Source organism: Emys orbicularis, chromosome 4, assembly GCF_028017835.1.
Source record: "Emys orbicularis isolate rEmyOrb1 chromosome 4, rEmyOrb1.hap1, whole genome shotgun sequence".
NCBI lineage: Eukaryota > Metazoa > Chordata > Testudines > Emydidae > Emys > Emys orbicularis.
Window position 1 is genome coordinate 18,560,140 of NC_088686.1, and position 62,466 is coordinate 18,622,605.

The 62,466-nt window shown below is 45.1% G+C and overlaps 2 protein-coding genes and 1 non-coding gene across 3 annotated transcripts in view; 2 read left to right on the forward strand and 1 right to left on the reverse strand.

Moving 5' to 3' along the window:
* The window catches only part of GPR132 (G protein-coupled receptor 132), a 25,958-nt gene extending 5,091 nt beyond the window's left edge, over positions 1 to 20,867 (forward strand). The window contains exon 2 of the mRNA XM_065404447.1: positions 19,776 to 20,867. Within this exon, the coding sequence (XP_065260519.1) occupies positions 19,776 to 20,867 (1,092 nt within the window). The remainder of the gene's footprint in view (positions 1 to 19,775) is intronic.
* A 25,722-nt stretch (positions 20,868 to 46,589) lies between these two features.
* On the forward strand, positions 46,590 to 53,824 carry LOC135878117 (cell division cycle-associated protein 4-like). Its single transcript, XM_065403690.1, has 3 exons — positions 46,590 to 46,632; positions 50,324 to 50,404; positions 52,267 to 53,824. Exons 2-3 carry the CDS (start codon positions 50,366 to 50,368, stop codon positions 53,017 to 53,019), a joined length of 792 nt encoding a protein of 263 aa, XP_065259762.1. The 5' UTR covers positions 46,590 to 46,632; positions 50,324 to 50,365; the 3' UTR covers positions 53,020 to 53,824.
* Positions 53,825 to 59,294: 5,470 nt separating this feature from the next.
* TRNAK-CUU (transfer RNA lysine (anticodon CUU)) lies at positions 59,295 to 59,367 on the reverse strand. The gene has a single exon. It is a non-coding gene; the product is annotated as a tRNA-Lys (tRNA).
* Positions 59,368 to 62,466: the final 3,099 nt, after the last annotated feature.

Sequence of the window (62,466 nt, forward strand, 5' to 3'; positions counted from 1 at the left end):
ACAGTTCCCCTTCCCGCACCCTGACCCCCATTTCTGCCCTCCCTTTCTTTCCCCCCTAGGACTGGCTGCTTAACCTTGAATGGTCTCTTAGAATTCATGTTAACTACTAATGCTAAACAATCTGTTGCACCTTGTGTTTAGCTGTGTCACCAGAGCTGGGGACGAACTCTGTGTAAACTCGAAAACTTGTCTCTCTCACGATCAGAAGTTGCTCTAATCAAAGCTATTACCTCATCCACCTTGTCTCTGCAATATCATAGACTCATAGACTCATAGATTTTAAGGTCAGAAGGGACCATTGTGGTCATCTAGTCTGACCTCCCGCATGATGCAGGCCACAAAAGCTGACCCACCCACTTTCCCTTAACTCAGCTGTTGAAGTCTCCAGATCGTGATTTAAAGACTTCAAGTCGCAGAGAATCCTCCAGCTTGCGACCCCTGCCCTATGCTGCGGAGGAAGGCGAAAAACCTCCAGGGCCTCTGCCAATCTACCCTGGAGGAAAATTCCTTCCCGACCCCAAATATGGCGATCAGTAGAACCCCGAGCATACAGGCAAGAATCTCCAGCCGGACCCTCATTTTACCAGCGATGGCACTTTATTGCCTAATTGACTAAAATCACGTTATCCCATCAAACCATTCCCTCCATGAACTTATCTAGCCTAATCTTGAAGCCAGGGAGGTCTTTCGCCCCCATCGTTTCCCTCGGAAGGCTGTTCCAAAATTTCACCCCTCTGATGGTTAGAAACCTTCGTCTAATTTCAAGCCTAAACTTCCCCACGGCCAGTTTATATCCATTCGTTCTCGTGTCCACATTAGTACTGAGCTGAAATAATTCCTCTCCCTCCTTGGTATTTATCCCTTTGATATATTTAAAGAGAGCAATCATATCCCCCCTCAGCCTTCTTTTGGTTAGGCTAAACAAACCGAGCTCCTCGAGTCTCCTTTCATAGGAAAGGTTTTCCATTCCTCGGATCATCCTAGTGGCCCTTCTCTGTACCCGTTCCAGTTTGAGTTCGTCCTTTTTAAACATAGGAGACCAGAACTGCACACAGTATTCCAAATGAGGTCTCACCAGCGCCTTGTATAACGGAAGCAGCACCTCCTTGTCCCTACTAGAAATACCTCGCCTAACGCATCCCAAGATCGCATTAGCTTTTTTCACAGCCACGTCACATTGCCGACTCATAGTCATCCTGCGATCAACCAGGACTCCGAGGTCCTTCTCCTCCTCCGTCACTTCCAACCTATGCATCCCCAGCTTATAACTAAAATTCTTGTTAGTCATCCCTAAATGCATCACCTTACACTTCTCTGTAAGGTGATGCATTTAGGGATGACTAACAAGAATTTCATCCTATTATTATTTCATCCTATTATTAAATCTCATCCTATTATTATTACTCCAATTTACAAGGTCATCCAAGTCTCCCTGCAGAATATCCCGATCCTTCTCCGAATTGGCAATACCTCCCAACTTTGTGTCATCCGCAAACTTTATCAGCCCACTCCTACATTCGGTTCCGAGGTCAGTAATGAATAGATTAAATAAAATCGGACCCAAAACCGAACCTTGAGGAACCCCACTGGTGACCTCCCTCCAACCTGACAGTTCACCTTTCAGTACTACCCGCTGCAGTCTACCCTTTAACCAGTTCTTTATCCACCTCTGGATTTTCATATCGATCCCCATTTTTTCCAATTTAACCAATAATTCCTCATGCGGCACAGTATCAAACGCTTTACTAAAATCGAGGTATATTAGATCCACCGCATTTCCTTTATCTAGAAGGTCTGTTACTTTCTCAAAGAAGGAGATCAGGTTGGTTTGGCACGATCTGCCTTTCGTAAACCCATGTTGTAATTTGTCCCAATTGCCATTCGCCTCAAGGTCCTTAACTACTTTCTCCTTCAAAATTTTTTCCAAGACCTTGCATACTACAGATGTTAAACTAACAGGCCTGTAGTTACCCGGGTCACTTTTTTTCCCCTTCTTGAAAATAGGAACCACATTAGCTATTTTCCAGTCCAACGGTACCACCCCCGAGTTTACAGATTCATTAAAAATTATCGTTAAGGGGCTTGCAATTTCTTGCGCCAGTTCCTTCAATATTCTAGGATGAAGATCATCCGGTCCGCCCGATTTAGTCCCGTTTAGCTGGTCAAGTTTGGCTTCCACCTCTGATGCTGTAATGTCAATCCCCCCTCCTTTATTCCCCTCTGTCCTGCTCACTCTATTTCTAAGCCCTTCATTAGCCTTATTAAAGACCGACGCAAAATATTCATTTAGATATTGTGCCATGCCTAGATTATCCTTAATCTCCACTCCATCTACATTCTTCAGCGGTCCCACATCCTCTATCCTGGGACCCGACATGTCTACAGCAACACTGCATAGTCACTCAGCTGGGAAGTAGTGATTGATGGGGCAAGAAATAGGTAAAGAAAACAAGTCTTAACAAAAAAAGTAAAGGGGGTGAGGGAAGCCTCTTACGAGCAATGGATTCCCTGAGCAGAAATGTAGCAGATGTGCAAGGGAGAACGCAGGCTGGATGAGGTCTGCCCGGCCCGTCCAAGCAGAGGTAGGAACGATAAGAGCAGAGTATGTGGGAGTCTGTCTGCCAAAGCAATGCAACTGGGGAAACAGCCGACGCAAGGTGAATGATGTCTGTTTCTTGGCGTCTGTTCAAAGACAGCACGCATGGCAGTTCACCAAAAGATTTGCAATAGGGAGGTTAAGTTAGAACTGATTTGTGGACAGAGGTCACTGCAGTTTGTTTCACAGACGCACCTGCTACGTTCAGAGTGCTTTCCTGCTATTACTTTTCCATGGAAGCAAGTGCTGTAGCTCCTCAGGGGATGTTACTTGATGGCCATTGGGAGGTGAGGTGGTCTGCATGATTATGAATGGGAGGAGAGGTGGTCCATGAGGCAATTTGTGTATTAAGGTGTGATCCCTAATCTGAGAGAGTTTGAGAACCCCAGTATTGTTAGCTTCAGTGGAAGCAGGGTTAGGCTTTGGGCTCCTGATCCTCCAAGGTTCACAGTACTGGACTCCTCCACTTCTGTTCACTTTAGTGGGAGTAGAGAGTTCTCAGCACTCCCCGGAATCAGGCCCTTAAACCATAAAACAGAGACCTACTGTTCTTATGACTCAGTTCATTTAAGGTAATGGTAACGTGCATATTTATTACACAGCAGAGGCTGACAAATCTGGTTCAAAAATGGTTTTGATCCCTGCTCCTGCAAAGCACTTCAGCACACGTGTAATGGAACTGAACGTGTTGTGGAATCAATGGGATTGTGCACTTGAGAAAAGTGATACACGTGCTTAAGTGCTGTCATGGTTACGGGGGTGCCTGCCCCGCTCGTCCCAGCGTGCCCCTTCTCCAGGTGTCAGGTCTCATGCCTTTACCTATCCCAGAACGGAGCTCCACAATTCTCCCACTCTTACACCTGATCTGGGTACAGCGCCCCACCTAAGCCAACTGCTTTTTCCCATGCAGGTTGGACTGGACACCTGTGTCTCTTCCCTCTGGGAGTCTGTGACCAGTGATACACAGTGACATACGGCCTTCTAAGAACAAGTAGGTTCATTTAGTAAATGGAACAAAGCATCAGAAAAGATTATTTTAAAAGAGCCTACATGCATGTTTCGATTCAGCTAACCTTACTCTTCACTATGAGCTCAGTGAGATGGACTTCCCTCTGGAGTTACAGGAACAGAACGGGCCCAACTTGACATTCTTCTAGCAAGCCCAGGAGCTCCTGGAACCAGCCTGATCTCAGTTTGCCTTCCAGAAAGCACCTGGCCCAGAGTCTGTTTTTTCCCCTCTCTGTGTACACCTACACTGCAAACAGAAGGTGTGACTGCAGCATGGTTAGGCATACCCCAGCCAGCTTTCATCTAGCAGTGAAGTGATGGCAGCATATGGGGCGGCCACTCAAGCATGCACCCTGGGTCCTGGGGGAACCCAGGCAACTGCTTGTGCTTCTACGGATTCACTGCTATTGTTACTTGAGCTAGCTTGGGTACATCTGCACATACTGCAGTCACACCTCCCAACTGCAGTGTAGACATATCCTCAGGGGAGATTCCTGTTTCTCAAAGTCCCAACCTCCCTGTGTGAGTCAGAACCAAATTGCCATTTATCTCAATAGCTTTCATTAGAAGGCCTACATGTGAAGTCTTCCTTTTGCCTGAGACTGGTTTTTCTCAGTCAGCCATCCCCTAAGGTTGCCACCTCTGAGGTACAAAAAACAAGGATATGTGGCATGACCCTGAGACCACAAAACAGCTGGCAGCTGTACAGATTTTCCAGGATGCCTACCTCAAAAAAGGGACAATCCTGGGAAAACCTGGAGCAACCCTAGCTGAAACTGCCTGCCCCCTTGACATTCCTACCCTCCATCTCAGGAACCCTACAACTAAAACCCATTTTCAGAGCAATATTCATTACCTAGCGCCCCCATACCCATCACGAGTGCTTTGCAGGAGCAGGGCCTCAGTGCTTGACCTGCTAACCTCTGATAGGTCTGTCAGAGATGTTGGATGTTTGTCTGATGGAACACCACATGTTGACTTCTTTGCTAGACTTTGTGGTCCAAGAATGAGCTGAGGAGGAGGAACCTAGAATTTTGCTATCAAGTCCTGCTTGATAAAGTCACAGATGCCTTATCGGCAGGAAATTATTAGTATATTCTCTACTGTCAAGACTCTCATTAGAGGTACGTGAGAAGTTTAAGAAGGCATCCAAGCATGAAAGCCTGAGAATTTCTTTGCAGCTAAGGAGGGTGGGGTTCAATAGTGTGATGTCAAACCTCAGGAGCCTATGTTTGGCACACTGTGTTAGGTTATCCTCACTTGCGCAACTTTGACCGATTCCGATGCTTTGCTTTCCTTAACCCATTAACTTCTCTGCTTTCAAACTTCAGTCTGCAGCCAAGGATGACATTGCAGGGACTCCCGGTTATTTTCCTGACTGTAAAGTCTCTCTCCTCGTGTTGCAACACATTCTCTAGACCAGCGGTTCTCAAACTATTGTACTGGTGATCCCGTTCACATAGCAAGTCTCTGAGTGCGACTCCCCCTTATAAATTAAAAACACTTGTTTATATATTTAAAACCATTATAAATGCTGGAGGTAACGCGGGGTTTGGGGTTGAGGCTGACAGCTCGCGACCACCCCATGTAATAACCTTGCGACCCCCGGAGGGGTCCCGACCCCAGTTTGAGAACCCCTGCTCTAAACAACCTTTTGGGCACAATCAATCAGATCAGCCCCCGCTTTCCCGCAGCCAAAAATTGCCAAGTCCTCTGATGCCTTTTATGATCTCTCAAAGAAGAACACCATATTGCCAACCACAATGGTATAAAATGATGTCAGACAAATCATGATTTTTAAAAAATTATTGTGGGGTTTTTGTCTGTCTTGATTTTTGACATCCCCTCCCTGCCCACCCCCAGTATGTAACAATTAGTGTTGTCAACTCTCCTACAGTTATCAAGGTGATTTTGGTCCCCAGTGTAGGAGCTTTCACCCCTACATTTGCTTGTCCCCCTACCCAGCAACAAATTCTGCTCCCACTCCTACATCAGTCCTGTCCCCTAGCCCCACATCAGCTCTGTCCCTCATATCCGTTCTGTTTTCCCCTCCCCCCAGCCTCATTTCTGCTCCTCCAGGGGGTCTTCACCCCCATCCCAGGAAAGGTGGTGCAGGGAGGGGACAGAAGCAGAGGAGCTGTCCCCTTGCTCTATAGAAGGGGGAGGAGGGAGCAGAGACAGTCTGAGATGCTGACTCCTTTGTGTGTCCCCCACCCGCCTCCTGTGGGAATAGTGTTGGCTCCTGAGGAGAGGGAGAGAGGGCTCTGCCTGCTTCCTGCAGCAGCCTAGACTGGCTGCTCTTCCCCAGGAGGGGGGCAAGTGGGAAAGGCAGCCAGTCGGAGTGGGCTTCCCCCAGGCAGGGCTGAAATCCGCTATTGGGCTGGAACCAGGCCTCAGAAAAGGCTCAGAATGCAAGTGACGCTGCTCTGCTAGCATCACTGTCATTATTCCAGACAGAACACAGGAATTGCTATATTGCATCAGCCCACTCGTCTATCTAGTTAGATGTCCTGTCTCTGACACTGGTTGGTACCAGCTGCTTTAGAAGAAGATGCAAGAAACCTCAAAGGGGAAACTACCCCTCTCCGCTTTAGCTAGTTTGGCTTTTGCCTTGAAGCCTGAGGATTTAAATCCTTTCCAAATGTTTGGGGGTGGGTTTTTATCCTAACCAGTGTAGCATTGGATGTTTTATGATCCATATAAATATCCCAAATTCTCTATTTCCAATGACAGCCTTTCACATGCAGGGATGATTAGGAAGCCAGGAATAAATAAAATACATCCCTCTTAACCAATAAAAGCTCTCACCTCTCCCATCTTGTCTCTCTAATATCCTGGGACCAACACGGCTACCACAGCACTGCATACAGCAACGGAAGACATCAAATTTTGCCATCTGAAATGTACACTCCACAACATGAAGCAAAACTTAGCAGCAACATCTACTAAAACAGAAATAGGTCCAATAAAAGATATTAGCTCACCCGCCCTGTCTCTCCCCTTAACTCTTATACAGATTTGATTCCGCTCACAATACGGATCTCAGGCTGCGTCTACACTTGGAGCTGGGGGGGTGTGATTCCCAGCTAACGCAGACATACTTGCACTAGCTCTCATTGCTAAAAGTAATAGGGTAGCCATGGTAACATGGCAAGCAGTGGCACAGGCTATCCGCCCCAAGTATGTACACACAGGATCCAGGCAGTTTGCACTCAGTCAGGGGGCTAGCCCATGCTGCTGCTCTGTACTACCTCAGCTACACTACTAGCTTTCTTGTGCTAGCTCCATGAAAGCTGGGAATCACCCCTCTAGCTCCAAGTGTAAATGTATCTTTACTGTGTCTTTTTTCTCTTCTCTCCTTCCTCCTCTCCAAACGAGTTTATCCAAAGACTTTCAGCTCAGTGCCTTGCTCCGCTGTGGTGCACCCTACAAACTTTTGCAGTATCATGCCATGTCTGCAACTTCCTTTGCTTTTCGTAATAGGAGCTATTTTTGCAACCCACTCCCTTTTCCTCTGCAGATCAAGATAGTTGTTTCACATGAGAGGGGTTTGGAAATCTAATGAACGATAGATACAAATAAAATAAGAGAGAGTCCTGTGGCACCTTTAAGACTAACAGATGTGTTGGAGCATAAGTTTTTGTGGGTGAATACCCACTTCGTCAGACGCCATCTGACGAAGTGGGTATTCACCCACGAAAGCTTATGCTCCAACACATCTGTTAGTCTTAAAGGTGCCACAGGACTCTTTGTTGCTTTTTACAGATCCAGACTAACACGGCTACCTCTCTGATACTTGACAAATAAAATAGATCATCTTTTTAAACCATTTCCCGCCGGGGTTAGGTTCTCTTTCTTAATCAGATGTGAGCAGATGCAAAATGTTTCTGGCAGTGAATACATTGTGAAATACTGGTGGCAAATTCACAGATGGGCCGGCTGAGCGACAGCCGCTCTCAATTAAGTCAATCAGAGCTGTGGTTGCTCAGAACCTCTCAAAATGAAACCATGAACCTTTTCTCTGTTCTTTGTGAAAAGCAACATTTCAAAATGAGAGTCTCCGAGTCTCAGTATGAACTCTTGTGAAATCAATTGTGAAGTACTCGGAGTATCATATCTGAGGTATCACCCTCACCCTACACCTGCACAAAGCTGTGAAGGTTGAGTACTGAATCTGATTTATGAATTAAATCCAGAATGCTCTGCACAGTCCTGAGGACTCCCTGTAAGGACCAAGGTCCAGTGGTGGGCTGGAGCCAGTTCGCACCAGTTCGCAAGAACTGGTTGTTAAATTTAGAAGCTGGTGTAGAACCGGTTTCTAAAAGGGTGGGTGGGTGAGCAAACTCCAGTCTGCGGGCCACATCCGGCCCGTGGGACCGTCCTGCCCAGCCCGCCTGAGCTCCCAGCTGGGGAGGTTCCCCCGGCCCCTCCCCCGCTTCTCCCCCTCCCTCGCAGAGCCCCAGCGCACTGCGCTGCTGGCGCCAGCGCTCTGGGCAGCTCTGCAGCTCCTGCCGCTTTGAACGACATGGTAAGGGGGTGGGGCTGCGAGCTCCAGTGGCCGCGCGGCATCCTTACACAGCAGCATGGTAAGGGGGCCGGGCCGGGGCTGGGAGGAGGGGTTGGATAAGGGGCAGGGAGCGGTTGGAGGGGGCAGAGGCTCTGGGGGGGGGGGGCGGTCAGGGGGGGGGGAATGGGGGGGGCGTTGGGTAGGCGTGGGAGTTCTGGGGGTCTGTCGGGGTGGTAGTAGATGGGGTCGGGGCAGTCAGGGGACAGGGAGTGGGGCGAGTTGAGTAGGGGGTGGGGTCCTGAGGGGCAGTTAGGGTGGGGGGTCTCGGGAGGGGGTGATCAGGGGACAAGGAGCGGGAGGGGGTTGATGGGTTGCGGGTTCTGAGGGGGGCAGTCGGGGGCAGGACGTGGGTTGGGGGTCAGATGGGGGGGGGAAGAAAGGCACGTGGGGCTTGTACTCACTGCGCGGTTCCCTCCAGGTCTTCGGTGGTGGGGGTGGCGGGGTGTTCACTCGCTCCGGGTGAAGTACCTGCCACCAAAATGCCGCTGAAAACCCAGAGCGAGTGAAGACCCCTTCCCCCACCCGCCGCCGCCGCCAAAGATCCGGTAGGGAACCGGTTCTTAGGATTTTGGGAGCTCATCACTGCCAAGGTCCCAGAGCATGCACACACTTTATTTCGAGCATATGGAATAGGATTATTCATCTGCTTGAAGTTAAGCACATTCTTAAATGCTCTGTTGAATCATGGCCAATGTGAGCATCTTAGCAAGTCTCACCAGAAGGGTAGGAACTTACATGTGCTACTCTGGTTTGAGTTGTGTGCAGTAGACCCAAGGGAACAGAGAAGCCCCAGAGTGCAGCTACATTTAACTGAAACTGCTGAAGCACAGTAAAGCAGACAGGCTACTACTGTAGTGCCCATCTATGTCTGAAGTGACTCTCCTGAGGAAAGGCAATGATTACCTCACCAAAGATGACTTTAGATGCTTAGCCAGACTTCGAGTGCTTCTGAGGTTCACGCATCACTGCCAGAAATTTCAAATGAAAGACAGGAGGAAGCTGATAGATGTCATGTAAACAACTGATCTTGTGTAACAGCACACTTCTATCACTGGACCTTGGAGCGCCTTCCTGTAACACTTTCGCATCACGGCTCACCTGTAACCCTTATAAATGCATCACAATGTTGACGGGCAGTCAAACTGCCTCTTTAGTCTGCACTACAATGTGGGTCTCCACTGGCTATTTTGTACTTGTTCCGTATGCAGAATGCTCACTGAGAGAACGGAGTGAAAAATTCATAGTCAATCATTTACTCAACAATTGTAGGCTCTTCTTAGGCAGGAGTTACCCCAGAGCTGCTGCTGACTTTCTTGAATTTATTCATTATTCTGAATTATTTGTCAAACACTTCTATAAATAACTCTGATGCTCCATCTTGTTTACAGCTTGTGTGGGTATTTTGAAATCTGAGCTGTCTAGTTCATTTTGATTGGTTACCTAGGTCACGTGGTATGTTTTTGTTTCCCTGATTGGATGGGCATCACTCTTAGGAACGTGATTCTGATGCAAGTACTCATGTTTACTCACTGCCTCTGAAAAATCTCTACCATTTACTCAAAATTCAACCATTTGCATTAACACTGCTGCTGGTAAACTCGCCCATTAGACTATTCGCAGGAAGTAAATACGAAAAAAGTGCAAACACAACTCAAATAGATAATTTTTTTATTTGAAAGAATAGTCTAGGAACATTTTTGAGATATTTGCCTACTCTACGCAGTGATATAAACATGAGTGTGGGATATGGCACAAGTGCAGAATAATAATCGTATTTATACAGTGCCAGTGACAGAGGAGAAGGTTGCTTGTGGGAAACGATTTCCCCTTCAAACTTGACTACACCGCTACCTCGATATAACGCCACCCGATATAACACAAATTCGGATATAATGCAGTAAAGCAGTGCTCCGGGGGCGGGGGGCTGCGCACTCCGGTGGATCAAAGCAAGTTCAATATAACGCAGTTTCACCTATAACGTGGTAAGATTTTTTTGGCTCCCAAGGACAGCGTTATATCGAGGTAGAGGTGTATAAGGTTCTGAAACATGGCTACCTTAGACCTATTTGGTGACACAACACTAGTGCTTTGAAAGGCTTATTTCTAAAGGTGCACTATTTGTGAAAAGAATGTCCAGTGTGGACCTAAGCTTCAAAATGACATCAAAGATCATGGCCGAGAACCACAAAGGTATTTAGGCTCCATTGAAACCAATGCCTTTGAGGATCTGGGCCTGTCTCTCCAGAAGAGGCTTTTAATGGCTCATTTTGCTTTGCCTGCTCCTATACCAGTGCAAACAACAGTTCTTTCTTACCACCTAAGATTTTCTCGCGGACATTTGACAGTCATTTAAGGAGAACGTTTATTGGCATCCGTTTTTTTGTTTCAACAGTATGCCCAAGGCCAAAAAATAAGCACCGCTATCTGCAGAGACCTAAATAGACTCAAAGAAATAATACACATCTCCTTCCAGGGCCTAGCCACAACATCCCCAAAACAGCTGGGAGGTATGGGGAGGAGCCAGGGCAGTGATTCTCCCTCATTGGCTGACTGAGGAGGGGAAGAGAGCAGCCCACCCCTTCTGAGGAATGTCAGGCTGATCCAGGCGCTATTGAGGAACAAGGATTCCTGATGCTTCCATAGAGGATGGGTGACTCTGCACTGACCTCCACTCAAGGCTTACCTAGCCCTTGTTGTTGCTTTATGGCTTATTTTCAGCAGTACCTTGTCCATGCGGTCAATAGGGTGCCATCTACTGTAACCACTTCCTTCCTGCTTCTACCTTGCTGCTGATTCCTATGCTACACCGCAGGTATTCTTGGGCAGAAATGTGTCCTTTCAGTGACTAGCAGCAGGTGGGTGTAGGCAGTGCAGAAAGGTGACATTAAACAAACAACAGTTACTTCAACAAACGTGCAAAAAAAAAAAGGCAGCTTTTTGCACTGTTATAACTTTAAACGGTCAAACTGGCACTGACTAGATTAGTGACCACTGTGAGTATGCAGATGCACTGGTCTCTCCTGCTAGCTTGTCCCCTGCTTTGTAGTTTATTCATCGGCTACATGTTGTCTTGGATTATGAGGTCTCTAGGACAGAACTGGTTTTGTGGTGTTTGTTCAGTTCCTGGCGCACCGGGACCTGCTACTTGATTGTGGTCCTTGGGTGCTGCCATACTAACAATAATAGACTCTCTTCTTTTTTATAAGTTTATCATACAGTATTTGTTCTGAGGTTGAGACCTTGTATGTCAACTTTCAGGCAAGTGTATATTTGGGACTTGGTCATAAATCACTAGCTATGCCACAGTCATAAATTAAACCTAAATAATTAAACATAAATTTTACCTAGGCATGAAGAATTCAGCACCTAGGAAACTCCAGCTAGTACAGAATGCCGCAGCCCATCTCCTTAGCAACATGGGCTACCACAAGCACATCGCACCTCTCTGCCGCCCTCTGCGCTGGCTTCCCATAGAATTTTAAATCGAAGTCACGATCTCGGTCCTTATCTTCAAGGCGATCCACGGCCTGTGACCAGGTATATAAAAAACCACATAAAGCTCAGGGATAAAGACCGTGGTCAACAACTCTGCTCCTCGTGCCCAATGGAGCTCTCTAGAATAAGGGTAAAGCTCATCTGAGCAGGAGACAGGGCTTTCCCGGAGGCACTCCCAGACTGTACAGTGTACTCCTCCAGGAACTAAGGCCATCACAAACCTCACCACCTTTCGTTCCAAGTGCAAGGTGCATTTCTTTGATCTGCCTCCTTTAATATAAATATATAGCAACAGTTTTAAAAATATACCCTAAAACCCTACCAAAACAAGACCCTCCACTGCACACATCTCACCCCCTGGGGAGAGAACAAATAACACATGACAGATGTGAGTCACATTGTGCTTAATGCATACTGGATCTCAGATACTATGGCAATTAGCACAGTATAGGAACCTATATAGAACAGCTTTGACAGCCTCAAAACAGTTGCTTAGTCATCTGTAGATTCCGTCACAAAATCAACATTGCTTCATTGTCTAATCATTCTGATCCTTAATGTTCAAAAAAAAAAACAACGGAATTTTAAATCCCTCTTGAGAGTATCTGGATCAACACACTGGGAACAGGCAGGTTCAACTCTCCAGCAAAAAAACATGAGGCATTGTGGCATTAATCAACCTGATTAATGTAGTGGCCACTGGCTCCTTGTAACGGGGCAGGACTCACCCCTGCGGCACCTCCTGCTCGTCGTCCAGGGAATTAGCTCGTCCAGCCTCCGCAGCGCCCTCTGCAGGCCGGTGGCCCGCTGCTGCTTGTCCCCTGTGTCCCTCCCAGACCCGGTGCCCCGTTATCTGGGGTGCTGCCCCCTGGCAATAACCCCTTTCCCTCAGGGTCTCCCCTCCCCAGGGAGCCCCCACCCACTATCCCCACCTCGCCTCAGTATAAAGCTACTGCCAGTCATTGTCTAGGCCCCACGCCCTGGGGCAGACTGCAGTACCAGCCTACTCATCACCCGCAAGGTTGGGTTTGGACCTGCTGCCTTTGCCTACCCCTGGGCTGCCCTCTGCAACCCCCAGTACCCATTGGCCTTCGGCTAGGCCGCAGCCTGGGGCTTTCCAGGCTGGAGCCTCCCCAGCTCCTCTGCCTTTCTCCAGCCCTGCTCCGCTCAGGTCCCTGCAGCCAGGTCCCTCCCTCTCAGAAGCTAGAGGGCGTCTGTTAGCTCCTGGCTCCCAGCCTCTTATATAGGGCCAGCTGAGGCCTGATTGGGGCGTGGCCCAGCTGCAGCTGCTTTCCCTGCCACAGCCCTCTCCCAGGGCTGTTTTAAGCCCTTCAGGACAGGAGCGGGTGATCACCCCACTACACTCCTAATGCCTATTCTGTGGGGCATGGTGTGCCATGGTGTGCCAGCTCAGTTAGTTTGTTTCCTTTGCATAGAGCTGATTCTTTAATTCCTCTACAAACACAGCTGGGTTCCGATCCCCACGCTCACACTAAGTAGCACCTTACCCCTCCAGCAGTGCCAGGACTACTCTAGGAGTAAGACATTTAGGAGTGAGGGTGTCAGAACTCAGCACACACGTTCCTTCCTGTACTTTGCCCACTCATTTGTCATGATTGGAAATTTATCTTCACTCAGACACTCCTGACAGCAAGCAAACCTCTGGTTGTGGTGAGCTACGCAAAGCTATATATATACACACAAACTCTTACATTCCTGTTACTATTTATATAGTGTTACAGATGCACATAGAGTTTTGCTACTCCGAGCAGCTTACCGTCTAAGGGCCTAATCTATCCAGAGTGCTTCTACGGCTCCCATTACCATTGTATTTGAGTCCGTAAGGTAAGGCAGTGCTGTTATCCCCCTTTTACAGCTGTGGCACAGAGAGACTAAATGATTTGCCTGTGGTCACACATGAAGTCTGTGGCAGAGCAAGGAATTGCACTCTGGTCTCTCAAGTCCCAGACTAGCTCCCTAACCACTGGACCACCCATATTCTATGGCAGCACTTACACACATAGTCCCAATGAAGTAAACTTCCTTGTGTGTGTAAGTGTTTACAGGATCAGGAGCCAGATGCAACACAGTAGATGGGAGGTGACATAACAGTGCCAGCTCATTAGGGAAGCTTGTGTTACTTCCGCAACTTTTCCATTAACCTTTTTTAAAAATGCTCATTTGTTTTTATCTTAGCTTTTTAAAATATTGCAAAAGTAGGATGGATTCTGCCCCCTTAGACATCATTCCAATGGTATATAGGGGTCACAGAGGAGCCAGCGTAGAACTTCCCCCCCACACATGAGTAGTGTAGCTATGTGCTGCTTCCCTTCTCAGGCCCCAGTGTAGTTGGTGGGATAGTTGGTGGGGCCATGCTTGTAGTGCTTGACGTTATGGGGGGATTCTGGGCTGTGAAGTAGTCAATAGGCAGCCTGGGGAAGGCTGCCATAAGTTAGAGCAGCCCCTGAGGCTTCTCTAACTTACCCTGAGGGGTGCTTCTGCCACCTTTGCTCTCTTGGGCTGCGCTTTCTGTGCTGCAGCTCTCTGGAGACATAGCACAGAATCGAGCCCCATTCCTGGAGTGGAGGTCTGACTACTCCAAATTTGCCTGGTTTAAGTGTAATTTCAAGCTCATACCAGGTACTTTGGAAAAGGGCTTAAGATTCACAAACCTATTGAGCGAATGCGGCGCAGTTCTGAGCGGACCTGGTTGTTCTATGATATTGCCTTGAAACTATGTGACATTAATCAAACGAAATCAAGTGACACTCGGTAGCTGTGGTTGTGTTTTGCTTTGAGATTTTGGCTCAGTTTGAACCTGAGTCTTGGGATGTGACTGCATGTGGATTAGAACCAAACAACATGAGCTCCTACCTAGCAAAACCATAACCCTTCATACTCGCCTGATTATGAGCGACGGTTGTAAAACCTCCCCAAAACAACAGCACCTGCAACAACAGCCTTCACTTTTGTTTGTATGGATTTTAAAAAATCCATGGAGAAAAAGCCTACAGGCCAGATTTTACCTGGTCCTTATAGTGGTGTAGAGTCAGAGAAAACCCAGGAGTAATGGATCTAGACTGTTCTCAGTGATCGCAGATGACAGAACAAGGAGTAATGGTCTCAAGTTGCAGTTGGGGAGGTCTAGGTTGGATATTAGGAAAAACTTTTTCACTAGGAGGGTGGTGAAGCACTGGAAGGGGTTACCTAGGGAGGTGGTGGAATCTCCTTCCTTACAGGTTTTTAAGGTCAGGCTTGACAAAGCCCTGGCTGGGATGATTTAGTTGGGGATTGGTCCTGCTTTGAGCAGGGGGTTGGACTCGATGACCTCCTGAGATTCCTTCCAACCCTGATATTCTATGATTCTATGATTCTATGAGTAAAAGGAGCCTGCCCAAACCAATTGTGCATCCCACAGAAAGGCCAGGATAGAACTGCTTAAAAAGAAAACATTGGGTTGGGGGGCGGAGGGGATTATATGGGTTTTTTTTATTATTTTGACTGTTTTCAAACCTCTCCGCAATTTCTACCCACTCTGTAGAGATCCTGATGAAGATTTTTGTCGGTGCTTTCCAGTGGTTTCTTTTCTCCCCATCATAATTTTATGAAAAATGTAGTAAAAAAAAATGGAAAATGTTCACCTCTGAGAGCCAGGCAAAACAGCAGTCCCTGCATGAGGGGAGTGCAGGGGCTGCTCTGTGCCTAAGCCCTAGGGGTGCGAGATGCCCCAAAAGGGCAAGGGAACGGCAGGGAGGAGCTGGGGCCCTGTTCCTGACAAGCCCTTGTGCACTGAGCTGTAGAGCTAGCCAGCTGAGTGGGGGGGGCAGTTAGCTGCAAGCCGTAAAGGAGCAGAGCAGTAAGTATGCTACCTGTACGTCCCCAGGAGCTCCAGATGGCCAAATCTGACCACACTTTGGCTCCTCTCCACATCCCCTTACACTGGGCTGTGTCTAGGTGGCCAGATGGAACGCTATAGGCTAGCCTTTCCCTCACTCGCCTAGGCCAGGGTGGTTAACACTGATGACGTGCTGCATGTCTTGTTCTCATCATTGGTGGCCCCACCAGGGTGCTTAGCCCTCCTGTTCAGAGCGCTTTGCTTTTCTTCCTTTCCTTGGCCTTCGCTTCCGACATTTGTTTACGTTCTTCTCTTTGTTCTCGTGTCTTTAACTTATTTATAAAAGCGAGGGCCATTTGCACCGTGACTTCCTGTTGTTTCCAAGAAGTGTCAGACAGGTGCTGCCCATGTTCTGATGAGGAGTCTGACTAGCTCCCTTACTCGCCTGAACTGCTACCTCACTTCACTGAAACGATTGGCTTCTCCGGGTGAGTAGCTGGGAACGGAGGGTAGAATCCAAGCCCTAAGTGAGAGCAACAACAGTGCATTAAAGGGCAACAGTATCTATGAAGGGTCCAATTCTGATTTCTCCCCTCCCCCCCGATGAGTCGCACCTTACTCCATGAGTATCCCCGTTGACTCCAGTGAGCAAGGGGACCACAGGCTGGCCCTACATGATGGCTACTTTTAGGAATCTGCCTCTGCAGTCCCCACTAGCACCTGGAGTTTTGCTTGTGCCTTTGCTCTTCAGTTTGATGGGGAGCATTTGATGGTGGTGGCGGCTTTGGGACTGAGCAGCGGCTTTGTTTTATTAAAGAGGCAACGTGGTTTAGGGCCAGCTTATGATGCCCTCCCCCAGTGAGTTGTGCTAGGCTGCGCTGAAGTCAGTGAGATTTCTTGTGGAGGATGGTGCTCTTCCCCAGGAGTGAGGGAACCAGAATCTGGCTCCCAGCGAACAGGGCACAAGGCTGGCAGGTAGAAGATCTGGGCTCTACCCTATCTCAGACACGGGCTTCCAGTGCAACTTGGGGCACTTCACCTCCCTGTGCCTTATACTTCCCATCTCTGATACTTACCTGCCTCCGTGGGATGTTATGAGAGTTAATTAGTTAGGATCAAGTTTTGCTCGGCACTTACCAGGGTGCACATTGTGGGGAGGGCAAGGACTGGGCAGAAGGAACCTCCCCTCCCCTTGCATAGGTCACATAAAGACCAAGCTGTAACGATGCTACCTTTGGTGGGACACTACTGAGAGTCTCTGTTCAGGACAAATTGCTTTTTTGCACCGACAAACAGCTATTTCCCACCAGGTTAGAGTCCCCCTCCCCCTGGTCATAGCATAATGGGTTAAACACAGAAAACTGCTCAGAGTAATACAACATACCAACATTGTTATAAACTGGACTTTCAAGCTGATACAGTTTCTGCTGTTCTTCCATTGCTTTTTGGACTTGGAGCTTAAGTCTGGCAGTTTCTTGTTGCATCTGGTGAACCCTCTCCTCAGCAGCCAGCTGTTTCATGCACCTTCTACGAGCCCTTTCCTCTCTCTCAGCAGCTTCTCTTTCCAATTCAGCCATGCTTTCTTTAGCTTCTCTCTGTCTTTCAGCAGCTTCCTTCTGTCTCAGGGCCGCCCAGAGGATTCAGGGGGCCTGGGGTCTTCGGCGGCAGGGGGCCCCCGCCGCCGAATTGCCGCCGAAGACCCGGCACTTCGGCGGCGGGTCCCGGGGCGGAAGGACCCCCCACTGCCGAACTGCCGCCGAAGACCCGGAGCGGAAGAAGCTCCAAGGACCCGGGCCCCGCGAGAGTTTTCCGGGGCCCCCGGAGCGAGTGAAGGACCCCGCTCCGGGGCCCCGAAAAACTCTCGTGGGGGCCGCTGCGGGGCCCGGGGCCTGGGGCAAATTGCCCCACTTGTCCTCCCCCGTCCCCCCCCGGGCGGCCCTGTTCTGTCTTTCAGCGGCTTCTTTTTCCAGCTGGGCCAAGGCTTGCTTCTCTCTCATTCGAATTTCTGCCAGTTTTTGTTTATGTTCCAGTTGCAGGCTCTCTCTCAGGGCTTGCAGTTTCATTGCTTCTGCTGATGCTTTCTGGCTCATGGTCACTGATCTTTAACCAACAAAACTCTCAATACCAAAATTCCAATTTGGATAGCGAGGGGTTCTGATCCAAAGCTTAATTGACCTGGTTCTGTGGATCCTAGCACGACTACGCCGCTGCAACAAAGCTGCCTGTGGCGGGACACTACTGAGAGTATCAGTTCAGGACAAATTGCTTAGAGCAGGACAGTTACAGCCCAAAGCTGGAGTTCCTTGTGCTAAAATTGGTCAAAGGAATCAATTACATACAGCAATGGCAAAGTTCTTGGTTCAGGCTTGTAGCAGTGATGGAATAAGCTGCAGGCTCAAATCAAGTCTCTGGAGTACATCCACAACTTGGATGGGTCATTCTGTCCTTTGTTTAGAGCTTCAATTAGCAAAGTTCCTCCAGAGGTAAAAAGCAGGATTGAAGCCAAAGTGGAGAGGTTTCCAGGGCTTTTTATATTCTTTGCCATGTGGAAGGACCCTTTTGTTCTTACTGTGGAAAATCACAGCAGCAAGGTGGAGTTTGGAGTCACCTGGGCAAGTCACATGTCCATGCATGACTCAGTTCTTTATAGGTAGAGCAGCCATTGCTCACCTGCTACCTTGAATGTTCCCAGGGAGGCTCCTCATATGTGGATTGGAGTCTCCCAAGGTCCATTGTCAGTTAAGTGTTTCTTGATTGGGAACTTAATCTGAAGATTCCTTTGTCAAGAAGCTGACTAAATGCTTCACTAATGCTATTTAAAATCAAACACGTTGAGATACAAGTACAGATAGCATAATCATAACCAGCAAATCATAACCTTTTCATAGACACCTTACTTGATCTCCTATGTACAAGATTTGGTGCCACTATAGAACCTTGCTTGCAACAATGATCTATACGGTCACAGTTTGTATTAATAATGTCACACAAGCAGATTAGCAGTCTATTGCCTCTCTGAATGTGGAGCATCAAAGAGATCTGGGGTGGGTGGGAAAGTGGTGGAGCTGTGACCCTGCCCCCTTACATACCAGCTTCTGGAGTGGGCCTGGCATGTGGAGGAAGCTGGATGCATCCCATCACAGGTTTAGAAGTGCTTGCGGTTCCCATGCACACCCACGAGCTCCGAGGCACAGTCTCTCATGTGGTAGTGCAGGTCCTCACCGTGCCCAATGTGCAATGGAGCCCTTAAAGTTTGTGAAGCGTTTGGAGCACCTCCGATGGAGAGAAGCATTCCTATTCCTTATTGAACTAAAACAGTGCAGGTTGTACTCTGCGCAGTGAATAGCATGCTTCAGGGATTTTTTTAAAATAATGTGGCTAATTGGGAAACGGTGTGAAAATTAATCCTGTGTTATACATAACTGGGAAAATGACTGGTGCTCAGTGTGGCCCTGTAATGGCCATGAGTCCCCAAAGCCTCCTGCTTTCTCTGACGCTTCTTCCTCCATAGGACATGGGTACCATTTCCCCCCTATCTCCCTGCCAAAGCACTGGGACAGCAGGCAGCGACCGAAAAGCTTAAACAGGTTGTTATCCTACAGATCCATTAGGGTTTGAAATCAGAAGTCGGGTATGTAGGCAAAGAGTCGGGGGAGGGGGTCTGTTAAGCATATGGCACTACTCACGCTGCCTGTGGTAGATCTGTGGGAAATGGGGAAAGAAACCTGATCACAAAAACAGACAATTAGGAGAAGGCAGCATCTTGTTTATGTCACAGATTCTCTGATTTATGTACTAGGTCCCAGTCACAAAAGAGTAGTTCTCAGATGGGCCCTGTGGAAAGAGAGTGTAAACTTGATTAGACTGTAAGCTCTTTGGAGCTGGACCCATCCATTTGTTCTGTGTTTGTACAGCGCCTAGCACAAAGGGGTCCTTGGTCTATGATTGAGGCTCCGAGGCACCCCTGCAATGCAAACAGTAAGAAGTCACAAACTCAATGGGCCTGATCCTCCACTCCGTTACACCAGTTTTGACTTCAGTGGAGTAGCTCTGGTTTAAAACCACCTGCAACATGGCAGCATCCACAAACTCCCTATGGGCTAGCTTGTGTAACTGTCCTGGTGAGCACCCATTCACATAAGCAGTGCCAGTGAAATCAAGGTGAGGAAGGGCTGCACAATCTAGCCCTGTGTTGTCAGACCTTTACCTTTACTGTCACATTTTTAACAGTCTTTTACAGCTGCTAACTTTCCATCGTGTCTTTTGATTCACAGGAAACACAAATCGGGAAAAGCTATCCTGGGGTTTCTGCACACCGCTGCGTCCCCATAATGAATGAATCCAGCAGTCTGGAAGTCTGCTTCCCATCAATGCCCTATGAGAACAGCAGGATACTGCTGGTTGTGTGCTACAGTATTGTTTTTGCTTTAGGCTTGCCAGCGAATTGCTTTACTACATGGCTAACATTTGTACAAATCCGAAGGAAGAATGTTCTTGCCATCTACCTTTTTGGCTTATCGCTGTGTGAGCTGATGTACTTGAGTACCCTGCCCCTCTGGGCTATCTATGTACAAAACCAACACAGCTGGGAGATGGGATCAATGGCTTGCAAGCTAACAGGATATATCTTTTTCTGCAACATATATATCAGCATTCTGCTCTTGTGTTGCATTTCTATTGATCGCTACGTAGCAGTGGTGTATGCTTTGGAATCCAAGGGAGCAAGGCATCAGAGAACTGCAATCTTCATCACATTCATTCTCTTTTCTGCAGTTTTAGTAATCCACTGCCCAGTATTTATTTTACAGGATGGCGAGCAGACTTCAAACCGTACAACCTGCTTTGAGACTTTACCACTCAACTTACAGTTGGCTTATTTCAACCTTGCCAGGTTCCTAATTGGATTTGCCATTCCTTCCACAATCCTCATTTTCACAAACTACAGAATTTTCCAAAGTACCGAAATAAGCAGCAGCTTGGACAAACGCCAAAAAGCCAAAGTGAAGTACTTGGCTATGGCCATCATCACCATTTTTCTGATCTGCTTTGCTCCCTACCATTTGGTGCTCCTGATAAGATCCATACACTTTCTTTTGCATCAGAAGGACTCATGTTCATTTGAATACCACATATATTCTACTTCTGCAGTATTTCTGTGCTTATCCACTGCTAACAGCGTTGCTGATCCAATCATCTACGTATTGGCTAGTGAACATGTTAGAAAAGATTTCTTCAAGAGTCTGACAAAACGCAGATATCAGTCATCCATCAATACCAGCCTCAAGTTGAAAAATTCAAAAGAATCACAGGAAGCAGCACAGACATCGGAAAATTTAAATTTTACCACACTTTCAAAGGAACAGTAGAGGTTTCAACCATCAACAGTGCCTTAATGAGGGTTCTGCTGGCAGTGATTAAGGTGTCCCCCAAAAGAGATGGAGGTCACATGTTTGGGGCATCACAACATCTTGATATGGCTTTGTCACAATGCATGGCGCCAGCACTAAGTTCCTGGAACCTATGTCGGAGGAGTACTAATGCCTATCAGAAGAGGGATCTACCGTCTGCCTCCCAACTTACTTAAACCACAGCCCACCAGTATTTTCATTCTAAACCACGCTTTGCAAGGAGCAGCTACTGTCAATTGACTGGTTTCCTGAAAGTCAAACTAAAACTTGACAAATTTATTCTCAGGGCTCAATCCTTTTCTCGTACACTTTCAGCACCAACTTTAGCTTCTAAGGGGACTTTGTAGTTCTAATCGAAAAGGAACATCTCAGGGTTTACATGCATGCAGTAGCATTTGTAGTTAAACACTGGAAATGGTGGACCCAAATTAAAGCCCTGTAAATATTTCTAATAAGCTTTAGACATTTGGATTTAATTTACCTGACATCATCAGGGGAAGGCAGAAACCAAGAAGAGTTCCTTGCGTTAAGAGTTACCATAAATTACCAGCTTAGAGCATACAGATAAAACCCCTGCATCAAGCTACTGTACAGGTCTGGAATTCATGGAAACATATATTTCAAATGTTTGATTCTTTGTTTGTTCAAATCTTGTACTGTACTTAACAAATCTTGCAAGACATAGCATCTAGTACCTTTATGACTATTTTTGATGATTCCTCCACAGTTTGTTTCAACTTGAACCTTATAACTGCAGGGTTTGGCTTGGCATCAATCCCTTGCAAATAGAACTGCAGGGTCTAAGTTGTGAGCTGATCCTTCAGTATTAGTGTTTGGTCCAGATCCTATCAGATAGGAGTCCACAGCACTGTTGGCTGCCTTATTAACAGCAAGGTATTGAGACACTGAGACTGATCTACCTTCTGGCACTACTTAAGAGCTCCCCAGGACAAGGTAGTGGTATACTGGTGAGACAGTGTTGAGAAACTTTCATTACTGCTGGCTACACTGTACCTGCGAATAAATGGAGATATGTACTGTCCAGTGCCTTCAATCCAGCATATCTCATGAGGACAAATTAAAAACAAACAAAAAATGAAAACAAATAATTGTCAGATGGCAGCACATGGCCTGTGATAAGATCTCACGCCTTTCAGACTCTTACAGTCCCTAGATAAAGTGGGCAAAAGATTACAAGAAATCGTATCTTGAAACATTCTTGGTATTTCTTTATTTAAATTAGACTTTCAATGTTCTTATCAAATACAGTAATGTCATTGTAATTTATTTGTACTGTTGCTCCAGTATTTCTTTTATTTAATTAGTTACTTTCTTGGACTAAACCAGAATCAGATATAAAATGGTATCATTCTCTATTCTTTTTTACATTTTGAAAAAGATATCTTTGAGCCAGCAGGACTTTACCTGAATTTAGTATATTCAGGAGAAGATGAAGTCCCAGTGGTGCAGATTTTGGATCCAGGCATCAGAACACTTGCTTGAGCATGCATAGGGGTTTTTGAAAACAGTGGTTCAAGGGAGAACACTAGATTTGTTTATGGGTAAACTGATGGCTCAAGGGAGTATACCAAAGTTGTTTTGTTCAGGCTAGACAATAGAAGCTCATCATTCCTGGCTATGGGCCGTGTTCCTTGGAGGGAGCTCATAATGCAGTTAGGAAGCGTCACTATTTTAAATACCAAGGAAGGATTTATTACTAGAATTGGTCTGATAACTACTGAGCTGGGTGTGTGCAGGCGTGGGTTCATTAACATCTGGAGCAGAGATCCCCCATCATGCAGTGCTTCCCTGCTTTTCCGGTCCCAGAGTTCCGTGCAGTTTTTGCCTTGGAATCTCTGTTCTCCATTCTGTATGCTAATGGAGATGCTTCCCTGTCCCATCTTCGATGCAAATGAGGCTAGGGGAGTTTCCTTAATCCTGTCACCCTTGTCCGAGGGATTTAGGTGTGTCTTCCATTGCCTTTCCATTGCTTTTTGTAAGTCTTTCTTCTGATCGGTTTTGGTACAAACAGAGGCTGGGGATGGAAAGGTCTTTCATGAGTCAGACAGGCCGGGTACTGTGCCCTGGTTCCCCAAGAATACAGAACTGCTAGGTAACAGAATGAATTCTAATGTGTTTCTTATTAGCAATGTTGTTTTCCAATACTTGTATATAGACACAAGAGATTAAACCTTCCGCAGATTTATGACTTGATTTTTTGGAAATTGCTGAATACCTAAAATTTCTCATGAAGTCTTCTGAAAATCAGGCCTTCCATTATTAACAAATAGATACAATGTTGCTGGGAAGGGACCAATACCAAGAGAGGAGTGGCTGGCTCACTACAAAAGCAATTTTCCCTCTCTTGGTATTGACACCTCCTCATCAATTATTGGGAGTGGACCACATCCACCCTGATTGAATTGGCCCTGTCAACACTGGTTCTCTACTTGTAAAGTAACTCCCTTCTCTTCATGTGCCAATATATATTTATGCCTGCATCTGTAATTTTACTCCATGCATTGGAAGAAGTGGGTTTTTTACCCACGAAAGCTTATGCCCAAATAAATCTGTTAGTCTTTAAGGTGCCACCAGACTCCTTGTTATTTAAATTTAAGACATTAAGGCTGAGATTTTCATTCACTGAAGGGATCTGGCCTCCCAAATCTGATTAAAATCAATGGGAATTGGGCATCCGCATCATCTGCTCGTTTTGGAAATGTCAGCCTGATGTATTTCTGATGGTAAAGCTGCACTGAACTGAAATTAAAAGCTGGCTTCCAGTTACTAACATTGGAGCTCGCTTAATGTCATAAATGCAGGTGCATGGATGTTACAAGGGTCTGATCCAACGTCCATTGAAGTCAATGGGCATTGCATCAGGCACTACATGGGTAATTCAAACCTCCACTTCTCTTCATAGGCACAAAAGGGGTACTGTATGCTTCAGCACCAAGACATTTTATCTCCAAATGACTAAAAAATATCAAGTCCAATGAATTGCTGGGTCTTGTAATACAAATGCAAGGATGTGTGACCTCGCTATTTATCACAAGTTTCTAACTATGCCTTATGGACTCCATGACCTAGACAAAAAGGGGAACTCAATACAGGGCTCTGTTCCATGCAAGTCCCCAGCATGGCAACGCTCAGAAAAGAGGAGCACTGAAGATTTGCGGCGATGTGCATTTTTCCAGCCTTTCCTGCTACAGGGGTATTGCCTAAAAGCCTACAGGTGCCATTTCATCTTAGGGAGGAAGATTCTACTCCCACCTCCACACACACACACACAGCGTTCAGCACAGCTACTTGGACGTGACCCCCATGTGAACCTCCAGACTGCTAGACTGAGCCTGAGTCTGGAGACAAGTTGGTGAGGATATAGCATCAGTTTTGGCTCTGTTCCTGAAGAAACCTGGATTTCCCTGTAACTGGTCTTCAGAGGTCCAATCCTCCATTCCCTGCACACCCAGGCTTCCCACTAAAGAGGGTGAGAGTTTTTGGTGTACAACAGGGGCCACATTCTGAAGTCCCAAGTGGTTTTTAACTCAATCTTTACTCAAGCCTAATTCCCATGACTTGATTTGGCCGGGAAAGATAAACCATTGCTTTGGCTGCGTTGTTGCCCAGACGTTCATAACATGACTGGAAGATGAGTGCCTTGGTGGTGACTGTAAGCATCTCTGGTGAATATTTATTAACATGAATCATTTCTTACTGGTAATTAGAGCTGCTCTAATAATTCAGTGCAACCAATTTATCTGACTGGGATTTTTTCAGTGACTCATCAGATTCTTTCAAAATAATCAGCTTATTTTTAGCCACTTTTTGTGAGAACATGAAAAACAGTAGACTATTTAAAACTTCCATGTCTTGGGCTTCAGTGTGTAGATATTGTTACTGCTAAGATGTTTGAAAAACTAAGAAATCCTTTCCATAGATGAATTGCAGTATGAGCGATACTTTTAAACTCTGCCTTAAAAGGTATTATTACATGCAATATTTGTGTAGTTGGTACCTGAACTCGTTTAACAGGCAGGAAACAGACATGCTATAATGAGCGTGAGCTCAAACTCCTTGATGGCAAGATAGGAGATCTTGCAATCTGTGGTTGCTGTGCTTGCGGCTACCCTGACTCAGTGTCTGAGAGCATTTTTGCATGGCAAAACGCTCTTCAATTCAATAAGTCTGTGAAAACTAACTCAGGGCCAAGTTTCCAACAAGAGCCTCTAAGCTCACACCTCCCATGATCCCGCACAGGCTGGCCTGTGTTCTTTTTTCAGCAACTCCAAGTAATTCTTTCATGCAGCAATTTGATAGCTCTTCTTCTTAACCACTTTGTCTTCCTATAGAGCATGGGCTAGGTTGTGCCTTTTTGATGCAGCCTGGAGTGGGGAGCAATGCAGAACCTCCCCGCCCCAGAGACTACTCAAAGAGGAGTTGTGTCTCAATGAGATGCAGTTGCCCTTCAAACCTCCTGGTGTGCATGGGGAGTGTGCCGGGTGCAATGTCCTCTATGTTGCAACTCCCAGCGTGCCCAGATGGTTCTGTGGTCAGGATTTAGGGCTGCTGAGGACATGGACCAGTCCCTTCCTCATCCCTGCTGGGGTGACATGCACCCTGAAACTAGGGTGACCAGATGTCCCAATTTTATAGGGACAGTCCCGATATTCAGGACTGTGTCTTATATAGGCGCCTATTCCCCCTCCCGCCCCCCCGCCAACCCCTGTCCCGATTTTTCACACTTACTATCTGGTCATCCTACCTGAAACAAACGTAGCAGTCTCTCTGGTCCCCTTGTGCAATTAACCCTTTTACAAGAGAGGGGACCACCTTGCCCTGTATTTGCACAAGGGCCCAGAGGCGGATTAAGATTTATTGGGGCCCTGGGCACAAAGAACCCCTGACACAGGTTCCCACGCCCTGTTCCTCCTCTTCCCCCCCAAGGCCCCGCCCCCTTGGCCTGGCCAGAAGCCGGGCCGTGGTAAGAGCTGCCCAGGAAGCCCAGGCCACTGTGGGGAGCCCCGGACCCTCCATGTGCCCTGGGCAGCGTGCCCTGGGGGGGAGGGACACAGGCTGGAGGCTGCTCTTGAGCACCCTGGCCCCTTGCCCAGGGCAGCTGGAGGGTTCAGGGCTCCCCACATCTGCCTGGTCTCTCTGGGCGGCTCTTACTACAGCCTAGGGTGACCGTGTGTCCTGTTTTAGCTGAGACGGTCCCCTTTTTAAGCCCTGCCCTGAATGTCCTGACTTTTTTGCCAAAACTGGGCATTTGTCCTGGTTGCTCTTGCCAACTGATGATCAGGTGGCAGAAGCAAATGGGACAAATGCCCAGTTTTGCCAAAAAAGGGTTGGGGGGGTGAGTGGAGGGGCTTGGGCCAACTCCACATGGGGGACGGGGGAGAGGGGCTTGGGTCAGCTTCATGCGGGGGAGGGAGGAGGGAATATGCTCACCCTACCACAGCCGGGCTCCGGCTTCTGACCTGGCCAGGGGCCAGAGCCTCAGGGGAAGAGAAAGAGCAGGGCAGCAGAGCCCCAGGGGGAGAGGAGGAGCAGGGGGCAGGGCCAGGGCTCCAGCTCTCTTGCATGGGCCCCCAAATTGGTCAGGGGCCCTGGGCACAGACCCTGTGGGCTTGTGCGGTAATCAGCCACTGCAAGGGCTCAAACTAGCCCTATAACACACAAATTTAAAAAGAAACTGACATGAGCCGTAAAAAGCAACGCTTAGCTGAAATATTATTTAACACTTTAACTGGACCAGCTGCTCTCATCACCAGCAAGGACAAGAACCTTTAACTAGGATTTTAAACTAATCATTTATGCCTCGTCCATCTCATTTATAACTGTTGGGGGTTGTAGTCAGATTTTCGACCCTTCCAGAGAGTTTCACGGATATGAAGCAAAAAACAAAAAAAACCAACACGGTTTTGCAGAAAGGCTAAACGTTTGCAGAGCGATGAAGGTCTAAGATATGAAATGTGGTAAAAATATGTCACGGAACATCATGTGAAACCCAAATGCTATGCACAAGCGGTCAGAGGCAGCTGCCTTTTTAGTACCGGAAAGAATGCATCTCTTTTGGAGGCCTCGATACATAACAGGGCCCAGAGCGGGTCTATAACCAGAAAAGATCAAATCTATCAAATCACAAGATCTTACCCTAACATTTTCTTGAGAAAGAGATGGCATTTGAGTGTGCAAGGCACAGGACAGCCATGTACACACTGGTGAAGACCCTAACCTTGCAACCACTAATGCATGTGCTTAACATTACATACGTACATAAAGTTGCTCACAATCTAAATCAGTCTGTGCTTCAGCTCCCCATTTGTAAAATGGGGATAATAATCCTTCCTGTCTCCCACCCTTTGTCTGTCTTGCTAGTTAGACTGTAACTCTCTTTGGGGAAGAGAGTGTCACTTACTATGTGTTTGTACAGTGCCTAGCACACTACAGCTCAGCTCTTAGTCGCGGCCTCCATAAGCTACTGAAATGCAAATAATAATGTTTCAGCATTTGCTAGGACAGGTCCAGAGCAAATTGTTTACATCAATTTTTCTGGGACAGTTTTGGAACCTTTTAACTTTTCTGGAACTTTGGGAGCTTTTTGACCTTCCGAAGGTGATTTTGGGCCTATTTCTGGACCTTTGGGGAATTTTCTGAAATGCTTTTTAACCCCACTTTATAAACTCTTTCTGGACCTTTCTGGGATACTTTTAAGGCACTTCTTGGCCCTAACATGCTCCCACCATCAAAAGAGTAAATTAATAATGGCAGTATGTATGTAATGTCTGCATCTAGAGTATAAGCCCTCTGGGACAAGTGCCTGTGTTCAGTGAGACAAACAGGACACCATTGGCTGCAACACAGCTAATGACCAGTAATACTAATAGCATCTACCATTATAACTCCTGTTCACTGGTGGGGGCAGCTCAGGGTGTTGGCAAGAATCTTTACAAGGCTGAGTGATCTGATTGTCTGACGAAGCCTCTTTCCATCTTCCCCCACTGCAGCAATTAAGGTAGGTGGGAGGCACCTGCTGTCAGTATGGGACTTTCTGAGCAGAGGACCGTAAGCCTGGATGGCTTTGACAGCCTGTAGAATCCCGGGCCTAGCAAAGTTTAAGGGCATCATCTGCTATGCATTCCTCTGTTTAACTCTGGGTTGATCTGTTTGCTTTGTGAACACGTCTGGTGGCGGCAGCAGTTTAGGCCAATACTACCCACTGCAGGTAGCTTTGTTTACTGCATGATTCAAACATTTGTAAATAAGCATCCAAGAAGCCATACTGATAGGTGCTCCATGAGCTATTGAAATACGCCAGGTCATTTCCCATTAGCGATGCATAAAATCCTGTCTGTTTCTTTAATCCTTCCATTCAACTCAAGTCTTTCCTTGACAAGAGTTTTGGTGACTGTCGGGGAGTAGTACATTTACTGCAATTTAGGAGATATGTTTGCAGCGTTAACAGGAATATCTTCAAAGACTGACACCTAAACAGTATATACAAATCGGCTACCACTAATCTGACTACTGTACAAATCTAAAACAAGTATTTCTCATAATTACTCAGCTTAATGGACTCCCTGATCTCCTGAGGTTTAATTATGGACGTTATGATATACATATGTAGGGGTGGGGAATAGCCCAGAATAAAAGGGGAAGTGAAAGCCAGAGCACCCTCCGTGGGACAGGGAAGAAGAAGTCTCTGCCAGGTCTGTGGAGAGATGGATGAAAGTCCTGCAGGTCAATTAGAAGGGGAGATTTACCAAACCCTACTGCAACAGAAGATAAGGCTTTGGGAGACCATCTCCAGTACTTCTGGGAACTCCACATACCACATGGGGCTTTGTAAATGCACTTTCCCTTATGACTCAGCCAAGGGTCTTCCCACAAGTTAACAGAATTATTATGTCAGTGTTTCTCTATTCAAAGAACCACATTGTCTCATTAGAAATTTCCCTCTCACATGAAGAAGTCAGTAATTGTAATAAGGCTTTGGGCTTTGTGCTGCCATGTTATTCAATGTCAGATTTAAAAATTTTATTAAAGCTAAGGTTAAAAAAAAATGATATAGTACACAGGTTAAAAAAAGAGTGTCTGTACATCTGGGCATAGTGCTTAGATTATCCACAATACAAAGTTTGTTTTAAAAAGTCATAAGATACATATCGTGCATAATCAGCAGTAGCTAGGGTGACCAGATGTCCCGTTTTCAAAGGGACAGTCCCATTTTTGGGGACTTTTTCTTATATAGGCACCTATTACCCCCCACCCCCATCCCGTTTTTTCACAGTTGCTATCTAGTCACCCTAGCAATAACCCAAATTAAGGAGAATAAATTTAACAATACCGTTTAGATATTAGAATCCAAATACTCGGGTACAAAACTCATACAGAGAGTTGGTTGTAGAAAGCAAATATAGGAATGAGTGTAGATTGACTCTCAGTAATTGAGTATTTAGGGTAGATTGTCCATTTGGAAAATACAATACATGAGGAAAGTATTTCAGATACTTTCCCCACTGCGCTTCTGATCAGCACTCCAGCTCATCCCTCCTGGTATTGCTGATGTCCGAGGATGTGTTCTATGTCCCTCGACCACCTGATGGCGTCCGACACCATGAGTTGCTGCATCAGCTGAGTGTAGCACTAAAACTGGATTCCCTCCTTTATGGAATAGCCTCTAATTTATTTTTCTTCAAGGTGAAAACCTGCTTTTTTATCAAATATCCACATGAGGAATAACAGCATAAAAGAAATCAAATCTTATCACATCCATCTCGTGTGTGAGGACATATAAAGCAATTACAGACAACTTGACTTGACCAAAATTCTGGATCCAGACACCCCTGAAGTCAGTGGAAGATGCTGAATCTGAACCTTGTGGCGGGCATCTAGAATCAGGATCACAGAAATGTAGGGCTGGAAGGGCCCTCAAGAGGTCATCTAGTCCAGCCCCCTTTGCTGAGGCATGACCAAGTATACCTAGACCATTCATGTAGCAGGGCATCCCTGGGCCTTTTCTTTTCCTTATGCTGGTTCAGGGTCTCTCCTGAAGATACCTGGATGGCTACCTTGGTCTAACCAAGCTGGAAAGTCCTGCCAAGAAAATGAAAGAACGTATTTTTTTGTCTGTGGAAAGAAAGAAAAGAATCCTCGCCCTACAATGATCCCCACCCTTCAAACCTCCAGACTTTGGGGAAATTCCTGTCTGGATTCAAACATTGTGACTCAGGTCCACCTCTCTATTGTAACTGACAATGCTGTAAAATGATCAGTAGTTATAACAGATAACCTTAACGTCTCTACGCCCCAGCATTAGGCATCCAGTTCACTAACACTGATATAGCCCCCCTCTCCTGTTCACTAGCCCAGTAGGAGGTTGTTCAAGATAGGGGAAGCCTGCCTTGCGACTTTTTACACACCTTTGAGAAACTGGGCCTGAGGCTCCTTTGTGTGCTCTGCGTTGTGTGTCCATATGTGTTCACCTGAGACCAGACCCAGGGCCGTCCCTAGGCATACGCAGCATATGCGGCTGCATAGGGCACCCGAAAATTTAGGGCACCCCTGGGTCTTAGTGTCCACCCTCCCCCTGCTTCCTATCCCTGTTCTGACCCTTCCTGCAGGCTCCCACCACAGCTGGCTGCTGCAGCCTGGTGAGTCTTCCTCCGGAGGGGATCTACTACTTAAAAGTGAAAAGGCTTCCAGCCTGCCAGACCTATTAGCACAACACTGAAACTGCTAAAGAGCCATTCAAGTGGTAATGAAACCATTTCACAGGCATTTGCCAACCCCCAGGTATATATGGTCAGTTTCTGAATTTACTGACAAAAACAGTTGTGCATTACGGTAATATTTACTCAGAACATGTTAGTCTACGGGACCTTAGTTTAAAATTTGTTTTAAAAATATTTCACTAGTGTGTTGCTGAAGATTATGAAATCACATCTCTAAAAAATCCTTGCATAGATTTTTATGACAGGTTTCAGAGTAGCAGCCATGTTAGTCTGTATCCGCAAAAAGAACAGGAGTACTTGTGGCACCTTAGAGACTAACAAATTTATTTGAGCATAAGCTTTCGTGGGCTACAGCCTACTTCATCGGATGCATGTAGTGGAAAATACAGTAGGCAGATCTATATGGGGGGAGGGATAGCTCAGTGGTTTGAGCATTGGCCTGCTAAACTCAGGGTTGTGAATTCAATCCTTGAGGGGGCCACTTAGGGATCTGGGACAGTACTTGGTTCTGCTAGTGAAGGCAGGGGGCTGGACTTGATGACCTTTCAAGGTCCCTTCCAATTCTAGGAGATAGGATATCTCCACTAATATACACAGAGAACATGAAACAATGGGTGTTACCATACTCACTATAAGGAGAGTGATCAGTTAAGGTGAGCTTTTATCAGCAGGGGAGAAAAAGAACTGTTTGTAGTGGTAATTAACAAGCAGAACTAAAATTCATTTGCAAATTTAACACCATTAATCTGGGCTTGAATAGGGACTGGGAGTGGCTGGCTCATTACAGAAGCAGCTTTTCCTCTCCTGGAATTGACACCTCTTCATCTATTATTGGGAGTTGACTACATCCACCCTGATTGAATTGGCCCTGTCAACACTGGTTCTCCACTTGCGAAGTAACTCCCTGCTCTCCATGTGCCAGTATATAATGCCTGCATCTGTAACTTTCACTCTATGCATCTGAAGAAGTGAGGTTTTTACCCACGAAAGCTTATGCCCAAATAAATCTGTTAGTCTTTAAGGTGCCACCAGACTCCTTGTTGTTTTTGTAGATACAGACTAACACGGCTACCCCCTGATACTCGTAGTGGTAATGAAAATGACCCATTTCCAGCAATTGACAAGGAGATATGAGGAACTGTAGGGGGAAAAATAAGCATGGGGAAATAGTTTTACTTTGTGTAATGGCCCATCCACTCCCAGTATTTATTCAAGCCTAATTTAATGGTGTCCAATTTGCAAATTAATTCCAATTCAGCAGTCTCTCATTGGAGTCTGTTTCTGAAGTTTTTTTGTTGTAATATTGCAACTTTTAGGTCTGTAACAGAGTGGCCAGGGAGACTGAAGTATTCTCCAACTGGTTTTTGAATGTTATAATTCTTGACATCTGATTTGTGTCCATTTATTCTTTTACGTAGAGACTGTCCAGTTTGGCCAATGTACATGGCAGAGGGGCATTGCTGGCACATGATGGCATATATCACATTGGTAGATGTGCAGGTGAACGAGCCTCTGATAATGTGGCTGATGTGATTAGGTCCTGATGTGATGGTATCCCCTGAATAGATATGTGGACAGAGTTGGCAACAGGCTTTGTTGCAAGGATAAGTTCCTGGGTTAGTATTTTTGTTGTGTGGTTGCTGGTGAGTATTTGCTTCAGGTTTGGGGGCTGTCTGTAAGCAAGGACTGGCCTGTCTCCCAAGATCTGTGAGAGTGATGGATTGTCCTTCAGGATAGGTTGTAGATCCTTGATGATGCGCTGGAGAGGTTTTAGTTGGGGGCTGAAGGTGATGGCTAGTGGAGTTCTGTTACTTTCTTTGTTGGGCCTGTCCTGTAGTAGGTGATTTCTGGGTACTCTTCTGGCTCTGTCAATCTGTTTTTTCACTTCAGCAGGTGGGTATTGTAGTTGTAAGAACGCTTGATAGAGATCTTGTAGGTGTTTGTCTCTGAGGGGTTGGAGCAAATGAGATTGTATTGTAGAGCTTGGCTGTAGACAATGGATCGAGTGGTGTGGTCTGGATGAAAGCTGGAGGCATGTAGGTAAGTATAGCGGTCAGTAGGTTTCCGGTATAGGGTGGTGTTTATGTGGCCATCGTTTATTAGTACTGTAGTGTCCAGGAAGTGGATCTCTTGTGTGGACTGGTCCAGGCTGAGGTTGATGGTGGGGTGGAAATTGTTGAAATCATGATGGAATTCCTCAAGGGCTTCTTTTCCATGGCTCCAGATGATGAAGATGTCATCAGTGTAGTGCAAGTAGAGTAGGGGCGTTAGGGACGAGAGCTGAGGAAGTGTTGTTCTAAGTCAGCCATAAAAATGTTGGCATACTGTGGGGCCATGCGGGTACCTATAGCAGTGCTGCTGATTTGAAGGTATATATTGTCCCCAAATGTGAAATAGTTATTGGTGAGGACAAAGTTACAAAATTCAGCCACCAGATTTGCCGTGACATTATCGGGGATACTATTCCTGACGGCTTGTAGTCCATCTTTGTGTGGAATGTTGGTGTGTAGAGGGCTTCTACATCCATAGTGGCTAGGATGGTGTTTTAGATTTTTAGATGCACAATCTGAGTTTTCATCTTTAGCCTTAAATGCTTGGATCTTCAGACATATAGTGTTTTAAATAAATCCTTCAAAAGACCACCCTTATCTAAAATACACGTGCGAGCCCCGGCTTGGCTGCCGTCAGGCATAGGGGCACCAGTTTAATAATACGTACTGCCTAGGGCTCCATAAATCCTAAGAACGGCCCTGACCAGACCCACTCAGACAAAACACCAGGAACAGATCTTTATTCTGTAAAGAACATAGAACAGGATTTCAGTCCAGCAGCCTCCTCTCTGCTTGCCTGCTACATGCTCCCAGCTCAGTCAGTGCTGAGACCTCCTGCTGGGGCGGGGGCAGAGGTACATCCTGGCAGTAACCAGGAAGTTCTCCCAACATGCCGCAGTTTGTAGTCCACAACCTGTAGTTCCCAGTTGAATTGTTGAAGCACACGGGACCTTGGGCTACACAGAGATAGCATTATATACCAGGAATGCATAATTCATATTATTTTCATTGTTGCTACTTTTTAATTATGATGACATAATATTATGGTCTGTGTCAAACAGACTATGGACACAGTAGAGGCTGTGGAGAGTGACGCCACTGCCTCCATCCAGACCCCCAATACTGTGGGATGATTACAAAGGGAGCCCATAAGATCCCCGGGGTGACGTGGAAGTATGTCCTCAGGGAGCTGCCAGTTTCCCTCTCAGGTCCATGTACCTGTGGTCTCTTTAGCCAGTGTAAGTCAAGCACTGGTCTCTGTATTATAAACTTTAAATGATATTATTAACCTGGTACAAGGAGGTATAACTGTTTTGATATACAAAGCAAAAAGGCCTGGCCTAAAAGTGTTTTGAAATTGTCTAGCTGGCAGCTTTATTGTCAATTTGGCTTCCATATGCAGATAAGGGAAAAGAAACGTAAACAAAAAGATCTGATTCATACCGCATTTTAATGCATGGAATGTCATGTTTCAATAACAATGCACATGGCCACATGAGGGCACCAAACCCTCATCTATTTCATCTCACTTCTAGGACATGCTGGACCTTTCAGCAGAGGAAAGAAAATGAGCATCTCTCTTCATTTTTCTTTGTCTATCACAAATTCTCAGGCTGCATGATACTAAGGTTTAAAAAAAGGAGAGCGAGGAAATATAAAAGGCAAATCTGATCTATGCTGTGACAAGGATTTTAAGTCGTAAGCGTGGTCCATGGGGAAAAATAAATCACAAATTTAAAAAATGAAAAACAGGGATCTGTATTTGTTTCTAAGAATTAAACCTCTAGAGGCTAGAGACCTGGGTTCAGGAAAGAGGACAATTTCAGCACCTCCAACTGACGGGGATTGAAAACGCTAATGATGCTCTGAATATGTAGGTATCTGCTGAGCCATATATAAGGTGGGGTTGTGATATTTATCAATCTAAGGCAGGGGTTCTCAATCTGTTCCAGAGAAGGAGTCCATTGTACACCAAAAAAGAATTTTGAGACCTCCTTTTTATCTAACAAAGAAGGGGAGGGTGGGTGCAAACTGCCTGGATCTCTTTCTGACTCCCTCTAGGTTGCAAACCCATGATCTAAGTACCACAAGTACTCCTGTTATTTTTGCGGATACAGACTAACACGGCTGCTACTCTGAAACCATGATCTAAGGTATTTGTGTGGAGCCAATCACCTTGGTATCTTAAGTATTGAAATAGCACTTCCAAAGAAAGAATCCAGGTACACTGGCATCATTGTCTATTGCAGGGTTACCAACTTCATTATCGCAAGTCTTGTAATATTTGGTGTTTTTCTTAAACCCCGAGCTGTTGAAATTAAGGGATTGCATGAGAATCTCAGGGGTTAAAGTGCATTTCTAGCCCTTGTGGTTGCATAGAAACCTTGGAAACTTGAGCCAAGTGCACTCTACAGGCTCAGAAACCAAAAGGCAAAGAAAAAGAACCTAACGTATTATTTCTGGAAAAAAAGTCACAATTTTTAGCCATATTCATGATTTGGGGGTCTGATTTCTGCTTTTTAACTCTTGGGATTGGTGAGGCTGCACTAACTGGGCCACCACATTACTCATTTGTATTGTGCCTTTCACGGAAAATTCTTCTGCATAGGATACTTAGGGTGACCAGATGTCCCGATTTCATAGGGACAGTCCCGATTTTTGGGTCTTTTTCTTATATAGGATCCTATTACCTCCCACCCCCTGTCCCGATTTTTCACACTTGCTGTCTGGTCACCCTAAGGATACTACACTACTGGAAATACTGGTTTTTGAAAGCGGAACAGTGCTCTGGAATCACTGTCTTACTAAAACGTTGTGAAACCAGAAGCTGGAGAACAGCGAAGTGCAGCACCAAAGCAAGGGTCTAAAAGCCGGTGTCTCAGAATGACTGCATGATAAGACAATTACTTTGTTAACCTTTCCTGACTCAGAATGACTGCATGATAAGAGAATTACTTTGTTAACCTTTCCTCTCCAGACCGTATTTGTTTCAGTCTGTTTTGTTCCTATGGATTTGCCATTCCCAAAAGACAACAGAGTTGGCTGACAAAAAGATGCAAAATATAATCAAATTGACATTCATTTCTAAACTGACAAACTCTTTTGAAGACAACACGGTACCTATGTTACTGCAAAGTCAGGAGTACCTTATGCACTGACAGGCTCCACGTGTTTTATGAGCTAGTCGGTGCTATTTAATAGTAGATTCTTAGTTGCTATAGCAACTGTCATATCCTATGGTATTTATGCTGTGCTATGGTGGAACACCTTTTTTAAGCAACACAGGGATGCCCGGCATGCACATGTCAAGTATTTAAAAATACATGTTTAAAAAAAATACCTGTTATGAAGTGAACAGGTATGTTGTTAGAAGTTCTTTCTAACGTGCTGCTTTGCAACAACAGAACAAGTCCTCTCCTTACAGTAATAAACCAACTACGATGATTATCCAGGAGAGTGCTTTGGGATGTTAAAAGAAAGCCCTAAACAATCTGCAGCATTTTTATACAGTTTCTTTGCTGACAAGTACTATGTAATGCACAGATCTTCAAGCTACACACCATCACCAGTAACTACCTTGTGGACTAGTTTCATCACACAGCTAGCATGTGTATGTAATGACCTCATCAGGGTTGTTCACAGAGACTGGACCTTCTGAACAAAAAGCACAAGCCTCTCCCACAGGAGTTAAAGGAGAAACTCTGTTACCTGACACCAATAAGAGCTTCTAGCCACTAGATGGGGACATGACACAGGTAGCCAGCATGTGACGTGCCATTGTAGCTAAATTTCTGAAAACTCACACTGTGCTGCTTCTGGATGAATACCCTAAGAGGAAATAGACTTCTTGATATCTTCTTAGATATCTTAGGGGGGGAGGGATAGCTCAGTGGTTTGAGCATTGGCCTGCTAAACCCAGGGTTGTGAGTTCAATCCTTGAGGGGGCCACTTAGGGATCTGGGGCAAAATCAGTATTTGGTCCTGCTAGTGAAGGCAGGGGGCTGGACTCGATGACCTTTCAAGGTCCCTTCCAGTTCTAGGAGATGGGATATCTCCATTAATTATTATTATTATTATTCTTGGTAGGGCAAGCTCTTTCTTAGAAAGCAGACTGATGATATCCAGCCAGAGATCGAGACTTGTATACCCTACTTTCAGTAAATGAAGTAGCAAAAAGATCAATGTTGAAGTGGAACCACCTCAAGGAGATATTGGAAGAGGAAAGCACTGATACACTAGACCAGAAAATGCTGTTAGAAGGACTAATGGGGTTAGAAGAAGGGAGAGTATGGAGTAGTAGATTTAGGATGATGGAGAAAGAAGGAACAATATTTTACCCAGGGAATATAGCTTATATGTGAAACAGAACATTTCTGCTGGAGCATGTTAGCAACATATCACTGTCCATCTGGCCCACTTTCATCCAACGATGGCCCTTTTCTGTTGTCTCATCATTGGCTGGAACGCAGCTGGAGCCTTATTCCATCTCTTTCCGACCCCTTTAATAGGTGGAGCAGGCAGCCTTCCAAAGCTTAGAGCCGTCATGTGCCCAATTGAACTACTGCAATAACAGGGCCTACTTCCTAGAGAATGGTCATATTTAACTAGTCTTTCTTCTGGTTCTGGATTCTTTAGCTTGAGCCCTGCCCTAGGAAGGTGAGAGTCTGCAGATGTTCTTCTGAATTGTTTTCCCATATTGACAAAGACTACTGGCTATTTTTATGGCAATCCATACTAGCTATAAGAGGTTTAAAGAACACAACATACTTCCTACCAGACACCCTCCTGATCTGCTGCTGTGCCAAGTTAAACAAAGGAGGCACGATCAGCTTCCCTAGATGCAAAATAAACCCTAAATGCATCAGTCAAGCTCTGTAACTGACAGATCAAGGATACTGGACTAAATGGGCTACTAGTCTGATCTGGAGTGGCAGTTTCTCTGTAACCACTAACCCCCACATTCACAGGTAAGGCTAAGTACAGCTGCAGAGTACAGTAGTTTGATGGGGAGTTCTTTAATGCAGTTGTAGGCAGGGGTGGTTTGATCAATCACGCAGTGGTATTGTCTAAAACCATTAGTTTCTTCAAAACTTAAGCTTTCTTGTTTTTTTAAGTTGGTTTCTAGCCCCTATGGATGCAAACAAAACCCTTCCTGCTTTGAGCAGGGGGTTGGACTAGATGACCTCCTGAGGTCTCTTCCAACCCATATCTTCTATGATTCTATTCCAAATGTGGCCTGCTAAGGTGCTGGCCCTGATCCTGAAAACACACCTGTGCTTAATTTTAAGTGTGTGAATATATCCACTGACTTCACCCAGCAACAAGAGTGAGAAAAAAAATCCAGTGACACCACTCGTGTGCTTAAAGTTAAGTACATGTGTAAGTGTTTGCAAGCTTGGGGCCTTACTGAGTCTGCAAACTGAAACAGTAGCCCTAAGAGGGGTGAGTTCCTTCCATTTATCTCAATGGAGTAGTAATTCTGTCTCATCTAAGGCCCTATTCTGCAAACACTTAAGAAGGTGTATAACTTTGTTCACAGGAGTAGTCCCATTGACTTAAGTATGCATGTAACTGTAGTGACATGAGTAAAGCTGCTAAGTGTTTGCAGGCCTGGGGCCTAAATCTGGAGGCTGGTGACAGTAAATGAAGTGTCAGCATTACCTATTTAACTGTTTCACATCAGCTGAAACTTTTTGCTGGTGTGGTGGGTGCCTCAGTTCAGGGCAACTGTGCACCTGTATTGCTCCCTCAGGGGCACACACTCTAGGCTCCAGGCTTCTCACTGTTCCCTCTCAGATGGAGATCCGTGTCGCTCTCCCCCCAGCAGGATTTTTGCAAGCTGCACAGTTTCCTGCCTGCGCTGTGTTATTCCGAGCAACCCAGACTACCTTAACAGGCCAGCGTCTGTGCTTTGCTCTCTCTTTAGAAGCTATAAAGGGTGTAATTACCCACAGTTATAAGTTACCACGCAGTGCCTTCTAAGCACATTTATTCTTAAGGTGAAATCATTACAAAGGAAACATATAAAATCAATAAAATTTCCCATATGCATGCTACAAGCCTAAGAGAGCTCACCCATCAGTCTTATGGGGCCTCAGTAGGCCAAGTCCTTCCAAACCTTCCCAGGAAGAATTTGGGGCTCTCCTTGGACAGAAGGTTTAAACTCCAGTTTAAACTGTCCTTTCTTTCAGAGGGGTAGGTGTGTTAGGCTGTATCCACAAAAACAACGAGGAGTCCGGTGGCACCTTAAAGACTAACAGATTTATTTGGGCATAAGCTTTTGTGGGTAAAAAACCCCACTTCTTTTTACCCACGAAAGCTTATGCCCAAATAAATCTGTTAGTCTTTAAGGTGCCACCGGACTCCTCATTGTTTTTGTCCTTTCTTTGTTAGTCTCTGGAGAATCCAGTTTGAACCAGTATATGCGAGTCTTTCCAGGTGGTGGTACCTCTCTGGAGGTGTTACAGCCTGAGTGAATTTGCCTAATCACCCCCCACTGTTTGTAGTTCCTGGAGGACTGTTGTCACCCTCCCCCATGCAACTGCATACAATCCCTGGCCCACAATTATACATAAACTTAATAAAGTAAAATCTCCCAAAGGTATTGCAGGAAATTGCCATATCTGTCACAGTCAGAACTTAATGAATAAAAACAAAAATTTATAAGCTTATTATTTGTATTGCAGTAGCGGTCAGCGGTTCCAGTCAGGATCAGGGACCTGATATTTCTCAACCTTTTCAGGGTGGCAACTCCTTATTTAAAGTAAAAAATTTTCACGATCCCCTTACAGCTACTGTAAGAGTAAAAAGGTATCGGTGATAACAAAGCTAAGTTATATAATTTCTTTGTGAGTGTGTTTCCAGAGGTTGACAAAGAATACTTGACCTTGAAAGGTAAGGGTGGGCAGGGAGAGGGGGGGGCGAGATTTTTTTGCTTTACATTATAATAAAATTTTCAAAGCATCTAAACCCCCTCAACTGACTTTTGTGACACCCCTTCCTGGGGTCATAACTAGGGTGACCATATTTCCCAAAGGGAAAATGGGACACCATGCTGGCTTGGCCTGAGCCCTCTCCGCCTCCCCCGGGGTGCGAGACGGGGGTCGCTAGAGCCCTCCCTTACTCCCCCCTCCTCGCCCACATGGCTGGGGTTGCTGGAACCCTGCCTGCTCCCCTGCAAGGGGCTGACATCGCTGCTTGCCCCCATATATTTCTCCATACCACACCACACTTTTTTGACAAAAGTGGGCATTTGTCCCGTTTGCTCTTGCCAACCGATCAAGTCAGCAAGAGCAAACAGGACAAATGCCCACTTTTGCCAAAGTCGGGATGGCCGGGACAGGGCTTAATAAAGCAACTGTCCCAGCCAAAAATGGATGTATTGTCACCCTAGTCATAACCCACTGGTTGAGAAACATTGCTAAGAGCTGTACAAACACCTAGTAGGAGACAGTGCCCAAAGGAAACACTTTAAGGAGTTTGCTCTCCTGAAAATGACTGCGGTCTAAGGATCTCATCCTGTAAGCACATACGTGTGTGAGTAACTTAACTCACAGGAGTATTTTCATTAGTTACTCACGTGTGTAAGCATGAGCAGGATGAGATCTGATGCCAGCCTTAAGGGACGTTAATTTCTATTGTATTAGGATTTGTATTGCAGTAGCGCCGAGGCGTTCCAGTCACAGACCAGGACCCTATTGCACTAGTCGCTGTACAAACAAACTCAAAACCTAGTTAGTTTAAAAAAAGAGAACTACTTCAGACCTGAGCCCAGGCACTGAGTTTCCCAGTCATTTTGGTGGTTTTACAAACAGTTTCCTATTTTTAAACTGTTTTTTCCTCCCTTGTTGCTGTTACGGTGACCAGACAGCAAATGTGAAAAATCGGGACGGGGGATGGGGGGTAATAGGAGTCTATATAAGAAAAAGACCCCAAAATCAGGACTGTCCCTATAAAATCGGGACATCTGGTCACCCTAGTTTGCTATGTGAAAGTCCCACCCACACCGGACTTGCTGAGTGACAACACTGTAGGCAGCTGATCCAGCTCCCTGCTCGGTTAGCCCCTAATCCTAGGAGTGGTGAGTTGTATGGGCCCGTGGTGCCTGGTCTCTAGCAATATTCAGGGCCCAGGGGCCCGGCACCACCAATTGGGGGCGGGTCTCTCCCCTGGCCCTGCCTGCCGCCCCTGCACGCCTTCCCCACATCCCTGCCTCTCCCCTGCAGCTCCCTGCTGTCTCTGCTCTGCTGGCTCCCAGCATCAACCACCACAGGGTCCTAGTGCCCCCTATTCAGTAATGGCAGGGCAGGCTGCCCTGACCCTGCCCTTCTGCCTCGGACCCTTCCCTTTTCCAACGGGACCCTCCACCAGCACACGGGCCCCACCTGCCCACAGTCACCGCTCCCCAAACTCCTCATCCCCAGCCAGAGCCCTCAGCCCCTGCACCCCTACCCTCTGCCCTAGCCCCCTCCCACACCCCAAACTCCTCATCCCCAGCCAGAGCCCTCAGCCCCTGCACCCCTACCCTCTGCCCTAGCCCCCTCCCACACCCCAAACCCCTCATCCCCAGCCAGAGCACTCATCCCCCCACACCCTAACCTTCTGTCCCAGGCCTGAGCCCCAGCCCCACCCCAGAGCCCCCACATTTTTACATTATTTTAAAATATATATATTGGCTTACAAGGTGGTGGGGGGGGGAAGGGGCGGGACTTGGACCTGTTCTGGACACCACCCAAAATTATACAAACCTGCCACCCCTGCCTAATGCTCAGCCCAGCATGGGCTCGCGCAATCGGGTAGGGAGGTGGCAGACAGGCTGTGGCTTTCAGCAGCGCTCGTTAGCATCTGTGTCCCCGGCAGGTCACGCAACCCAGCACAGGCTAGCACAGAGCAAGGAGGTGGGGCTGCCGCTCCCGGCAGAGCCAGCTCACGTGGTGGGGAGAATAAGGGCTAACGCTGTGGGCGGAGGTGCTGCAGCCGGCTGCAACCTGGAGGTTGGAGAAGCCGCTCTTAGCCCAGCCTGTCGCCCATTCAAGTCGGGGAAGGGATGTAACAGCTCCTAGCTGAGCTAGTCCCGCCCAGAAGTTCACAGAACAGCTCGGTGTGGCTCAAAAGCTTGTCTCATCAATACAAGGTGGTCCAATAAAAGCTAATACCTCACCCACCTTGTCTCTCTAATATCCTGCGACACACAGCTACAACTAGGGAGGGAGCCAGTCCCTCCTGCAACTAAGGCAGGGGGGAGAAAGCGAAAAAACCCCAGCCCAGCCAGGTAGCAAGCAGGGGACCGGCTACAGCAGCCTGGCCAAGCTGAACCTGCCTAGCCTTGCACTGTGGGGGCCACAGTTAAGACAGCTGCCCTGCTGCCTAGGCAGGGGAAGGGGGTAATTCAGTGCTAGATTCTTCCCAGGGCACATGAATCACTTCCCCCTCCCCCACCCTTTAGCTTTGTGTTGCCTGCTAAAGTAGCTACAGGTTTCAGAGTAGCAGCCATGTTAGTCTGTATCCGCAAAAAGAACAGGAGTACTTGTGGCACCTTAGAGACTAACAAATTTATTTGAACATAAGCTTTCATGGGCTACCGCCCACTTCATTGGATGCATAGAATGGAACATATAGTAAGGAGAGAGGTCTCTCTCCTTACTGTATGTTCCATTCTATGCATCCGATGAAGTGGGCTGTAGCTGTAAATTTGTTAGTCTCAAAGGTGCCAAAAGTAGCTACAGTGAGGGACATGGCATCCCAGGACAGGGCTGCAGAGTGCTCCTCACAGGCTACTAGCCATTTCTGATTTGATGGCAACATAAAGTCCTAGGTCATATCTGTTCATTGAAGAGACCTGATTTTTAAGCATTCTCTCTTATGCTGGAGTAGAAAGCATCTCGATTTCAGTTTCCTCTATCAAGCTGCTGCAGACATTTCTCTCTGTTTTTTCATGGTGTTTTGTCTCCCCTTAGTCTTTACCTCTGACTTCTAGTCATAGATTCTGCTTTTGCTAAGAGTCATCTTAGTTGTGAATATTTCACTGTGCTGAGGGAGCCTGCTAATGTGAAAGTTCTGTATAGGAAACTAGCAGTCTAGCTTTTTATGTTCTTTCCAACACAAGAGAGTTTGGTTCAGTGTCGTTGGTTGGTTGGTGGGTGGGTGGAAAGGGTAAAGGTGACACAGCCTTGTTGTACTCGTTATTGCTTTATTTTTAGCTTTGTGATGGTTTGTTCTCTAGTAAATCTCTTGGGTTACATTGTTTTGTATAGGTTTATCCAGATCATACCATTGTGATTTGCTAGGTTTTATTTCTCATGTATAAAGGAAACACAAGAATTGTTTAATTTTTTCCCTAAATCTATCAAGTCTTGTCATACCTTGACTAGAGATCTGCCATGGGAGCTTCCTCAGACCTTAACTGAAGAGATAGAAGGTTGAATCTTTCACAGTTTTTCTCCCTGGCCATATTATGTCAGTTTGCATTGACAAAATCAGAGTTTTAAACAGTAAAACTCCTTCCCCGCTCAGTCTCCTGTTATATCAGAATCTAACTAGGTCCCTCATTTTGCTGGAGAACTTTTTGAAAGTTAGGAGATGTTGAGACCTGATATTTCTAACTTAAAGGAAAAAATAATTGTGAGGGAGAAAAATCTTAAGTCCTTTTATATACATATTTATGCTCTTTGTTTGTTAACACTTTTTTTCTTTGCACTTTACTTTACCGTCTTGGTCCTGCAAAGAACCATACCTATTGAACCCAGTAACAGGGCTCTATGCTAGCACAAGGATAGCCCTTTCAGGGCTTACTGCAGGATCAGGGCCTAAGTTCTTTGCAACTAGGCCAGAAGGAATTAGTGTCTGTCTGTCTGAACATGTGGCAGTTTTTCTTCTGTGGTATCACTTTCTTTTCTTTTAGCGTTTTGACTGGGAATTCTGCACCATGCTGTGGTAAGAGCAGTGCAGGTTAGAATAAAAAAGACATTACAATTTTTAGCCTAACCCTGTTCCCAACTTCTGGCTAATTTTACTCTGTGCAGGCCATTATTACTTGTTTTCAACCTTCCCTACACCTAATCTCCAACTTCTATCTTATTTCTTGCTCCTTCTACAGCCCATCCTACTCCTCCTCTCCGTTTTCAGAGTTCAATTTTTTGTCCTACATTCTCCTCCCATCTTCCCTCAAGGCTGCAGATCCTCTTTCTGCCAGCTGAGGGCCAGAAACAGCAGCGCAGCTTTCAGCTGTGAGCTAGACCTGACTTGCCCTTCCTTTCTGATCAATTGAGAGCCAAACAGCCAGTACGGAGCTGAGGAAAGCTTACAGCAGCTAAGCGTTAGGAACAAAGTGTTTACAGAGGGCAACAACATCAAGACTGAATCAGTATTGCCAACTCCAAGTGTTCAAAAATGAGATTTTAAAAATAATATATTTTGGGTTCTTTTTATTTGCCTCCTGAGAGTTTTGCATTTTCAAGACTGTCTCCACAACTATGAGAGTTGCAAACTTAATTTAAAAAAATTTAAAGCAGAGATTTTCACATAATCACCTGAGTCTAGGAGCTGAGGCTTTAAGAAAAACACCAAATATTGCATGACTCTGCTCAAATCATGAGATGTGGTGGCACTATGAGATTAGATAGATTGGCTAGAGAAAAATAATTAGGTGTGTGAAAATGTTTGAGTCTTGAGGACAACATTAAGAGAAGAATGAAGACCATGTGTGATGGGGATAGGGATTTGAGATATGTTCAGCTTAGAAAGGAGATGACTAAAGGGGAAGATGAGAGAGGTCTATAAAATCATGAATGGTATGGAGAAAGTGAACAGGGAAGTATTATTTTCCCATTCACATACCACAAGAAGTAGGGGTCACCTGATAAAATTGATAGGCAGCAGGTTTAAAACGAACATAAGGGAGTACTTTTTCACACAACATGCAGTCAACTTGTGGAACTCATTGCCAGGGGATGTTGTGAAGGCCAAAAGTATAAATGGGCTTAAAAAAGAATTAGATAAGTTCCTGGAGAATAGGTCCATTAATGGCTATTTGCCAAGATCATCAGGGTTACAACCTCATGCTCTGGGTGTCCCTAAAACTGTTTTTCAAACCGTGGGTCGTGACCCACTACTGGGTCGCAGCATGTAAAGCGCTGGGTCACCTTGCTCTGATCAGCACCGCCAACCGGGACGTTAAAACTCCTGTTGGCGGTGCTCCCAGCTAAGGCAGGCTCATGCCTACCTTTTTCGACACCGTGCTGTGCCCCAGAAGTGGCCAGGAGGGCTGCCTGGGGGAGGGGGGGGCAAGTGGGGGAATTTGCCCTGGGCCCCGCAGGGGCTCCGTGAGCCCTGGCCGAGAATCACTTCCCTGGGTAGAGGCGCCTTTTTAATCTTTACTCACCCGGCAGCGCTCCGGGTCTTCGGTGGCGGGCCCTTGACTCGCTCCGGGTCTTCGGCAGCACTTCGGCAGCGGGTCCTTCAGACCCGGAGCGAATCAAGGGACCCGCCGCCGAAGACTTGGACCGCCACCCGGTGAGTACAAGCGCCGCAGCTGGTGGCGCCTTTTTTTATGCCCCAGGCCCCCTGAATCCTCTGGGCGGCCCTGGTGGCCAGCAGCAGGCCCAGCTTCTAGGCAGGGGGGCCACAGGGCTCCGCACGCTGCCCCCGCCCCGAGCACCGGCTCTGCACTCCCATTGGCCGGCAACCGGCCAATGGGAATGGGGGGGAGGGGCAGTGCCTGCAGGCGAGAGTAGCACCTCCGCCAAGGAGCCAGACCTGCTGCTGGCTGCTTCTAGGGTGCAGCACGGTCCACGGTGCACCCCGGCTGCACTGCTGACTGGGAGCTGCCAGAGGTAAGTCTGCGCCCCAACCCCTAAGCTCTCCCCAAACCCGGAGCCCCTCCCACACCCAAAATCCCTCATCCCCAGCACCGTTGGGTCACAGGCATCACCAATTTTCTTCAACTGGGTCCCCAGAAAAAAAACTTTGAAAACCACTGCCCTAAACCACCAACTGCTAGAAGCTGAGACTGGAGGACAGGGGAAGGATCACTCAATAATTGCCCTGCTCTGTTCATTCCCTCTGAAGCACCTGGCAGCGGCCACTGCCAGAAGAACTGCTAGCTGGACCATTGTCTGACCCAGTAGGACTGTTTGTATGTTCCCTTGCGGTTCCGGCCATAGGTGCTGCTGTGTAACAGAAGGGCCAGGCAAGGAATTTGTGAGCTGGCCAGGCGCGCTAGGTTTCATGCTGAGAGTGGAGGAGCCCCCAGCAAGGGGGAAAGCACTAAGCCGAGGGGATACAGTGCCCAGCTATGATGTGCAGGATGAGCCCAGTGCAGCAAAAGGGCAGGTGCCCTGGTGAGGTAGGGGCTCCTCTGCCACCACCTCCTGGTGGGCACGTGGCGGGAGGGAGGGATTACAGGGCTGCTCTCAGCCAGGCCCCGCTTCTGCTGGCATTGGAGTCAATGGCCAGGAGCCCAGGCAAGTCAATGAGGCAGACCAGGCGCAGGCCCGCCTAGCCCATTGGCAGCTATTTGAACACTAGACTCCACCTCGTCCTTTCCCTCAGCCAGTTACAGCTAAGGGGCGAGTCCGGGCTCCATGGTAACCCCTCAGCCAGTCGCACATTAAGGGGCGGGTGGGGCTGAGCACCATGGTAACCCATCACCCAATGGAAGGCTGGATCCTATGTGGGCGGTGCTACACACTCAGGAGACAGCCAATGACGGTCAGCGGTTGGCTGTGGGCGGGGCTTCGTGGTGGAGGCATTCCCCAATGGCAGGCCTGGTAGGGGGGGCGGGCGGCCGTTTCTTTGTGGGCTTTGACAATAAAATGGCGGGTGGGGGGAAGGCGGGGCTGGCTAGTGTGCTTGGTCCCACCCCCTCTCTCAGGCGCGGAGCGGTCGGTGAGGCGGGAGCCGGGCTCGGGTCGGGGAGGAGCGGGAGGCGACGAGGCGGTGAGTAGGGTCGGGCTGAGCGCTCTGCGGGCCCGGGATTAGCCGTCACCGGGGTTTGTCGCTGCCCCGCGGGCAGAGAAATGAGGCGCCGGGTCTGGACGCGGGTAGGCGGGGAAGAGCCCGGGGTGGAGAGTGGAATCAAAATGGCGGCGGATCCCCCTCCCCGGGGTCCCAGGGCAGAGAGGGGCGACGAGCAGCAGCTGCCGCCGCCCAGGGTCTCCTCGGAGCGGGGTAGGTCGCTTTGCGGCGGGGAAGGCGCCCCCCGAGTACTCCGCAGCCTCCGCTCACTGCTTCCCTTTCGCCACCCAGTCTTACCGCCCCCCTCGCACATACTGCCCCGCAGGTCCAGCACGCTGGCCCTGACCCACCGTCACCCTGGCCAGCAGGTCCCCACACGCACCCTGCCCCCCAGTTCTTAATCCCCGCCGCAGCGCTTTGCTCCTCCCCCATCTCCTTACTCCCGGGCGGTGTTTCCCCCCCTCACCCTCACATCCTCTGCCATCACCAGAACATACCGTCTCTGTACTTCTGGGAGAGTGACTCCTGCCACCCCGTGGGGGCTGCACTTTTAGGGGAGTGGGCCACTGCCCTGCCACTGTGGGAGGACACCTTTGTAACCCCGGGGGGGATGAACCCCCCCTCCCCACCCCACACACAGACAGCCATATGCACCTCTGCACTTTTCCTGCCCTATCACCACCACATGCACCTTTTTACTCTTTCCACTACATCCTCTGTATGTTAGGGGGAAGACTAGACTATCCTTTTGTCCCAGCCTCTCATTACCATTATGTACATCCCTGTACTCCCACATCAATCACACACAACTCTATATTGCTAGGGGGTGGGTGACCTGGCACTGTCCCCACTGGGGTAGGGTTTCCTTTTCTCGCAACCACATGCTCTACTTGGGTATTGTCTCAGAAATGGTGTCTGTGCAGTCATTTCTAATTTAGCAAAATCTGGACCTAAATTCTGTGGTAAGGTAACTGTTTCTACAGCAAACTGGAAGCTCTGCGCCAGATTCAAGTAAATTTAAAACATTATTATTTTCATGATTTCAACACATTAATAATACTGTTCCTTGAACTACTTCTTTTTATATTCAATCCAATATATTTTATGCTATTCTTCAAATTTTCAGATGTCCGTATGCTGCAGATTTTTATTTTGACACATCTGTATTGTAGGAGCTGTCGAAGATTAACCGCAAAATCGAGGGACTCTTGCAGCTTTTGGCACACAGGAAAACAGAACAGTTTGGGCTTTTGGCACTCATGCAGTAGAGTGCTAGGGAAAGGATGTAACTTTTCTTCCCCTTTTTAGACAAGGTTAAAGTTTACTTGAAATTGTTGGGGGCGGGGTACTTGAACTTTTAGCTTCCAAACAGACAACAGTCTTGACTTCGTTTGTCACTTGGTCCAACAGCTGTGGACCAAGCACACTTATTGAATTGTTCTGATATAGTGATCAGCAGAGCAACAAGTGTTTACAATTAAATTTATTAGCCCTGGTCTACACTACACAGTTAGGTAGACATAAGGCAGCTTATGTTGACCTAACTATGTCCATATGCACACTACAGCCTTGCTCCCACTGATGTAAGTGTACTACCACACTGAATATAACTCCCACTCCACGAGAGGCACAGGGCTTGTGTCGGTGTAGTTATTTGTTCTCGTGAGCAAAAATCACATGCAACAGGTCATGTGTATCATTTTCTTGTGTTGGGTACCTGTTCTTTTCCCAGTGTGTATTACTGAAGTTCCAGTTTGACTGGGCTGAAACCATCTTTATATGGTATCACTTTGTCCTTTAGTTTCTGGACCTGATAATGAATCCTCCCCTCTGTCCTTTTATGGAAAGCTCATGTTCTCTTAAGCAGGCATTCCCATTTCATTCAGTTTTGGCAGGTGATTGTGACTCTTCTGAAGTAAGGCTTTATTTTCTAGAATGCTCAAATATCCATATAGTAATAGAAAACACTCCTATCTTGGTTACTTATTCTCAAATCTGCAGCATCTTTTAATGTTGCTTGATCTTTAGTAGAATGTCTTGATTTTATTTTAAGAGGGTTCAGTCAGATTCAGGATGCAGATGGCTACCATGTAGTCCAGATGCATTCGGTAACAGATTGTCCTTAGGGTGTACAACTGGTAAAAAGTAGCATTATTGGGAAAATGCCTTCCTCCCCCCTTCCTATTTAACTGAGCTGGGGTCACTGAATTCTTATTTAGGACAGATGTTTCTAGAAGAAAATTTTGATTATTTTTGTACTTTACCCTTGAAGCTTTCAGAATTTCAAATGGATTAGCTATTTTTTCCTGATCCGGTAACTCTAGTGCAGACAACATTCATAGTCAATATGTTAAGAGGTCTATCAAACTTTATTTAGCCCCAAATTTGTTTTGAAAGTCTAATTGCTTTTATGAACAAAACACATTTCTCCTACACTATATGCTAGCAAATCTATCCCCTTGCAAGGCAAATTTTAGTCACAACGTTCTCATGGCTGCTGCTATAGGAAAACTCACCTCCTTATTTCACAGCTTACCACTTACATTTGCTTTATATAATCTTCATGTAGGATGGGAGAAGAGAGTGACAAAATCAGTAATATAGTATACCCTAATTATTCAAGTAGCATGGGGCACGCAGCTTTTATGTGGATAATTGGGAGCTCAGCTAATAGAGAGGGGAGGAGACATGCAGAGGCCGGCTCTTTGCAGTCCTGGCCGAGGGTTTCTGCTCTGCCCCGTTCGCTCCCATGAGAAGTGGGGCTGCAGAGGGCTCCCTGCGCTGCCACAACCAGTGACACCCAATCTTTGCACGTGTGGGACAGCAGAAATCCCTGGCTAAGACTTTGCTCTGCCCTGCCAAAAATGCAACCTTCTGTGCGCCTGTAGGGATCAAGTGTCACTGGCCCTGTGACAGTGCAGGGAGTCCTGAAGCTCTGCTGTCACAACCCTGCACTCACTCACTTCTGTGACAGCAGGGCTGCAAAGGGCTCCCTGCGCTGCTGCAGGACCATTCAGCAGCAGGGTGGCTTTCCCACGGCTTGGGGCTTGTCATCCTTTTCCTTCTTGCAGTCCTGGCTGGGGGGGGGTGTCTATTAACCGAACCTCTGCCTTATCTAAATTCCTTCCTTATCTCCTGGATACAGTGGGGACAAGGAAGGGATTTGGATAATATGGAAGTTTGGATAGTAGAGTTTCAGGTAAATGGAAGTAGACTGTATGTTTTTCCTTTTGTTTTACAGAGATGATTTGTCTTTTCTCCCCTCTTATGTAATTTTTATGTATATTTCAATACCCCAAGTGACAGCTAAATATTTAGTTTACTATTTCAGTGGCTAAGAAAGAGAGGAGAAGAAAGGAAGAATGGTCCAATGGTTAGGGCGTTAGCCTAGACCTTAGGAGACCCTGGGTTTAAGTCCTTAACCTTCACACAGATTTTCTGTGTGACTTTGGGCGAATCATTCAGCCCCTCTGCTCAAAATCTGTACAATGGGGATAATAGCACTGCCCTGCCTTACAGGTGTGTTATGAGGCTCAGTTCATTAAAGTTTGTGAGGTGCTCAGATAATCAAGTAATGGAGACTATATAAAGTACCTGAAATAGCAACAAGGGATGAAGTGTTGCTGTGTGACTCCTGTAACTGACTGACTTCCTGTCTCCTGTTGCCTGGTAGGTGAAGCTATAACACTTGCTGTATGGAATCTTGTTCTATAGCATGGGAGAAGAGGAAGGACTCCACCAAACGCAGTTACTGGTATGTAACTTCTTAAGTGAAACTTTTAAACCAGCTATATTTTGTGCAGTCTCAGAAATTGGGCAATAAGATTCAAATTGATAACCCACATCATAAATATAGAAAGTGAATGAATGCAATAGAAACCAGTGGGACTTTCTGGCAAAATCTGAATTTTATTTTTTTAATCTTGAAGGATTTCATTTAGTTTCATCTCCGCTTGGTGCTGTTCCTATATTTGAATTCCCCCACAAAAAGCAGTAAGGTATTGTTGTTTTGCTCCACATTCCTTTCCATTCAGTGAGTTTACTTTTCAAATATCAAATGTTTGAAAAACAGTTTATATTCAGTAGGGTCGTATATATCCCTTACAATAACATTACAGTTAAAGTAAAAAACAAGGTAGCAAACCAGGAAAATGCAGCATTAAGGTGACATTAACCACACAAGCTTGGGGTGAGTACCCCAATATGCACTGCTTTCCAGAATTTTCCAGTATCCCACAAGCAAGGGATACTTACCCCAAGAGTGTGTCCGTCCAAATGGACACTTGATTTCTGAGAACCACAATTTTAGCAGGGCAAGTATTATTGTGTGTGGAATTTTAAAGTGAGGTGCCCACAGAACCATAGTATCAGCAGTGTAATATATTAACGATCTGGAAGAGGGGTGAACACTCGGGTGATCTACTTTTTTAGAGGGATAGCTGTGTTAGTCTGGATCTGTAAAAAGTATCAAAGTGGGTATTCACCCACGAAAGCTTATGCTCCAATATGTCTTGTTAGTCTATAAGGTGCCACAGGACTCTTTGATACTTTTTTAGTGAGCATTGTATTGTAAGGAATTTTAGAAGCCCTTTAACCTGCCATTCTGTTCCCTAGTTTAAAGTCAGTGTAGACAAATGCAGCCTAACATCTTGGAAGGAACAATTTACCTTGTCATATGTTGGATTTTGGGTTAACTAACCACACAGGAAAAAGACATGGAGGAGAGCTCATAGAAAAAACATCTGCTCGGTGCACAGTAGCAGTCAGAAACCTAAAATGAGAGATTAGGCTGTGTTGAGGGAAGTAGAGAAATACTGAAAATGTCATGGGGGAAGCTAGTACATTTTCATCTTGAATAACTTGTTTAGGTTTGGTTACCCCCTCCCCCCCCCCCCCCCAAAAAAAAAAAACCTGGGTCAGACCAATGGTTCATCTAGCTCAGTATCCTGTCTCTGACTGTGGCCAATGCCAGATGTTTCAGAGGTATGAAAAAAATAGGTTAATTTTGAGTGATCCATCCAGTCACACAGTCTCAGTTTCTGGCAGTCATGTATAGAATAGTAAACTGTGTAGTGAACATCATGTGTGCACTTTGACTTACCCTGACTGTTACATTAGAATCAGGGGGCACCTATTGAAATTCAAGGCCAATTTATTTTTTTTCTTCTTTTAAACACCTAACAAATTACCTTGTGGCACTCACTACTCTAAGATATGGTCAATATCGGTAAAATTCAGAGAACATTTGTATGCTTATCCGACCAGTATCTGCAGTTAGACTAGATAGCTAACACACACGTTTCAGAAGATAAATCAATCACTGACTGGCTGCCTGTAGTTTGAAACAGGCTTTCCCGTGTAGGTATGTTGCTGTAAAATTGTCCATTGTGTTTTACACACCCCTCTGAAGCATCTTGTACCAGATACATCATTGCTAGCGCCTGGTATGACCATTCTTATGTCTTCAAGTGATTTTAATTGTTTCTGAAATGAAAGATTCTAAAGTGGTTTGTTTGGTTTTTTTTTTTTTTTTTTTTGCAGTAGTTTCATTTCTGCAGTGTCTAACTTGTTAGGCCCCTGGATTGTGCTAAAGAGTCTCTCATTTTTTCTCAACAGGACACAATGTTTGTGCGAGGATTGAAGAGAAAATGTTTTGATGGTGAAGAAGATATTGAAGGAACTCTGGCTGGTTTTAAGGCTATCCCTTCATATAATCTTCAGCGACAGTCACTTTTAGATATGTCTTTGGTCAAACTTCAATTATGCCACATGCTCGTTGAACCTAATCTTTGTCGTTCGGTACTTATAGCCAATACGGTGCGGCAAATCCAAGAGGAAATGACCCAGGATGGGACTTGGCAGATGATAAATACACAGAGTGCAGGACAGACTTCTCTAGATCGTCTAGTTTCAACAGATATCCTTTGCCGTTCATCCAAGGAACAAGCTGAAGGAAAACTTGTTCCAGTTTATAGTACCTTCACTAAAGATTGTGAGGGTACCCAGTCACAAGATAATTCAGAAATTATGTCAACAGTTACGTCACCACAAGTTCCAAGAAACCTGCAAAGTAACATGTGGGAAATGGAGAACCCACAAGAAAATAGAGGAAACTTTCAAAAATCATTAGATCAGATATTTGAGACGTTAGAGAATAAAAGTCCTAATACAGTTGAAGATCTATTTTCAGAAGTTGACAATTCTTACTATGACCTAGATACAGTATTAACAGGAATGATGAGCAACACAAAAATGGGACACTGTGATCTCGAAACATTTCCTTCTCAGACATCTGCAAATTCTAACTCTAACTGTAAATCTGATCTTAATGAGCTTGATCATATTGTGGAGATCCTTGTTGAATCTTGAAACTGTTAAATGTGCAGAAGACAAAGATCCTTCAAGGAAACAGAGGACTTGTGGAAACAATTTTTAAGATAGTTTACTCTATCAAAACTGCACATGTATTTTATAAAAAATATAAAGCACTTCATATTGCAAAATGTTAATTTTTGAAGTTAACATGCAATTTGTAGTGTCACTCTGTTTTGTCCATTTAACTGTAAATACATACTGTAAATGGTTTTAAGTTAGGGCTCAAGGCTTTCAGAACTGGGCTTTTTTGCAAACTTTTCTAGCCTTTTGAAGGGGGTGTATGTTCAGTGAGAGGGTTTCTCTGTCTTTTGTTTTCCTTCCCCCCACCCCCACTAACAGAGGCAGCAGTTATAGAGAGAGACTGGGTTCTCCTTTACCTCCTGATTCTGGATCAACACTTCATTCCTACCACCACTTAATTCCTTCCCTATCCACTTCCTCTGTTCTGCCTGCAGTTACCGCAGGGCTCTTGAGGAGCAATATGCAATAGTTCCCATTACCCTAGATTTTATGTCTGTTTTTGCTAAAATTTTCTGTTTAAATATAGTTTTAAAGTGTTTATCAATGTTTAGATTTTTTCCAGCTATTTTCCTAAAGTATATTTTTTACTATAAATGTCCTGTCAGCTGCTAATTTAGTAACTTTTAATCATAAATATTTGCAGTTGATGTATTTTTGAAAGACTTTCAAGAAGGGATTTGTTTTTTTACCATGAGCTACCTTATGTAGTTCAGTAAAGTGTGTAAATGTAAATATACATTTTATACATTACATTAAAATGTAAGCGCTGTTTTCATGATTCTGTTTTATAGAGTAGTACTTTACTAAACTAAGAATTGTACAATTATGCTTTTTATACAACTTGAGCATCATTAGAGGAAAAGCTCTGATACAGCTAGATGCAATTACAGTTCAAGTCACACTTTTGTTAATTTCAGACCTAAATTATATAGGTTTTTATTTATGTGTATTTATATGTAAATGTCATCAAGTGAATTGTTTATCATTGAAGTCTACCATCAAATAGTTGTTTATATGAGAACTGTCTTGCGCTAATTACTACAAAAAGTATTACTAGAGGCCTTTAAATCTCTAATGATGTGTTCCGATGTCTTGTCTAAATTAGTATGTCCCACTCTTACCTAGACTTTCTTATCAACCTATTTTTGATTAACAGAAGTTAATATAATGTGGGTTAGTATTTGCTTTCATTAAGGACTTACACATTCGTTTTAGAGTGTGTGTAATTCATCTTGTCCCTAAGGGCACTTTTTTTTTGGGGGGGGGGGGGGGGATGGATCAAATGTGATATACATTTTTGCTATAAAATGAGCAATATTTACCTTGGTAAACTGGTGCTGGAAAAAAATCAAAGTACATGATAGGAAAGGGAGGGAAAAGAGATGTTGTTGCTGGAACCTTTTGGTATTGACTGTATGGGGAGAAGAGATTGCAAATAGTTCAGTTGTTTTCACTGGTGTATCAAGGGACCGAGTACAACGTGGAAAAAATAAACGTTTTTTGCATTTAGCAGACTTTTGTCTTCCCACAGGTGTTCTGACCTATTTCATGTCTGTCTCATGAGTCTCAAATCTCTAACTAGAGATTTTAAGTACATTCCAGTTCCTCACTTCCATGAAACTTATTTCTAAATATAAATACTCCTGTTTCTAGTGTGTGTAGCTGAATGTGTCTTTAACTTAGAATTTTAATCGTTTAAGTGCTTTTGAAAATGGCTGGTTGAAAAGGCAGCATTGTATAGCTAAGTTTTCCCACTGCAGTAGATGGATGCATATTTTTAACTCAAGTTTGTGTCAGACCATACCATTTGTATGTGAGCTTTCAGTGAACTTGAAAATGTTTTTTGTATTAAACTTGGACATGAGGTGATCTTTATTTGCTTAGTAGTAAAACATTGCTTTCATAATTCCAAACGGACAGTGAGTTTGTATTAAAGAACTAGCTGGATGAAGCACTGCATGAAAACTTGCAAGTTAAATTGGTACGACTTAGCTGGATTGAAAATGTACCATAGAGGGCTCGAATATTTAAGAATTTTTAGATTAGAAAATATTTGCATCAACACACAAATTAGAAGGTGACACAGCAGGTAATCCTTATTAAACTGGATATAAGTGCTGTAACCTTTCTCTTTATTGTAGTCAAATAATTGTTTATAAATACAACCTAGGTTTTATGTTGCAACCTAGGTTTTATGTTGCAATTGGTGTGACCACAGCATGGATGGTGATGACTCCTTCCTAAATCTAATGATGCCCATGGAAATTTGCTTAAGATGTCTGTTTTCTGGATGGATCCAAAGGGTGAGTGAGTGAGGGTTAAACATCTGAGGCATCTTCCCCCTAGATGCTCAAAAGGCATACAGAGGAGCATTAGTGTAGTTGTGTACCTAGAGTTTGAAAATCTCCCCCAAGATTGCTTTGATGTTTAAACATTCTTAATTGACTTTTCTGTCTTCGGCAGGTGGAAGTTGCTGATGTCTTTCCTTTAAAGGGCTAGCTTTTTCAAGAATGCTTGTGTTAAATTACGGATGCAGGGAAGACACAAATATGTTCAGCATTCTGTACAATGACTGAGCTAGGATGTGTCTACAGTTGTGTATGGGACTTGTCAAATATGTAAGTGCACAAATTTATATTAAATGCAGCATAGCTGTACTAAGCATCTTGACAAGCATGTTCTATGAACTGAAAGAATATTGTTTTCTATTATGCAATTATGCCTAGCTGTTAGTTTAATGTGCAGAGTGTCTTTCCAGCTAAGCCAAGTATTATCTGCTTTGGCTAATCTATGCATTTATAGAAGTGGCCTTTCAAAAGATACATGCATCTTATTTCACTTGACTCCTAAAATTAACTTTAAAATGTTGGTTTTGAATATGTAATGTTGCATGTCTGTTACCCTAAACCAAGGCCCAGATTTTTAAAGGTATTTTGGCATTGCTACACCTTGGATTTAGGCTCCTAAGTGCCTGAATCCCTTTTAAAAATTAAATTTAGACTCCTAAATCAGTTAAGCATTGCAATGCTGAGCACAGTAATGCCTAAATGCCTTTAAAAATCTAGTCCTGAGTACTTAACAGACACTTGAAAAGAATACATGCTTATGAAGAGATTTGCTAAATTACTTTTTGGTCACACCTTGAAGCTCCATTTCTAGATTTTCCCAGAAGTTTCCAGCCAACGTTAATATAAGATTGTTTCATTGGTATTCTGTCTGCTGCTGAGACTAGTCCAGTTTCCCATGCCTTCATACTCTAACTTGTTTCACCGTTTCTGTTGTAAATCTGTTAACTGTTTATTCTCTAGTCCATTTAGTCACTTATGTGCTAGTACCAAGATAATTGGTTTTGTAGTACATTTGCAAATGATACACGTGAGATACATTGATGGTATCTTCATCCTCTGGACAAATAACAAACGCCCTCAGATTTTCATCACAACTTCAACAACCACCACCTGTCCATTAAACTCTCTCTGGAACATTTCCCCACTAGCATCAACTTCCCAGACACCACAATTGGCTTCAGCAATGGAACACTTCAGGCAACTAAGAAACCCACAGATCAGCACACCTACCTTTATAGATCCAGTAACCTTCACAAATGCACCAAGAAATGTTATCTCCAGCCAGGCACTATGCTCTGAGGAGACAGTCTGGGATATACACTTACACTCAAAACTGCCTTCACCAAACAAGGACACTCCACCAGAGAAGTAGCTCGCATCATGGAACAGGCCATCCAAATACTCCAAGAGAACCTGCTTCAATACAGAAATAAAACCTGCTCTGACTAAACACATAGTTGCTACCTCACACTGGAATCCATATGGGGTATCATCAAACTACCACCCATACTCTCCAAGCTCATCAACATCAGAAGCAAGCTCCCCACAGACCAGGACCCACCAACTCAAAGCGGCACCCGACCTTGCCAGAAAAACAGATGCAAAACCTGCAGACATATCTCCACTACTATAATGGTCAACACTCCCCACAATGCACCTTTCAAGTTCCATGGGTCTTACTTATACCTATCACAGGTGGTGTACCTTATCTAATGCAATAAATACCCCATTAACTATGTATGTGAAACCAGACCATCACTGTTCTCAAATGAACTCAGTGTGTGTCTTTTTCCTATCTCACCTGTGGGTGAACACTTTTCACAAAGCGATCATTCTATATCTGACCTGTCAGTTCATATCCTTAAGGGAAACCCGCACAATACTTTCAAAAGACGAGCCAGGGAACTAAGTTCATAACTTTGGTACACACTAAAAATCATGGTCTTAAGACACTGGATTTATGTCTTATTACACTAACCTCACCCTCATCGTTATAGGAGAAAAAGGGGGTGTTAATGGGCTACTTCACATTGAATTGTCTCTTAGAATATGTGCTAATTACTTTTGCTAAACTATTTGTTGGATCTTGTATTCAGTTGTGACACACTGAATACCTTTCACAGAAGAAGAGTACTGTATAAGCTCAAAAGTGTCTCTTTGGCTATGTCTACACTGACACACCTTTTAGCAACACAGCTGTGCCACTACAGCCATGCTGCTAAAAGGCACACAGTGTAGCCGCTCTTTGTCAACAGGAAAGAGCTCTCCTGCTAACGAAGCGCTGTTCACACCAGCGCTTTTCCTCAGCAAAACTTTTGTCATTCAGGGGAGGGTTCACACCCCTGAAGACAAAAGTTTTGCTGAAGGAAGTCCAGTGTAGGAAAAGCCTCACCAACAAAAGTTGGTTGACTAAAAGATATTCTCACTCACCTTCTCTCTAACATCCTGGGACCAAAATGGCTAGAACAACACTGTCATCAGGAGTGTCTGAGTACTAGCACGTATGACTGTGATAGGCTCTACTTTGCACAGAAATAGAACAGAGTTGGCTATCAACATTTCTGGCATTATGCTGAGATTTTATTCAAGCTCTACAAGTTAAGAAAGCAGCTTCTTTAGATCATTTAAAGTTTCTGTAAGATTGACTGGTGCCTCTGGCAGACTTGTTTCTTTTGATGCATCCTATGACTAGGGTGACCAGATGTCCTGATTTTATAAGGACAGTCCTGATATTTGGGGCTTTTTCTTATATAGGCTCCTATTTTTTACTTACACACACACACACACACACACGCTGTCCTGATTTTTCACACTTGCTATTTGGTCACCCTACCTATGACTGTTACATTACAATTTGTAGAGGAAAGATAATCTTAGCCATGATGCCCAAGCTAACGCTAAATCTGCTCTTCCTTTTCAGATAAGCTTAAATTTCTAACCCTGTCTATGGTTTTGTCCCCCATCCTCCTTCCTCTGTGTCATTTAGGAATCCCAGAATACTTGGAGCTCTTGTAGTTTCAGGCATTCAGCAACGGCAAAAGCATAAGAATCCAGACAGATGAGACTAACAGCAACTTATATCAAGAAGAGGGAAATTGGGAGGCAAGGAAAGAACTGAGTGGTGCTGGTCTGGGCTGAAAAGCATCTTTTCAGATACCTCAGACGCAGTGACAGCATAACTCAGCTGTGGTTTCCATCCTTCAGCAGGCAAGTTAGTATTTCATGTGGTGGTCTCCAAATTCAATGGGAATTGTCTCTTTTCAAGCCAGTCTGTATACTGTTCCAAAGCCACAAGTGTCTGGAATGGTTTAGCAAATGTAGGTAAAGGTCAACTTTGCTGTAACATGTTCTCCAGGTTACAAACTATTCTCAAAATTTACACTACTACAGGCTTAGGTTTTTTCAGGCCACAGTTGAAACACTACGTCTCATATATTAATTTGATTTAACTGATTTTAATTTTGAAATTAGACAATTCCTCTATATTCCCCGATAACTAAATGTATTGGGTGACAAATACACTTGGTCTCTGAAGATAAATAGATCTTTTGTTTCAACCTAGGTGTAAGGCACAAATAAACATGTTTTTAAAAGCAGCCCTGTTTACACTAGAAACATAACTATCCAAAATTTATACAAAAAATATACTGGCCTATGTACAAAAACTACTCTTTATCATGATAGGTATATCTCCATATATTTATTATGATCAATCTCATAGAGCTGGAAGGGACCCTGAAAGGTCATCAAGTCTAGCCCCCTTCCTTCACAAGCAGGACCAAGTACTGATTTTTGCCCCAGATCCCTAAGTGGCCCCCTCAAGGATTGAACTCACAACCCTGGGTTTAGCAGGCCAATGCTCAAACCACTGAACTATCCCTCCCCAAAGAAGTAGTTTTTCACCCCAGGTGGGACTTGAACCCACAATCTCTGGCTTAAGAGGCTAATGCTTTATCCATTAGGCTACTGGGGCTCTGATAATGGGCAGTTAAAAGTGTGTTTGTTTTTTTTTCATCAAAAAATTCAAACAAGTAGAATTTCAGAAGTCTGATTCAATATATGAAAACATGACATTAAAGATGCTAAAACTCAGTCTTAAGTCTATCTCCATAACAGAAGAAATAAAGTCATTCTTTACTACTTCCATACAAACCAAAACTAGGGTAACCTGGTTCATTCAGCTCTAATCTTTTTCCCAGACCTTCCCGCCGATTCTTATTGAAAAAGGATATCCCTTTTTTGGTGTCTCCTGCAGGACTGAGATGCTAAACCTCTTATTTCCAGGAAGTTCTGAGTTCAAGGTCATGAAACAAAATCCCACCATGATTTTTTTGTTTAAGTTACAAGAAACCTAATTTACTTCTGCTGTGTCAAGTTCTGGTGTCTCTTGTTGGCCTTAAGCAAGAAGAAATCAGTTGCACCCAATCTTGCTTTTATATTACCAACTTGGATACCCTTTCTTGGAATGCCCATGGCTTGCAGCCTAGTGCTAGCTTACTAATGTAAGGCTCTACTCAGAACTTGCTTGGACAAAACTCCCATCGACCTCAGAAGGAGCTGTGCTCAAGTAAGATAGGCAGAATAATGTCCCTTGTTTCGGGAAGCATTCTTGTGCTGCTCCAGGAGAACTCCAGCGGTTTGCATGCAGTTTGTGTAAATGTTAACATTTGACTAATCTGTCCACTGAAAAATATGAAGCCAGAGATGGCTTCTTATAATAGGAAAAATTTCCAGTAAGTTCAAACATCGTCTTCATAGGGAAGAATAATCAAATGCATGAACAGTGATAGGAGAGCTCGCAAAAACATAATTAGGAAGAAACTGTATCCCTTATGTCGGCTATATTTGAAAGTCCCTTGTGACTGTGTGAGTAGTGGCAGTGTGCATGCATTTAAGTAATAAACGGTCACTTTACAATTAATGGGATATTTTAAATCTAAATTCATTTTGCAGTCATTGGTCACAGATCAAGTTCTGGAGGAATTTCCATGTAATGAATCGTGGGACTGCTGTGGAAGTCTCTAAAAGCAGCTTTTGTTTTGTTGTTCTTTTGACTTTTTTAAAGGAGTGGCAGGTTGTGCTTCTGCAAAATGGAGCCTTCAAACTTGTTAATGTTTAGGCTGTTAGAACAAGGACCAGTGTGAAGAGCCAATAAGATGGGAAGACAGAATTACCTTTATTGCTTTTTTAAAAAGAGAGAATTCAGAGTTCACACAGTTCTGGCTACTTTGATGCTGGTGTCGAACTGAGCAGTTCAGTATATCAAAGATGTTGGCATCTAAAATAGTACTTCTGTTGCCATATTTGAACTTATGTGGAAGATGAAGGTGAGAAGATACCGATGTTTAATAGTCTAAATAAAAATTAACAGGGACTATGTTGCTATAAAAATACTACATGAAATCTTCATACAATGAACTGTATTGTCCTTGAAACACTTAAATCATTAATCATAACTCCACTTAACTCATGGAAGTAGGAGAAGATCTTGTACTTGAGGCAGAGAATTGTATGGCAAGAGACCTGGGTTCTGTTCTTAGATCTGCCAGTGACTACTTCTGTGACTCTGGACAAATCACTTAACCTCCTTCTGGCTTAGTTGTGAGGGGTTTGTTTTTATCATCTATAGAAGGAGGGTTCTTACCTACTACAGGTGTTAAGGGCAAATTAAATTTCTTGGATTGTTCTTTGAGATTCTCAGATGAAAAAAACTATTGAAGTGCAAACTATTGGTTATTTTCTATAGTGAGCTGGGTTTATTTTTTTAAAGCTAACTTGCAGGAAAAAAAACTACCCTTTTGTTTAAACATTATAATGTAATTTGCATGCCTTTTTCTCTGTCTACCTTATGTCTAAAAGAAAAAGCACTTTTTTATACAGCCATGAGTCTTATCACAAAATAGATTTAAGTTCTATTTAGTACTATAGCTATACCACCTTGGGTGATTTTAGGTCTAATTGGTAGTTGTATGGGAGACCTCCAGGGACTACATAGGTGTTACAGGAAGTGGCATTGATCCAGTAGAAGGCATTCTTTCTGCTTATTTTTGAATCAATGTTATCCTAATGCAAAGGTCAATAAAGGCTGCTGGAGGTACTGTCTTTCAGCTGAGATATTAAATTGAGGTCCTGATCACTTTTGGTCATTTAGGTTCCCATGCTATTTATTGCAAGGGTAGAAGTGCAATTAAGATGGTATTCTGTTCAAATTGCACTGGGTGTAGTCAAACAGAAAGACAATATTTAATCCTTGAGTACTTAATGCTGTGGGATCTGAGATAAAATAGGGAAAGTTAGAAACTCTCTCAGAAGGTGACCTCTCATCTTTGAGAACGTATAGAGCCAGGGTTTTTCCCAGGAATTGAAATTAGGGGAGGGGTGTTTGAATTTATGGGGGGGGAGGGAAGCGGTCAGGGCCGATGAGGGGTGAGGGTGAAGGGGGGCTGTATGGCACTATAGTAAAAACTGAAAAATGTTTCATTACCATTTTATTAGATTTAACTCATGTTTTAAAACCATCACACAAATTAAAGTTGGCTACTCAAGCCTTCTATGAAGCTCTACATCTACATCCTTCTTGGTTTCTTGTTGTAATTTTGCACAACTCTGTTAATGAACTTATTAAATGCAGTGCATTCATCTTTGGTGGCTTCTCGTGTGTCCGGTACTTCCATTCCTTCAATTGATATGCTCATTAGTTCATTCACATGACCAGGCAGAAGGCGACTTCTTTCAGAACACAAAATTCTATTCAATGAGGCAAAAGAACGCTCAACTGTAGCTGTTGTGACTGGGAGTAGCGAGAGATGAATTCCTACTTCTTTCATCCCAGGAAACATAGCACAAAGATCGGGTCGAGCCACTAGTGATAATAAAAAAGAAGTTGAAGTCAAATCTTCATTCATTTATTGTATGATATTCCACTCTGTGTTCAAATTCTCTATTCTATCCTGAGCACATGGCAGCCCCATTGCTGGTAGTGCCTCACTCCACTCAACTGTCAGTGTTTTATAGGACAGGGATCTGTAAAAGCTACATAGAGTTTGAGTAAAATTTAGAAGTCGCTGTTGTA

What these genes read in the sequence shown, in the direction of transcription:
- LOC135878117 (XM_065403690.1), top strand. Translation starts at nt 50,366, where the DNA reads ATGGGAGAAGAGGAAGGACTCCACCAAACGCAGTTACTG. An exon ending in TCCACCAAACGCAGTTACTG is followed by an intron (nt 50,405 to 52,266) that starts GTATGTAACTTC and finishes TTTTCTCAACAG; the next exon opens with GACACAATGTTTGTGCGAGG.